Source organism: Onychostoma macrolepis, chromosome 16 (genome assembly GCF_012432095.1).
Source record: "Onychostoma macrolepis isolate SWU-2019 chromosome 16, ASM1243209v1, whole genome shotgun sequence".
Classification (NCBI taxonomy): Eukaryota; Metazoa; Chordata; class Actinopteri; order Cypriniformes; family Cyprinidae; genus Onychostoma; species Onychostoma macrolepis.
In genome coordinates this window covers 27,911,914-27,971,629 of record NC_081170.1, presented here as the reverse complement: position 1 = coordinate 27,971,629, position 59,716 = coordinate 27,911,914, and the positions used below count along the sequence as shown (strand labels likewise).

General features: G+C 39.4%; 1 protein-coding gene across 1 annotated transcript; it reads left to right on the top strand.

Annotated features, from left to right (window-relative positions):
* The first annotated feature begins 41,534 nt into the window (after window positions 1–41,534).
* On the top strand, window positions 41,535–45,505 carry LOC131522466 (uncharacterized). The gene is made up of 3 exons (XM_058747970.1): window positions 41,535–41,831; window positions 42,501–43,151; window positions 45,500–45,505. Exons 1-3 carry the CDS (start codon window positions 41,535–41,537, stop codon window positions 45,503–45,505), a joined length of 954 nt encoding a protein of 317 aa, XP_058603953.1.
* The last annotated feature ends 14,211 nt before the right edge of the window (window positions 45,506–59,716 follow it).

Sequence of the window (59,716 nt, the reverse complement as noted above, 5' to 3'; positions counted from 1 at the left end):
AATACAGATATCTTGGTATTTTAATAGATTAATCTCTTTCTTTTACCTTTCATATTCAGCAGCTAGCAAAAAGATTAAAACTTAAACTAGGGTTTTATTTCAGAATCAAATCCTGCCTTTCGTTTGAATCTAGAAAGAGGCTGGTTGCTGCTACTTTTATGTCTATACTTGACTATGGTGATGTCTTATACATGCATGCTTCGTCTCAAAGTTTGCATGCACTGGACACTGTATACCATGGAGCTCTGAGGTTCATCACTGGTTTTAAAGTCCTCACTCACCACTGTGAACTGTATGAACGTGTTGGATGGCCTTCTCTATCAACGCGGAGACTTCAACACTGGTATATCTTCATATATAAGGGTATTTTAGGTCTACTTCCATCCTACCTTCTGACCTACATCAGTGTAAATAATATCGGGATTTACAATCTTCGTTCCCAGGATCTTTTCCTTTTGTCTGTTCCAAAGGTTAGAACTGAGCTGGGAAAAAAGGCGTTTAAGTATGCTACTCCCTCTACATGGAACAAGTTACAGAAATCCCTGAAACTCAATAAGCTGGTCTCATTGGTCGCTTTTAAAAGGATGTTAAATGACTTGGAGGCAGCCACATCTGGCTGTAGATGTTTTGCCTGATGTGTTATGGATTGTGGTTGACTTTAAAGGGTTTGCTATTTCAGTTGTTTTATGTTATTATTATTTTTGTGTATTTTATGTTTGTATGTATGTACGGTTGTACTGCTGCCTGTCTTGGCCAGGACACTCTTGAAAAAGAGATTTTTAATCTCAATGAGTCTCTTCCTATTTAAATAAAGGTAAATAAATAAAATAAAATAAAATAAAGATGGCGGCCGCTCCACAGACCGTGGGCAGGGTGGCCACTCATGACCGCACCCCAACTGGTGACGGACGCGTCATTAACGTTATGCAAAGACAAGGAGCTCCCAGCACCTGGCCCTGTGACAAGAACCAAGGTTTGCTCCACATGTCCAAGGCACGAAAGCATTGCCGTGTGCCGTGTGAAGCATTGCCCCTTGGTCTTGATCCGCCACTGTAGGGGTCTCATGTTCAGCAGGCCAAAAGGTATCACGTTGGATGCAGCTGTCATCAGACCCAACAGTTTTTGAAACTGCTTGACAGTGAGCCTTCTCTGACTCTCGCAACTGCAGTAAGGATCGACTTGATCCGAGCAGGAGACAGCTGTACCTGCATCATGGTCAAATCCCACCTTACTCGCATAGATATAGAATAAACCTTATCGTCCATGTTTTTTTCCCTACAGACCCCAAAGATAATAACCAATCTATGTGAGCACAGTCGTAAATTCAAAAGGTCTAGTTACTCAGAAAGTGCTTGCATCATTTAAGAAAAGGGTTCCTGGGGGGGAAGTGAGGGTTTTTCAGACTGTTCTAAGTGCTGGCTGAAGATGTATGTTCTATTCTGCGTTGTATCTAATTCGGTTAACGTTTCCAGATTACAATAGCCTCCTCCTGTCATTCAAGTATCTTACACTGGTGACGAGCAGATTCGAACAGACTGTGTGCAGGTAAGTTGATAAAGAAGCAGTGAATTACACTGCAATCATGACTATGCTCGGCCTTATCAAGAGTTTGATGAATGCTCGAGTAATTCATTTGAAGAATATATAGAAAGACTGGAATGTTTTTTTCCCCATGCCAATGACATTGAGGACGATGCAAAGAAATGTTCCGTGTTGCTTAGTGTGTGTGGTGCAAAAACATATTCAACATTACGTTCAGTGCATGCCCCAACAACACAGCCCTCTACCATGACTTATGCAAACATTGTAGCTGCGTTGAAACACCATTACAGTCCAGCGCTGTCAGAGATCGTTCAGCATTTTCATTTTCACAATTGTAAGCAGAAACCTAATCAAAGCATTTCTAACTACATTGCTGAGCTTCGGCATCTCTCTGTGCACTGCGCTTTTGGAGATCAGTTAGATGCCATGTTGCATGATAGACTCGTGTGCGGGGTTGTGGATGAGGCGCTACAACGACGCTTACTGGCTGAACCCACGCTCATATTTAAAGAGGCAGAGGAAAAGGCATTAGCCACTGGTCTACTTCATCAACAACAACATGAATCATTAGAGAGATAGTAGTCGACTATGTGTCAAAAATTTGATTGATGATGGTCATAAAAATCCCTACCCCACCCCCCTAACTGGACACCTGTTTGTACACCCCAGCGATCGAAAGGAATTTATGACTGTTTGTGAAAATGTTTTTTTTTTTTATTTGTGGGGGCCATTGAAACTGTTCAAAACTATGTGCTATAAACTTTAAAATGCGAAATGGTGTATTCGCAGTCAACACACCTATGTGGGGCCCATAGGGGTTGCAACTGGGCTGAAATCTGGGGCCCACCTGGTCTACCCAACTGGGACCCAGCTAATTTTGTCCTCAGTTTCCATGGTGGCCCTACATGGGTTAGCCCAGGTGGGTTGATGATGAGCCCTTGATGGGCTCCATATAGGTTAACCAGGTAGCTCCCATTTGGTGCCTACATGAGTCTGCCTACTGTACATGGGTTAGTGATGGGACCTAGATAGGTCTTACGTAGGTCTCTTATGGGCCACAACAGGTATTCACATGGGCTAATATATTTGTCTTGCTTGGGTTACCTTATTTTACAGTAAACCCCTAAACACAAACATTACATTAAATCCACTAAAATTCTAAAGGTATTCAATAAACAGAAACCAGTAGTTCATGCTTTTAAGTACAGTTTATTTGGAATAATTTAAACATGACCATCATAACTTGTACATTTAACTTTATAAAACACACGTATCTAAAAAAAAAGTTCATTTTAAACTCCTGAAAAACTATATTTCTTGTAAAAAATAACTTTTATTCTGAATGCTTTAACCAAGGTTTTGTTGGATTAATATGAACATGACCATTACAATTTGTATATTTACAACTTTACAAAACATAAGTATCTTAAAAGCAGTTAGTGAAGCTCCTGACAAACATTATTTGCCATAACTTGTATCGTTTGTATATGCATATCTGAAAACTCTAAAATATATTTCACAAATGTGGGACTACAAATTTATTTAAATGTTTAATTTAGATCTGTTCAGCAAAGTTGCAATTCCTGTTCACTCCATTGTAAGTTAAATGAGTCAGATCACTGAGACTCAAATCTTTTGTTCTGTAAATGGCTTTCGGAGCCCCTGGCCCAGACGTTGAATCATTAGACTGATTGGATTATCAATGCAATCGAGTGTTATGCTGATTGGGTCTGTTTTTCTCTTTTGAGCAAGCCAGATAACCTGCCAAACCGGTTTTCGCTTGATAGAATCAAATCCTCCCTCATTTGCATGCTTTGTTTGAATTGTCTCCACCTCCAAAAGTCCCTCCTCCAAAAATGCCTTTAAGATACCATGTAAAATTACTTGAGATAGAGATTTTCGATGACTACAGCTACCAACAGCTTGTGTTCTCAATAAAAGAATCCTGCTGAAGATACAACCCGAAGTCTCCATGGTCTTCACTTCTGAGTTGCCTAAACTTTAGAAGATAAAAGTTCACAACACAAACAAACAAACAACAGTGCAGCTCCTCACTCCTCGCTCTCTCAACGGCCCTTTGAAAAGGCAACAATTAATCAACCACTGTGCCACTTTTTCAGTTAAAACAGATGATTCTTGTCTTTTTAAAGATTGTATTTCCATTTAAAAATCAAGAATATCTTAAGACTTACCCATCTTGCTCTCCACTACGTGACCTCGCAGAACGGTTTCCTTCCATCACCGATTAGCCACTCTGACACTGACTTTTCTGCTTCTTTTCTGGTAATTTGGTTTGTAAGAATTTTTTCAAGCTTCCTGTAAAACACAAAGAGCAAAGTTAGATTAAATTCCATATTTAAGCCCTTGCAATAAATAAGCAGTCATCTCCAATTTTACATTTTTTCAGGAAATACAATAATGGTATCAGATATAATATTCTAGGGGTGTGCAGTGGAGCCATTATTTGTATATGTATCTGTATCTGTGACAATCTCAAAATTATTTGTATGTGTATCTGTATTCGGATAGATCCTGAAGTGGGCGTGGCCTAAACCGGAAGTTCATCAAATTACATGAAAATACCATTTTAAATGCAAATCTGTTTGATTCGTAGTTTTAACAATATGCCTTGTATAACTAAAGAAAGTATTCTTTTTTATTAAAAAAAATTATTTATTCTTATTTTCCAGTGAAACTTTGTGTACAAATTTGACAAGAGACAATCATCAACAATCTTAAATAAGAGCACTAGTAGAAAAAAAAAAAATTCAACGGAAAGAAAGTAGACTACTCATAGCAGATTGACAATAAAGCTTGCTTGAAATTTAAGTAACTTAGATCAGGCCCATAGCCAGCTATGAGGTCCAGACCTCCGTAAATGTTTCATGTTCAAAAATAAAATTTGAAAACATGAAAAATTATTTAAAATCATGTCGCTGAATAAATTCATGTGGCTGACTCGCAGTAGCTACGAAACACAAGCGTGAAGGAGCTTGGCGCAAGTGCAACCTCCACTCCGCTCCGCAATGTTGCCAGATCTAGTTATTATAAGCGTCGCTGGACTTGTTTTAAAGTGCCCCTATTATGCATTTTTGAAAATTACCTTTCATGCAGTGTGTAACACAGCTCTAAGTGAATGAAAACATCCTGCAAAATTTTAATTCTAAAAGTGCACCGTGTATAAAGTTTAGGGGTGTCCCCGAATAGTCAACGATTCGATGCTTCGATTCGAGGAGCCTGATTCGACTCCCAATCTCACAGTCGAATGTTCGCGGGGTGTTATGATCATGCCATTTTGGCTATACAGGGGTGCTCAGTGTCTGATTTCACATTGAACTACCGGTTTTCTCCCAATAAGTTAATATACAGCCTATTATGATAAGAATCTTAAAAGAAAGAAGCTTTAAATAAATATTAACTGCATGAATAAATCCAACTTCCCCTATAGATAAGTTTCGCTTTCTGTCACCAACAGAGGAGCATCTTGGTGGCAGGGATTTAAATCTTTAACAAGACTCAAATTGACACAGGCTGAGAGGAAGACTTCTTTTTTTTTTTCTTTTCTACCAGGTAGGGTACAACAAGTGATTTCAAAACGGTTCAGTCTGTTTATTTATATTTTATATTTATCTCGTATAAGATGCATTTGGTTGTTACGCTACAGTAAAGCGCTTCATTGTAGTACTATACGGTGATTATCTCTTCAGCACGCGGTGCGAGCAGAACAACAATGCAGAATATTAATAACTATGACTGGCACTGTCATATACATAGCATTATAATGAGAACTCTATTATAATAAAACGCTGTGGTTTTATAGTGTTTAGTTGAGTTGCATGTTATTGCGTGAAGAACGCGTCCACAAAAGGAGTTCATTCAGAGCCACGCAGACGCGTTCATGTGCATTCGGGGCATTTTGTGCAGATAGCCTATAAATCGTAATATTAACGTTATGTTATATAAATAACGAAGCGTATTCTATGTGAGATAAATGAGTTAAATCCCATTGATTAAAAACCGGCTATCATATGCTTCATTCATCTTCAGCGCGCGCAGCTCAAAACAGAAATGCAGAACGTTATAACTCATATACATAACATTATAATGAGAGCACCATTGTAAAAAAAAAAAAAAAAAATTGTGAATTCTTAAGGGTTTCGCTGACGTTTAATGTTAACTATCTTTTAATCAAAACATAAAACATTATTCACCCCGTTTGTATCTGCGAGGCGTCCGTTACACATTTTTCCTGTGTATTTATGACTGTCGAACGTCTGACTTGACTCTTGGTAATGTATTTTGCTCCGCCCCCAAATATATGATTCGACTATCAAGTCAAGTCAAGTCACCTTTATTTATATAGCGCTTTTACAATACAGATTGTGTCAAAGCACTTAACAGTATCAAATTGGAGGATAGAGTGTCAGTAATGTATAATGATAAGATTAAACACTCAATTTTCAGTTAAAGGCATTTCATTATTGAATTCAGAGATGTCATTGTCTAGCTCAGTTTAGTTTAAATAGTATCTGTACAATCAAATCGGCGATAATCGCTAGACATTAAGTGTCCCCAACTGAGCAAGCCAGAGGCGACAGCGGCAAGGAACCAAAACTCCCTCTGAGACAGAATGGAGAAAAAAAAACCTTGGGAGAAACCAGGCTCAGTCGGGGGTCAGTTCTCCTCTGACCAGACGAAACCCGCAGTTCAAAAGTTTATATTTCTATTTTAATTTTGTTGCAATTTTCTAACAATAGTAGTATTATGTAGTTAGGTATTTTATTATATTTTAGTTATTTTGTTATTTTTGGTTGATATATCTGGGGATATATCTCTGGGGGTCATCTGGGTGTGCTGGTCTCCGCTGACGATCAGGGCTGTAGACATCATCTCTTGGTGCTGATCCACCATCTGATCGGATACGGACTGAGAAACAGACTAGGAAAGAAACAGACAAATATTAGCGTAGATGCCATTCAACTTACGATGTAACGAGTACATTGTGTGTTATGGGGAGTGTTCCCGGTTCCGGTTGATCTAATTAATGCAGCCTAACAATACTTTAACGGATTTGAATAATAGAAGCGTATTAATGTGTTATGTGTAAGCCAGGCTAAAGAGATGGGTCTTTAATCTAGATTTAAACTGACAGAGTGTGTCTGCCTCCCGAACAGTGTTAGGTAGATTGTTCCAGAGTTTGGGTGCTAAATAGGAATAGGATCTGCCGCCCGCAGTCGATTTTGATATTCTAGGTATTATCAAACGGCCGGAGTTTTGAGAACGCAGCGGACGTGGAGGACTATAATGCGATAAGAGCTCGCTCAAGTACTGAGGAGCTAAACCATTCAGGGCTTTATAAGTAATTAACAAGATTTTAAAATCTATCCGATGCTTGATAGGGAGCCAGTGCAGTGTTGACAGAACCAGGCTAATATGGTCATATTTCCTGGTTCTAGTAAGGACTCTAGCTGCTGCATTTTGGACTAACTGTAGTTTGTTGATCAAGCGTGCAGAACAACCACCTAATAAAGCATTACAATAGTTCAGTATAGTATCAGTCGACTATCGGCATGATTCGAAAATTCCGATTCGACTATGAAAATCCTTAGTCGGGGACACCCCTAATAAAGTTATTCTCTTTCAAAAGAAAGAGTCGACTCCGAGTCATGAAAACGTTTTTAAAACGAATCTTTAGCTGTTTCAAGGTGACGTCAACATGAAACATTAGCATATTTATGGCCGCCTACTTGTTGCGCGCACAGGCCCGGGAAAACTTGAACCTCCCCTCCCCTCAAACACCGTAGCGGATTCCTGTGGAGAAGACACTGTGTTCTGCACTGTGAGGGTAAATCCGTTAGGGTACAGTTAGGGTATGTTGAAAAACTCCCAACTCATTTTCTCCTCCAACTTCAAAATCATCCTACATCACTGCAGAAGCACCGACCCAGTTGTAAAAATTAGGGGCTTTTTTTAAGCTTTTATTTTGAGTTTTAGCTTTAGGAAATCGAATCGTAGAGATTCTATATTGATCTGATTAATTGATATTAATCAAAACGTATAATTTATACTTTATCAACGACTTGTCCAACGTGAATTAAATCAGTATATCTTAGCAAATCTGTTTATTTCGTGGCCACGATAATAATACAGAATTGGTTGGGTAAATTTTGAGCAGATATCACAGCACCAGACCATTCTTTATAAATAAAACAAGAGTTTATTTGCTATTCTATGATACAACACTAACAAAACACATACACACACATACACACGTTCTGGCAAGAGGATTGCAATTTGAAGAAAGTTTAGGGTTCTAATGCTCTTTTCCAAGAGTCCTGTAAATTCGACCTGAGGAAGTCACAAATAGAGAACTTTGCTATCTTTACCTTTTAAAGATTAATTCAAATCAGCCCAGAAAGACATGGAGATTGTTTGTTTGTTTACTTGCTTTAAGTTGAGTTGAAGGCTGGCTCATTCCCTGGATGGTTGCTTGAGGGAATCCTGAAGGCTGATTGGCTGCTGATGTGTCGTTGTCGCGTGATGTCACTGGGGGAAGCCCGTCTGTAAGTGGTTGGCTTCAACGCGCGAGTGGCAATGCTTTGAAGTTCTTGCGCTTCAGTCTGTAGGCGCTTCACAGCGCAATCAGTGGAAGCAAAGCCAAAGTTTTCAAGCAGCAAGCGAGCCACAAGCAAAGCTGGGGTCTGTTTTTATCGGACTGATTTCAGTCCATCCCATTCACTGTTTGATCCAATCACATTGTCTCTGTAGGGCGGAGCCCCGCCCCGCACAGCCTCTTTCCATGCATATGTTACCATAATTTCCAGTACAGGAGAATGACATTGCTGTTCCATCAGTTCAAGTCCATATCCGTCGCTGCCGTAAGATCTGAAGGGAAGTCCAGTCTGCCCTGCTCCGTTCAGCTGATCGTAATCGCCACTTTGTTGACCGTCATTGAATTCCCGCACCCTATTACCAGCCAGGTCAGAAAGTTTGGCTTTCTTCTAAAGACATTCCATTAAAGACCGATTCTAAGAAACTCTCTCCTCGCTACCTTGGCCCTTTTGAAATTGAAAGAGTCATCAACCCTGCTGTTGTCAGATTCCAATTGCCTAGAGCCATGAGAATTCATCCCTCATTTCATTTCTCTCAATTAAAGCCAGTTCAGCTCAGTCCACTTTACTGGTTACAGCAGGAAGATGTAATCTACTGTGTGCATCGAGTCCATACGTACAAGTCTATTATTCACAATTTATATGGAACACTCCTATAATTCCAATGCATTTACCACTGTAACAGATGTTTTATACTTGTACTATAATTGTGTTGCCTGTTGTCACGGGCCAGGGTGCCTCCCTGGCTCCCTCTGCTGTCTGTGTTGTCATGTCCTTTTCATGAGCTCGTGACAGGTGCAATCAGCGCTGATCTGGCGGTGGGGCTGCGCATCTCACGAGCTGCTTCTATTCCACCTGTTGCTCATTACCCTTTCCTTTATATTTATCTTCTGACAAGTTCCTGTTGTGAGTAGATTGTTTTGTGTTCTGTGCTTTGGTATTACACTCACGTCTGTCTGTCTGTCTGTACCCCAGGACGCATAGAGAGAAGGACTGCCACTCTCTGCCTCACTCCACTCTTTAGTGGTTAGTCCTGTGCGAGCGCTGGGTCTTGGGCAGTGATCCGCTCGTTGGGTCCGCATCTCACTGCCGACCGTAGCTGGATTACCCCAGAGACTTGCTCGCTGAGTTTTGTTACAGTTAAATTTGTTTTGTTCACTTTTGGTAAATAAACCTTGTACTTGAATCTATCCTCTGCCTTTGAGTCCTCTGTTCTCCTCGTGCCGTCACAGAATCTACTCACCAAGTTATGGACACAGCAGAGGAGGATGAGATGCGCCGAGCCCTTATGCAGCAGGGCGTTCTTCTTGGTCGTCATCAGGAGGAGATTGCGGCTTCCCGCCGCGCTTACTCAGAGATCTCTCTCCAGCTCAATCAGCTGGTTGAACAGTTTGATCAGCTGCACACCAGCCCTCCCGCGGCTCCTACGGCAACCCCTCCTCCTGATCCCGATGGAACGAGTAACCGTCGCGCTGAACCACGGCTCAATCCTCCTGCCACTTACTCGGGTGAGCCCAACACATGTCGCTCCTTTTTGCCCCAATGCTCTCTGATTTTCTCACTGCAGCCGTCCTGTTTTCCTACGGAGCGGTCTAAGGTAGCTTTCACCATCACGCTCTTGGTGGGGCAAGCGAGAGAATGGGGAACGGCCATGTGGGATAACGAGCGGAGCTGCTGTTCCTCCTTTGAGAGTTTCTCGGAGGAGCTGCGCAAGGTGTTTGATCGCTCGGTTCAAGGAACTGAGGCGGCACAAGCCCTGGTGCTGCTACGGCAGAGAGAGGGTTCAGTTTCCAGTTACTCGATCGAGTTTCGTACGCTCACGGCGTCCTGTGGCTGGAACGACAAGGCTTTTTGGGATCACTTTCTCCACGGTCTGGCCGAGCAGATCAAGGATGAGATCTATTCCCTTGAATTACCCTCGAGCCTGGATGGGCTCATCGACCTCGCCATCCGAGTGGAGAACCGGATTTCCCTCCATTCTCGTCATCGGAGGAGCGTGTTTTCCCCTGAGTTCGTCACTAGAGCCGCGTCAGGAGCGAGTGACGCACCTCCCCAGCATCTCGTTTTTTCCGAGGAGGAGCCAATGCAGGTCGGGAGAGCACGGTTGACCCTAAGAGAGCGGCGTTATCGCCTGGACAACCAACTATGTCTCTACTGCGGGGAGGGAGGTCACGTGGCAGCGTCGTGCCCGGCAGTGAGGCGGCGCTCACCGCTCAAGGGAGCACGAACGGTGAGTGTCACTAGTACTCAACTGCCCTCTGGTGGTCGTTGTGAGTTCCAAGCCTCGTTACTGTTCAATGGGGTTGTTCATCAGGTTTTGACTTTGATTGACTCTGGAGCGGAGGGCGATTTCATGGATTCTGGGCTGGCCACACGCTTGGGACTTCCATCTGTTGCCCTGGCCGAGCCTATATCGGCTAGAACACTTTCTGGCACCCTTCTCACCAGGATTACTCATGCCACTAAGTTTGTCACACTCACACTTTCCGGCAATCATGTTGAGGAGATTCGTTTCCTCCTCATCCATTCACCCACCGCTCCTGTGGTTTTGGGACACACCTGGCTGGTTAAGCACAACCCCCACATTGACTGGGCTCTTAACTCCGTGTTGGCTTGGAGCCCTTTTTGTTTAGCTCAGTGTTTGGGTGCTGCATTTTCCCCTATAATGTCTTGTTCTGGGTTGCAGGAGGAGCCGGTGAACCTGGCGGATGTACCGGAGGTTTACCATGACTTGAGAGCGGTTTTCAGTAAGTCCCGAGCTTCATCTCTGCCTCCGCACCGCCCGTACGACTGTGCGATAGACCTGTTGCCTGGCGCTTCTCCACCCAAGGGGCGACTTTACTCTCTGCCCAGGCCTGAGAGGGAGGCCATGGAGAAATATATTCACGATTCTCAGGTAGCAGGCATTATTTGACCCTCTTCCTCTCTGGCTGGGGCGGGGTTCTTCTTCGTGGGGAAGAAGGATGATTCGCTGCGCCCCTGCATAGACTATCGGGGGTTGAATGACATCACGGTGAAGAATCGTTATCCTTTGCCTTTGATGTCATCCGCCTTCAAGCTCTTGCAGGGGGCAACCATCTTTACGAGGTTGGACCTCCAAAACGCTTATCACTTAGTTCGGATTAGGGAGGGGGACGAATGGAAGACCGCCTTTAACACCCCTACGGGGCACTTTGAGTATTTGGTCATGCTGTTTGGGCTTTCTAACTCCCCGGCGGTCTTCCAGGCACTCGTCAATGACGTGCTCAGAGACATGGTCGACCGGTTTGATTTTGTTTACCTCGACGATATCCTGATCTTCTCCCAGAACGAGCGCGATCATGTCCAGCATGTCAAGCGAGTGCTCCAGCGGCTGCTTGAAAATCGTTTATTTGCCAAGGTGGAGAAGTGCGAGTTTCACGCACAGTCGGTTCCGTTCCTGGGATTTATCCTCTCTCCCGAGGGTATCCGTATGGATCCTGCCAAAGTGAAAGCAGTTGCGGATTGGCCCACCCCAGATAGTCGCAGGGCGGTCCAGCGATTTCTGGGGTTTGCCAATTTTTACAGGCGGTTCATTCTGAATTTTTGTCAGGTTGCTCTTCCTCTGACAGATCTCACCTCCACTAGGACGCGTTACAGTTGGTCATCGCAGGCTCAGACTGCATTCGAAAGTCTTAAGAGTCGCTTTATTTCGGCTCCAATTTTAACCACACCTGACCCGTCTCGCCAGTTCATTGTGGAGGTGGATGCTTCAGAGGTGGGGGTTGGGGCTATTTTATCCCAAAGATCACCCTCGGATGAGAGAATACATCCCTGCGCCTTCTTTTCTTATCGTTTAACCCCCCCGGAACAGAATTACGACATCAGGAATAGGGAGTTACTTGCTGTCAAGCTGGCCCTGGAGGAGTGGCGTCACTGGTTAGAGGGCACGGGGGTTCCTTTTATCGTTTGGACTGACCACAAGAACCTCGAATACATCCGCACCGCCAAGAGACTAAATTCTCAGCAGGCTCGCTGGGCATTGTTTTTCGGGCGGTTTAGGTTTACCATCTCTTACCACCGGGGTCCAAGAATAGTAAACCCGATGCGTTGTTGCGGATCTTTGAGACTGAGGCTACTCCCACCCTCCCTGTGCCCATTCTGCCTCCCAAATGGGTGGTGGCAGCGGTCACCTGGGGGGTGGAGTCCAAGGTCCGCACGGCGTTACGCGGCACTGCTATTCCCGCCGGATGCCCAGAGGGTCTGTTGTTTGTGCCCGAGTCAGTCCGAACAAGCGTCCTACAGTGGGGCCACTCGTCCGAACTAGCTTGCCACTCAGGAGCGACTCGTACCTGCATGTTGATCAAGCAGCGGTTTTGGTGGCCGTCCGTGGCATGGGATGCCCGTTTATTCGTGTTGGCCTGTCCAGTTTGCGCTGCGGGGAAGGGCTCCAATCGACCCCCAGCAGGGCTACTCCAGCCACTGTCGGTCCCTTCGTGGCCCTGGTCACACATAGCGATGGACTTCGTCACTGGCCTACCCCCATCTAGTGGCATGACGGTAGTCCTCACTGTGGTGGACAGGTTCTCTAAGGCGGCTCATTTCATTTCCCTCCCCAAATTACCTTCAGCGAGGGAGACAGCGACTGTTGTCTTGGATCACGTTTTCCGTATTCATGGCCTCCCGGTAAACGTGGTTTCTGACAGGGGTCCCCAGTTTGTGTCTAGGTTTTGGACAGAGTTCTGTCGACAGCTGGGGGCGACTGCGAGCTTATCCTCAGGTTATCACCCGCAGACTAACAGGCAGGCCGAGCGTGCTAACCAGGACTTGTAGAGGGTTCTGCGCTGTGTGGCGTCTGCCGAACCGTCGTCTTGGAGTTCCAGATTAACCATGGTATGCACATAACTCTCTTCCGGTCTCGTCTACAGGTTTGTCTCCCTTCCAGTGCTGTTTAGGCTACCAGCCACCATTATTCCCCTCCCAAGAGTCCGACGCTGTTGTTCCGTCCGCGCATGCGTTTATTCAGAGATGCCTCCGTACTTGGAGGATTGCCAGAGAAGCCCTCACCCGGACTGGCGAGAGGAACAAGGCGTCAGCGGACCGTCACTGTACTAAGCCCCCACTTTACGTGTGCGGTCAGAAGGTCTGGTTGTCTTCTCAGGACCTCCATTTCAGACTCCCCTCACGTAAACTGGGACCCAAATTCGTTGGACCGTTCATCATTTCTAAGGTGCTCAGTCCGGTGTCGGTGCGACTCAAATTAACCCCCCCTTTTAAGAATATTCACCCAGACCTCTGCCCCGGAGGCGTCCCGGAGGGGAGGGGTACTGTCACGGGCCAGGGTGCCTTCCTGGCTCCCTCTGCTGTCTGTGTTGTCATGTCCTTTTCGGCAGCTCGTGACAGGTGCAATCAGCGCTGATCTGGCGGTGGGGCTGCGCATGTCACGAGCTGCTTCTATTCCACCTATTGCTCATTACCCTTTCCTTTATATTTCTCTTCTAACTAGTTCCTGTTGTGAGTAGATTGTTTTGTGTTCTGTGCTTTGGTATTACACTCACGTCTGTCTGTCTGTACCCCAGGATGCATAGAGAGAAGGACTGCCACTCTCTGCCTCACTCCACTCTTTAGTGGTTAGTCCTGTGCGAGCGCTGGGTCTTGGGCAGTGATCCGCTCGTTGGGTCCGCATCTCACTGCCGACCGTAGCTGGATTACCCCAGAGACTTGCTCGCTGAGTTTTGTTACAGTTTTATTTGTTTTGTTCACTTTTGGTAAATAAACCTTGTACTTGAATCTATCCTCTGCCTTTGAGTCCTCTGTTCTCCTCGTGCCGTCACACCTGTGGTACAAAAACATTCTGCCTCTATAGCAAAAAAAGCTACAGGACTGTGGAAATGTCTTAGGCCACCATTATATTTGTTCTTTTGGAAAGGGTATAATGACTATCTCAAAATGGTGACCTAAGACTTCTGCACAGTACTGTAAGTGCAAAAACGTTAACGTACAGCCCTGTGAACCTGCTAAATGGTCATGTTAGAACATACCACTTGTTTCTGAAAGGTGGGGTCTGCCAATTTCCGCTCCACTGCATCAACATCCGAGACCGTCCGATTACTTTCTGTAAGAAAAATGCTTATTACTTAAAAAAAATAAAATTCTAATTTAGGCAAAAACATTTGTATAGTCATAATTTGTATGCTTTGTAATAACACTCGAATGCAAACTGATGCAGATTTATATACGGCAGAAACTCCTGTTTGCATGATAAATATTAAATATTGTTGTAATATTGTATTTTATGTATTGTTAAACGTACAACAGCCTTATTGTTTACTCTTCAAATCAAGATCTATCCCAGGCTAACATACCTTATTTACACTAGCTTCTCTGCTATTTTAGCCATTTGACATCATCATTGTAATCTTCCTGTATCATGAGAACACAGCCCGGTGCCAAATTTTGCAGTTTAAGTATGAGCTTTTTTAGTGTCTTTTACTTTTAGGAAACACCAAGACATACTTGGATCGCACCATATTTTTCCTCTTATTTCTGGCACCAATGCCTAAAGGATAATGCTTTATGATGTCTAAAATCTAACGAGACAAAAATCCAAACTATGTTTCGGTTTATAAATGATGAATGAAATCTCGTGGAATCCACACTGCATGCAGATCAAGGCAGGGCTGCATTTTGCGGTAGTTTGATGTCGTGGGGGATGGGATCTCGCAAGAAAGTTGTCAGCACAATTAAAGTGGACCCTTTTTTTTTTTTTTGCTAAATGTCAGTGGAAAATTGGGTAGAAATGCATGAATGTTGGAATCATAGACCGTTAAAAAAAATAAAAAAGAGGGGAATTTTTAGATTTTGATTTAATTAAGTAATCCAATTGTCAAAACAACAAAAATAAATTAATATCAGAGGCTATCATTAAAGAACAGCATACAGCAGTAGTCAAAATCTATGTTGTAGTCTATCATTACAATTTAGGAAAGTTAGCTTGCATTTGTCACAAATTAGAAAAGTTAAACAAAATAAAAAGAACCGAGCATCTCGCGCTGATCCAGCAGATACATCCTCACTCTGCGCTGTCAAAACTCAGAATGGTTGCATCTGGTCCCAAACCACAGGTGTCAAACCACACCCACAACTGCCCCTACACCGGAGGAGAGAGACCAATGCAAAGATTTAAATGTTAAAAGAATTAAACTAAAAATTTAAATAAAGATGACTTGACTTAAACAAAGTAATGTTTTAACATTAGAACAAAAGTTATTTTTAATAAATCTTTTACATTTCTTAATTAGTGAAATCATTCAGCATTCACCTAAAATTAGGTTACACAAGTTTATCCTTTTAAACAATCACATCTAAGCCACAGGGAGAAAAAACATGTTTTTTGTTTTGTATTAGTTTAGTTTAGATATTCACACTTAATTTAGTAATTCCTATTATTTATTCTTTGATTTTTGTCAAGCTTAAGACTTCTGGTGTGCTATATAACCCAGACTTTTTTTTCACTTTAAAAATTAGGTTAAACAAGTTTTCTTCTAAACAATCACAAATATCTAACTGGACTGAAACCAAATGTTTTTGCTTCATACCATGTAATAAATCAAGACAGTATTTCTCTTTGATTTTCTTGCCCCAAGATTTTGCAGACTGCTAGTAAAAACACATGTATGTGTCACGTCCCTGGACTGTCTTGTGTGTGTTTTGCTCCCCATGTGTGCCCTGTGACCTAGTTTCTGTCTCCCCTTGATTGTTTAATTTGATGCCAGGTGTGTCTCCTTAGTTCACTGATTGTCTTGTCTTTATAAACCCCAGTCCTTTCAGTTAGTGTTTGTCGGTCTTTAAGTGTCTACGTAAGTGTCTACCCTACCTGTGATCTGTGTTCCTGTCTATATATATTAAACTCCCGTGTTGCTAATTCCTCGTCTTCTCGTTCCTGGTTCCCGGGCTCCCCCGTGAGTTGTGACAGAAAGACCGACCTATACAGTAACCTCCGTGTTTGTACCCTCCGTTTTGTTTCCGTTTTTACCCAGTGTTTTTTCTTTCCGTTGTGCATCTATGGATCCCTATGTTCGGCCCGAATTCCTCCTCCTCCTGCTGGAGCAGGGGGAACGATCTCTCGAGGACCACACCAGACTATTCCTGATGATAGCTAATGACACCAGCTACCCGGACGGCACGCTCTGCTCATTCTACAACGCAAGTCTGAACACCGCGTGCAGAGCGCTGTCGTCCGAGGATGGTCCTCGAGAGGATTTCGCCGCCTTCGTGGAGTGGATTCTGGTGAGAAACGGATCACCCCTCACCGTCTCTCCCGAGGATGATCTCGCCAGATCCACTCCAGACCCAGAGCCCAGCCCACCAACTCCCAGCGGTACGGAGCATCAGCCCGAGCCCACCGATGACGGAGAGCCATTCCCCGCCGCGATCTGCGAGCCAGCGCGAAGCCGAGCGACTGAGCGGAAGATCGCCCCGGAAGTTGAGCCCAACACGTCAGATCAGGTGCGAGAGCCGGCGACGGTGCCCATCGCGAGGGAGCCAACCGTGGACGGTGTGAGCGCGGAGTGGAGCTCCGCCCCCTGCATCACGGCTGAGGATGAGCTGATCATCTATCTGGGGCTGCTGGACATGGAGGAGGATTTACTGGACTGGGAAACGGATCTGGAGGTCAACGTTTCCCTTCACCAGCCGCCGTTCGCGGTCCAGGAAAACCCGCCGGCAGAAAGTATGGCAAGCCCACCGGCAGAGAGTATGGCAAGCCCACCAGAGCCGGCCCCTCGCAAGAGCCCGCCAGTGCCTGCCCCTCGCAAGAGCCCGCCAGTGCCTGCCCCTCGCAAGAGCCCGCCAGTGCCTGCCCCTCGCAAGAGCCCGCCAGTGCCTGCCCCTCGCAAAGCCCTCTAGAGTCTCCGCTGGTTCCGTCCAGCACAGCGCTTCAGCGCCCCCAGTGCCTGCGCCAAGAAGGCGCTCCCAAGAGTCTCCGCTGGTTCCGTCCAGCACAGCGCTTCAGCGCCCCCAGTGCCTGCGCCAAGAAGGCGCTCCCAAGAGTCTCCGCTGGTTCCGTCCAGCACAGCGCTCGGCGCCCCAGTGCCTGCGCCAAGAAGGCGCTTCCAAGAGTCCCGCTGGTCCCGTCCAGCACCGCGCTGCCAGAGCGCCCCCCAGTGCCTGCGCCAAGAAGGCGCTCCCAAGAGTCTCCGCTGGTTCCGTCCAGCACAGCGCTTCCCGAGCGCCCCCCAGTGCCTGCGCCACGAAGGCGCTCCCAAGAGTCTCCGCTGGTTCCGTCCAGCACAGCGCTTCCCGAGCGCCCCCCAGTGCCTGCGCCAAGAAGGCGCTCCCAAGAGTCTCCGCTGGTTCCGTCCAGCACAGCGCTTCCCGAGCGCCCCCCAGTGCCTACACCAAGAAGGCGCTTCCAAGAGTCCCCGCTGGTCCCGTCCAGCACCGCGCTGCCAGAGCGCCCCCCAGTGCCTGCACCAAGAAGGCGCCTCCCTGTCTCCGCGCTGCAAGAGCGCCTCCCTGTCTCCGCGCTGCAAGAGCGCCTCCCTGTCTCCGCGCTGCAAGAGCGCCTCCCTGTCTCCGCGCTGCAAGAGCGCCCCAAGTGTCCGCGCTTCAAGAGCGCCCCCCAGTGCCGGCCCCTCGCAAATGCCCACCCTCCCACCCGCTCCTGCCTCCTCCACCGCTGTCGTCTGGCAGCCCCTCTGCTCGCCCTCAGCCCACCATCAATACGGTGCGAGCCCCACAGGACTGCCATCCTCCAGCATCGCCGGGGCTGGAGTATCCCTCACCTCCGCCTCCAACCTCCTCGGCCCGGACTCTGCCTCGGCCCGTTGACCCAGCGGCTCCACCTCGGCTCCTAGCTCCCTCGCCTCCACCGTCACCCGTCGATCCTCCAGCTCCACCAGGCTCCCTCGTCCCTCCGGCAATGTCTTAGGCCACCATTATATTTGTTCTTTTGGAAAGGGTATAATGACTATCTCAAAATGGTGACCTAAGACTTCTGCACAGTACTGTAAGTGCAAAACGTTAACGTACAGCCCTGTGAACCTGCTAAATGGTCATGTTAGAACATACCACTTGTTTCTGAAAGGTGGGGTCTGCCAATTTCCGCTCCACTGCATCAACATCCGAGACCGTCCGATTACTTTCTGTAAGAAAAATGCTTATTACTTAAAAAAATAAAATTCTAATTTAGGCAAAAACATTTGTATAGTCATAATTTGTATGCTTTGTAATAACACTCGAATGCAAACTGATGCAGATTTATATACGGCAGAAACTCCTGTTTGCATGATAAATATTAAATATTGTTGTAATATTGTATTTTATGTATTGTTAAACGTACAACAGCCTTATTGTTTACTCTTCAAATCAAGATCTATCCCAGGCTAACATACCTTATTTACACTAGCTTCTCTGCTATTTTAGCCATTTGACATCATCATTGTAATCTTCCTGTATCATGAGAACACAGCCCGGTGCCAAATTTTGCAGTTTAAGTATGAGCTTTTTTAGTGTCTTTTACTTTTAGGAAACACCAAGACATACTTGGATCGCACCATATTTTTCCTCTTATTTCTGGCACCAATGCCTAAAGGATAATGCTTTATGATGTCTAAAATCTAACGAGACAAAAATCCAAACTATGTTTCGGTTTATAAATGATGAATGAAATCTCGTGGAATCCACACTGCATGCAGATCAAGGCAGGGCTGCATTTTGCGGTAGTTTGATGTCGTGGGGGATGGGATCTCGCAAGAAAGTTGTCAGCACAATTAAAGTGGACCCTTTTTTTTTTTTTTGCTAAATGTCAGTGGAAAATTGGGTAGAAATGCATGAATGTTGGAATCATAGACCGTTAAAAAAAATAAAAAAGAGGGGAATTTTTAGATTTTGATTTAATTAAGTAATCCAATTGTCAAAACAACAAAAATAAATTAATATCAGAGGCTATCATTAAAGAACAGCATACAGCAGTAGTCAAAATCTATGTTGTAGTCTATCATTACAATTTAGGAAAGTTAGCTTGCATTTGTCACAAATTAGAAAAGTTAAACAAAATAAAAGAACCGAGCATCTCGCTGATCCAGCAGATACATCCTCACTCTGCGCTGTCAAAACTCAGAATGGTTGCATCTGGTCCCAAACCACAGGTGTCAAACCACACCCACAACTGCCCCTACACCGGAGGAGAGAGACCAATGCAAAGATTTAAATGTTAAAAGAATTAAACTAAAAATTTAAATAAAGATGACTTGACTTAAACAAAGTAATGTTTTAACATTAGAACAAAAGTTATTTTTAATAAATCTTTTACATTTCTTAATTAGTGAAATCATTCAGCATTCACCTAAAATTAGGTTACACAAGTTTATCCTTTTAAACAATCACATCTAAGCCACAGGAGAAAAACATGTTTTTGTTTTGTATTAGTTTAGTTTAGATATTCACACTTAATTTAGTAATTCCTATTATTTATTCTTTGATTTTTGTCAAGCTTAAGACTTCTGGTGTGCTATATAACCCAGACTTTTTTCACTTTAAAATTAGGTTAAACAAGTTTTCTTCTAAACAATCACAAATATCTAACTGGACTGAAACCAAATGTTTTGCTTCATACCATGTAATAAATCAAGACAGGATTTCTCTTTGATTTTCTTGCCCCAAGATTTTGCAGACTGCTAGTAAAAACACATGTATGCTCATACAAATATTTAACAGGAATGAAAGCAAATGTACTCCTCCATGCATTTCGTTTACTATTCTTAATTTCTCGTCGAGCTTGAGCCTCTTTCCTCTGATAATTACTTAGATTTTCTTGGTTCAAGTTATTTCTTAATAATCTCAAAGCATTATTTCGTTCTTTTATAATTTCTGTACATTTATCATTCCACCACCGTTTTCCTTTTCCTCCAACTGTCTTGAGTGGTATGCTATTCAAAGCTGCATTTAATATTAATTGTGAAACTTCAGATGCACATTCCTCAATATCACCCTCCATTAAAGTGAAATCTGCTGATTCACAACATATTTCTTTACATTTTTACCAGTCAGCTTTTGTAAAATCCCACTTCTTATGCCTAGGCCTTTCTTGAATATCTATTTCAACATTTTTAGAGCATATTATTGGAAAGTGGTCGCTCCCAATACTTGTACTGTCTTTAACATTCCACTCACAAGAATTTGCCAGATTATTAGAAACTAAAGTAAGATCAATACAAGACAATGTGTTAGAACGTATGTCAATTCTTGTAGCATTTCCATTATTTAGACAAACTAGCTGCCTAACATCTATTAATTATTCCACTACTTCCACATTATTATCACTGCTGCGCTCTCCTGCAGCTTCACCCTAAATACACATTTCCTCACTTCCGGATAATTGATTTCCCTCCTCCGCTCGGCCATAATGCATTAAAAATCCTTGTATATTTTTCCATACTGCCACATATAACAGTTAAAACGCATGTATGCGCGTACAAATATCCAACTGGAATGAAACCAAATGTTTGTTTCATACTGCGTCATAAAATCAACACAGTATTCCTCTTTGATTTTCTTGCCGTAACACTTGTAGTGTGTTATCTATCAGTTGAAACAAATGTACAACGTCTAAACTTTTACAACATACTACAAAATGCAAATATCTCATCTCGCGCAGCACAACGAAACGAGAACGCCGATGGGTGTCTGGGATGAATGATTACTGATGCGTTCATATTGCTGTACTGTTTTTCAAAAGGTTGTAAAATATCTAAGCCTGTTTCTGGGGGGTTGCGACTCATTTGCAATCTAATGAGATTGCGAGGGTCTGGCATTTGGAATTTTGGTGCTGTGTTAGGTAAAAAGTTCACTGATCAAAACAGATCATTTTTCTAAGATCTTCAGCAATCAAAGGATCTCCATTGCATCTATTTTATGGCATGCACCTGCAAGCGTGAACTTCGTCAAAAAGTTTAGGCAAAAGTTCAGTGGTGGGGTCAAAGGATGTGTAGCCTTTTGGACCTTTTTTACGACACAGTTGGACTTGCGTAGGGCATCTGGTGAAGTTAAAAGTTAGGTAAAGTTTAGGAAGAAAATATTTTTCCTAAGGAAAAAAAAAAAACAGGTACAGTACGTAGATCTGGTATGTAGGTTTATCATGTAGATCTGGTGAATGTGGCTTCAAACTGATGTTCAGGATGAAATTAGAAAGACAGAGAGAAGACAATAACAACAAGGTGAAATAAATAGGGAGGGTCAAGGTGATTGTTTTTAATATGATGGTCTATGCTGTAGGAAAATGTTGTTTAATTTTAGTTAATTTCATTAATTTGGTAACACTTCAGAATAGGGAACACTTATTCACTATTAACTACGACTTTTCCCTCAATAAATTCCTAATTTGCTGCTTATTAATAGTTAGTAAGTGTCACAAATCCGGTCTGTGGCCTTCCGCCCAATAGCCAACAGAGGTCGCCCTTCCATCGAATTGACTCTTGCACTACACTACTGTTGCACGTCACCCACGGACTACAATACCCATCATTCACTGCACTGATGACACACACACACACACACACAGCTGATTGCACTGATCACACAGCTTACATAAACCATGGACTTCCTTGCACAGATGGCCGAGTATTGTTCTGCGTATAGCACTCCCTTAGTGTTAGCTGCCTTACCGAGCCATTCTGTGTTTTCTGTTTAGTTCCTGTATTGTCTGCGTTTATCACTCTCCTAGTGATAGCACTCTACGGAGCTATTTCCCTTGCAAAAAAATCCTGCAGGAATCCTGTAGGATTTTGGTTTTATGTGAAGGGATCCTGTAGGACTGAATAAAAATCCTACAGGACAGGGCACATTCCTGCAGGAGTCCTGTAGGATTGTTCCTGTATAACTGTGTTATGTCCTGCAGGAATGTAACACTCCTGCTGGATTTCTTATGTACTTCTATGATTCCTTCAGGTATGTCCCATTTATCCCATTTATCACTGTACATTTATATAAAATAGAGCTAAATGTCATTGTACATATATTAAAAACAGAGCTATTTATCATTGTACATATTTATCATTATATATATTGCTAAATATATAAAACAGAGATCAGTGTACATATATAAAACAGAGCTATTTATCATTGTACATATATTTAAAACAGAGCTATTTATTATTGTACATGTATTAACTGCAGATGTTTAAGAATGTGCAAAGTACGAATACGAAGTAGAATAATAATCAGTCAGCATCCCATTTGTTGGGTTGAATGCAAAGTAAATTGTGTACAAGTCCCACATCTCTAAAGTAAACACAAGTTTTTCTAATCACATCGCACTTGATTAATTTAACATCAGTTTAAATATAATTTTCCCTATCCCAGAGAAAGCAGTTCCTGTTTGTCTATCTTTAACCAGGTTAAACTTGGCTGTAATAACTAGATCAATAAAGGCATAGCCTCTATCAAGACCCACATCAACAAACGATCTCACCAGTGCCACTGTGCCTTGTTCTGTTACAACTGCATGGTTAATTCTTCTTGACAGTGTTGTGCTTGCCTTTGAATGAATCCTGTTTCCATTAATTATAGATCTGGAATAAAATGCACATTGGTGGACATCAATGTCCTGTTCTCTGAATAGAAATGCCTCCCTAGGTGTTGGCATTCTTACTGTAGGTGAGCCCAGAAAGATCATGTTTGTCTTTTTCACACAGTTTGTGGCAAGTCTGTACCCACGTAACATACGGTCAACAAAATCCTTGCTTGTTGTTTTTACACTGTTGTAGTAAACAGTAGATAAAAGTCGCGGGATACTTTGAAAAAGAGAAAAGCTATTGGCTATTTGTTCTGAAACTGCCTGGGTGCCATGGAAGAGCTTTTGTAAGTTACCATTGTGGCTTTCAAAAATAAATGCACTTTGGCACCATAGTGGACCCCAGTTTCGTACTGACTGTGCTGCATGCTGTAAAATGTGCACATTAAAACTAACATGACATTTGCCATACAATCTCTCAAATCGGCTCACAAAAGTTTTTAACAGGTTTTCTGCTACATCTATGTCATGAGAACACATGTCATCTTTTAATAGACAGTATGTTGCTTGGACAAGGAGTAGTAGGTGCTCTAGGTAATCACATGATAAAATGCCACTCAAGCATGGAAGACTGTAAAACAAAAGAAAATTCCTGTACTCTGAGGCCTTCCAATATTTGCGCAACCTTACAGAGCGTGGAGGTCTTGTAATATTAACTGGTGGCTTGATTTCAAGTAGTCGTTTGTCAATGTTGATTATTTCTCTTCCCAAATACCATCTCTCTCCATGATATTTTGAGTCAAACCATAAAGTTGTTAATTGCCAACTGACACCCAGCAAAATGCCATGCATGTAGTCATAAGCAAATCCCAGAATTATATTGAAAAATGTTAAAAGCATTAAAGGGGATGGCCCTTTGACTCTCTTAACACATGTGCCTGTTTCGACTGTTTTAGCATCATCAAAATGCTGGCTGTGGGTGCGTGGTCTTGCATCTCTTGTTTGCGACACATACACCCTAGTGAAACCATTTCCTTTAGCAACTATTTCTCCCTTCTGATAACACCAGTTGCATCCATATTCACCATTAAATTGCTTAGTGTTTTGGACAGAGCAGCGAGCAACCGAATCACATACACAGACAAGATTGAACACATACATCTGTGTACTTTGTCCTCTGTGCTGTACTGTTAGACCTTCCTGCTCTAACTGAACGCACTCATCAACAAATGACTGCAAAAAGGAATTCATTTTAGGTTTAGAAGCACCAAACCACAAACCAGCCAGGAGCACATGCCTACTTCTCATATCTGGGGGAAGTTCATTAATTACTACTTGGATTGGCCAAATGTGAAAAGGAGAGGACTTAAAAATAGGGACACCATCAACATTCCATGTAAGTGAAAGGTTGAATTGGTTTGAATCATTCAGGAGACCTACTGATTTATACATTTCACCATCAAATATGTCTTGAACACTGTCTGGACTGCTTTTGACTCTGGTCCATTTGTAATTCAGTGCTGCTGTAAATGCAGAATCTGACATTTTTTCTTCCAATTGTTTTCTTATCGACAATTTCATGAAAACGTCACCAGATTTAATAAGAGAGTTCTTATCCCCTGGTTCAGAACCACATGAATCACAATTTGCTGGGATTTCATTACCAAAGTATTGATGACATGTGGGGCAGATGTACACTATTTCAAATGAATTATAATCAAATTCCTTCAAGAACGTGTAAAGACTATTTGGTGCTCCGTTGGTTCCTTCTGGGCAATGTAAATTAATTAGGTCTAATAAGTCACCAAGAGCAGATTTTGTTGTGGTGTGCCTAAGAGCATAGCATAAAATTGCCAGTTGTGATTCTTCATTACTAATCTTAGCAGTGGGATAGATCTTGTCTTGTGTTGTTTTGGGGTTCTCTCCATCATAATTCTGTGTGTTGTCATATGCTTCAGCATCCGTCTGAAAGGAACACAAAATTGTTTCTATTTAAACATGATACCTTATTCTGTACATGTACACTATAGCCTTCAATAGTATAGCTCAAATATAATCTAACACCACAGGCTGCATCCTAATTTGCCTACATATACTATGCCCTAAAAGTGCACTACCAGTCAAAAGTTTTTGGAATTTCAATGTTTTTTTCTGCTCACCAAGCCTGCATTTATTTGATTCAAAGTACAACAACAAAGTTTGAAATATTTTTTACTATTTAAAATTAAACTCTTTTCTATTTGAATATATTTTAAGATGCAATGTACTCCTGTGATTTCAAAGCTGAAATTTTAGCATCATTACTCCAGTCACATGATCCTTCATAAATCATTCTAATATTCTGTTTTGCTGCTCAATTTTTTAAAATTATTATTATTATTATTATTGTTGTAGTTGTTATTGTTGTGTTGAAAACAGCTGAGTAGATTTTGTCAGGTTTCTTCAATAAATTGAAAGTTCAGAAGAACAGCATTTATATGAAATAGAAATCTTTTGTAACATTATAAATGTCTTTAGTCTTTACCCCAAAAAGCTTTTGAAGTATGTATAATGTTACAAAAGCTTCTTTTTTTCAGATAAATGCTGATTTTTGGATCTTTCAGTTCATCACATAATTATTTTGGATCAAATAAATGCAGGCTTGGTGAGCAGAAGAGAATCTTACTGTCCAAAAACTTTTGACTGGTAGTCTATGTACTGTTTTTGTTATGGAAAATTATATACATTTTAGTACAAAATACAGCTCTTCAGATCTCTCTCTCTTTTTTTTTTTTTCAAATGAATGAATGAGTCAAAATGATTTTCACTGGTAATCAACATCACAGAAGCTGTTCATAGACCTTACATTGTATTTGTCCCATTGAAGTCAAACCAGTGCAGTGCACTATACTGACATAGCAAAGACAATATATTAAATGAATCTGGCACATTTAAATGAAAGCAAACAAAGAAAAAAAAAAACTTAACACATACACATTTTGACACAGCAAATCTACTTACTGTGTTGTCCTCAGGGGTTGTCATATGCCAGTTTTGTGGTCCATTTTCACTGTCAGATTCTCCCTGCTACACAAAGAAAAAAAAATCTCTAGTTCTTTTGTAAACTAAGTACAAGCAGTCCTAAATAGATGCAATTTCATCCTAATTTCTCAATTAAAAATAAATAAATATATATATATAAAATATTGACCATGGTATAGTTTTGTGTTGCGCCGAGTTGGTTCCAATCCTCTTCTTCACTGTCATATGTGTCCTCCTTGCAGTCAAAGCCATAGATAATCCAGTCAACAGATAGCCCATAGGAATAACTGAAATATTGTAATAGCAACCTACTGTGGTATGATATGATTCTGTGTCAGTCTCATAGCATGGGGAACTGTTTTCATCTTCACTGTTAGATGTGTCATCCTGGTAATCAGAAGCATGGAAAAGTAGTCAACAGATAGCCCACATTACAATACAGTATATAAAAGAACAGCTGAAATTACAACAACCTACTGAGGTATGATGTGGTGCTGTTTTGGTCTTATAGCTTGAGGAACTGTTCTCATCTTCACTGTTAGATGTGTGATCCTTGTAATCAGAAACGCATACAAATATGTGACTTTGTTGCTCAAATAAAAAAATAATAATTTATGTGGTGATCATTTTAGTCATGATATACTGTATTACAGGGCTCTTCAAATCTGATCCTGGACAGCCATTTCCCTGCAGAGTTTAGTTCCAACCCTGATCAAACTTATCTACCTGTGATTTAGTGATCCTGAAGACCTTGATTAGATTGCTCAGGTGTGTTTTGGAGCTAAACCCTGCAGTGCAGTGACCCTTCAGGACCAGATTTGAATAGCCCTGCTGTATTATAATAGTAATGTAACATCTTATAATGGTATGAGACATAAGCTGCAGTTAAACTTTGTACTTACTTGACAAACTGGATCTTGCAACCATGCTTTATATTGCTTTTTCCTAAAACCTTAAAGCAACAGAAAAGAATCCTCAGTTCCATCTCAAATCAGTAATACAATAAAATACAATACAATACAATGTCCACAAGCCAGTACCTTTATGGCAATCACTCCATCTTCTTTTAGTGCTACTTGGAATTGTACTCTTGCTTTGCAAGTACAACTTATACTCCATTGTCTTTATAGAGTTACTGACTGCAAGGTAAAAATACAGTGCAAAATTAAGACACTGCATCGGATCGAAAAGTAACAAAGATAAGAAATACAAAGTTAAGACTTTAGGGTTACTATAATGATTCTTATGATCTTGATTTAAAGGTGTATGCTAACTTACATTAGTTTGGTAGATAAAGTAATGTGTTTGCACAGTAATGTGTAGGCTAAGTAATGTGTTTTTTCTTACTTTATAAACCAGGCATGAAATGTGTCACTTTTAAAATGAAGAATCCAATAAGAGTCTGAATTTCAATAGTGTTAATCTGGTTTTAACAAAAAACATAATTATTGTAGCACAACCTCGGTTAATGTGTGGTTTTTTCATCTAGAAATAAATATTTCTGAGTTCTGTATCCCTCTGTGTTGTGTTTGTTTATTTTTTCTGTTAGGAAGATAACTGAGCCTTTAAATCTCCTTTGTAATAGATATGCTTATAAATCAAGAACAAGGCATTTATAGCTGTATTTATAAACTGCTTACTAATGACTATTAATGTTGGAACAATGCTTTATAAAGGATGAACTGACTATTTACTAATGCTTACCTAATGATTCATAGTGTGCAGTTATTATGAAGTGTTACCAATAAGTCTATTCTTTGTGTGTGAGATTTAGGAAAACATAAGGATTTTGTAAAACGCAGATTGAAAAATATTCAATTTATTATTTAATGTGTATTGCACAGGTTGAAATCCACAAAAAACTAAACATGGCAAAGGATATATTCCAAGTATGTGGTAGAGGGGGCACATCATGGTCAGCCATGATTAAGGATTTAGCCGTGGCTGTTTTTGGAAGGAGCATATTAGCTACCCACAGCCTTTCTGGAAAAATTGGAAATGCCAACAAGGAATCACAAGCCAAGCCCCCTCTGGACCCCACAAAAGTGGAACTTATTATAGGTATAAAGGTGTTAAAGGTTTTTAAGTATATATGCTCTCATAACAAATGTCTGACACTGAAGTTTATATACATTTCTCTTTCAGAAACTGTTTCGAAGAAATTTCCAGCAACTCCACGAAAGTTTCTTCGGGCTGCTTTACGAGAAAAAATTGAATGATGAACATAAACTCCTTAGCAGGTTTTACTTTCTAATATATTTTTAATATTTTAAGTGTTATTCATTAAACATTTTGTTTCACATGTCAACTAATCTGAAAGATGATCATTTACAGTTCTTATAAATACAGTACCTTATATTTCAGTATTTATATATGTAGTGTATACTCATATTTCTCAGGCATCATAAGAAAGACACTGTTACGCTACAACACTGAGTGGTGAGGGCAAATTCACTGTTACATATGCATGTAATTATATTTATGCATATTTTATTAACTTATTAAAAGTTAAGGCAAAAATGTCTCTCTCTTTTTTTTACAGAGTCCAGAGTTATTGGTTTCTGAAGAATGATGGGCCACGTTCTGTTCAGTGTTCATTTTCTTCACACCTATCTCATTTTATCTTTAAGCTCTTTTGACTAATAAATAATTCATAATTAACATTTTCTGAAGTCTTTTTTTTATTTTTTGTTGATATTTAAATTTGAGACACAACATTGCTTTTAAAAAGTGTGTTGTTATGCAGGAGGTCCTGAATATCCCTTCAGCAGTCCAACATGATGAATATACATAATAGTTAGTTAGGATTTCTGCAGATGTCCTATAGGAATTGAACACTAATGCAAATTAGATTTCCTGTAGGTTTCCTGCAGGAAGTCCTGCATGTTTCCTGTAGGATTCTGTAGGATCATCATAAAATGGTCATCCTGTGGGATCCTGTAGGAATGTGCAGGTATGTGGTGTGCAGGTCCTGCAGGATTTTTTTGTAAGGGTTCCCTGTCTTAGTTTCTAGTCTCAGTGTCTGGTTCTAGTCTAGTCATTTCGTGTTGCCTTTTCTATTTGCTGTTCTCCTGCCTTTGTATTTTGGATTAACCCTTTGCCTTCCACTTGGACTCTGTTTGCCCCTGCCTGGACCATTGCTTGTGTACCTGGATTACCCCTCTTGTCTAGCCCTCTGGATATCGTTTGCCGATCGAAGACCAAGCCCGTTTACTTGAGTACTCATCTATCTTGTCCTCAATATACCGGTTTGCCATTGTTTGAACCATGCCTGTTATGACCATGTCTCTGTCTAATAAAGCTTTGCAAATGGATCCGCACGTCTCACGTCTCATCAGCACCGTTACAGTAAGGTAGTTGTTAAGTTTAGGCATTGGGTAGGATTAGGGATGTAAAATAAGGTCATGTAGAATAAGGCCTTAATATGTACTTAATCAGTACTAATAAATGGCTAATATTCAAGTAATATGCATGCTAAAAAGCAAATAGTTAAGAGACCTAAAATAAAGTGTTACCATTAATTTTAGTTAAAATTTTTTCACACCTAGATTTTTCAAGCCTCAACACAAACATACACTGCAAACACACACACGCACACACACAAAAATAAACAAACATATACACACGCAAATACAAACACTCAATCACACACAAACACGCAGGCAAACATAAACACAAACACTCAACACAAACATACACACAAACAACACTACAGATAAATATTTAGACTTATGATGTCTCATACAAACCTTTACAAATAAAACTTTTAGAATCACACTGGGTGTCTCTACAAGATGACGAAAGCAGTATGATTAAACAATGATATAACTTTAATTTTAACAAATAAGTTTTGTAGATTTTTAGATCTTTCAAATCTAAAACCATGATGAAGATTAGAAGGAGGCAAATGATCCTCTGATTAAATGCTGCATGACTGTGACGTGATTTGATGGACGAGTGCTCTGAGTCTCTTTCAAACGCTGCAGCGAGGGAGTTACCATGGAAACGGGGCGGCAACTCTCCAACTGACAGCTGCAACACTGCGTCTCTCGCTGCTGTTTTCACCGTTTTCAGGTGAGTTTAGTCTCTAAAATCACACAAATATTACATACAACTGTTCCTGACACTTTTTTTCTTGTAATTGATACGCTTCTGTTGAATATTTACTTCATAAAGACGGTTTAGTGTCTTCGAAAAAGTCTGTTAGCATCTCAACTGTTTTCAGACGATGTATGCTAACTCTGTAACGTTATATTGAGTTCTGATTTATCAAAGTTTTGACTTTTCATCACACATGTATGTGTAGTTGGGAGATTTTAATAGCTTTGTAAAGGTTTTGTCAATGGGTTATTGGAATTAGACGAATTGATTTAGCCTAAAATATGTGCTGTAACTTTACTGTTAATCGGTGACGTCACTTAAAGGAGCATGTATTAACTGAATCTGGTTAAAACGTGATTTGATATTTAATGGCAAACAATTATTGATAAAAATTGTTCTGTGGTTTCAGGAGTAACACTTCTACAACAGAAGAGAAGCTCCAAGATATCTAAATTTCTGAAGGAAGCTGCTGACAGAGGTGTGGGAAACATAGGTAAGCTGCATGAGAAAGCTCATGAAATCACTTCATACATGCAAATATGTAGTGAAAAAATGCATATCACCATGCATCTTTTACAATTCTTTATTAAAGTTATTTAAGAAGGTTTTGACATCCAAACATGAGTGAGTGATGTTAAAATGTATTTTATTTCTGTGATCAAAGATGAATTTTCAGCATCATTACTCCTTAGTTTTACATGATGATTATTCAGAAATCATTCTAATATGCTGATTTGCTGCTCAGGAAATATTCCTGATTCGTATTTTGTTTTGTGTTTTGTGTGTATTATTCAAGATTCCTTAATGAACAAAGTTTAAAATGAACAGTGCTTTTTTTTAAACAAAAATACTTACTCTCACTTCTCATCAGTTTAATGCATCCTTGCTGAATAAAAATGAATTTATTAAAAAACCTCGCTGACTGTAAACTTTAGAACAGTATTGTACAATACCATTTAAAGGTCTGGAGTCTATTTAACAATGAATCCTGAGAAAGAAATAAAAGTTGACGCTAAAATGTTTATCAGCCTATCTTTTTTTTATATATTGTTAATAATCAGAAATGTTTCTTGAGCAGCAAATCAGATTTATTTTTGAAGGATCATGTGACACTTTAGACTGGAGTAATGATGTTAAATTCAGCTTTGATCACAGCAATACATTACAATTTTAACATATTCAAATAATAAAAAAAAAAAACAGTTCTCTTGAATTGTAATATCATTTCACAATGTTATTGTTTTAACTGTTTTTTGAGTTGTGAGTATAAGAGACTTCTTTCAAAGATGTAAAAATCCTACTGACCCCAGACTTTTTAACAGTTGGGTAAATTAGTTATGATGTTCCTCCCAATTCAATAATACTGCGGCATATGTACACTGTAAAAAATCCAATTAAGGGAGGACTTCCGGTTGGCATGTGTGGGGAGTAGCTGCGTCTCGCCCGCGCTCCCGCAGTTTTCTTTATAAAGTTAATTTTTTGGCCCATCAACTATTTATTGAACCAGTATACTACTAGATATACTGCTCTGAAACTTCCTGGGTGATAATGGCTTCAAAATCTAAACACAACACTAGGAAAGACGAAGTTAAGAAAGACGAAGCACAGGCTAGTGGGAGCTTAGCAGATATTGCTACTCTGACGACGCTATTGGAAGAACACAGAGCGGCTTTGTCTTCCGAATTTAAATCGGCGGTTTCCACCTTGGAAGCGAAGCTGGACACACTACACACAACTGTGAATGATCACGAACAGCGACTTCTTTCACTTGAAGCAAATGCAGACGCGAGTGGCTTGAGTGTCGGAACACTGGAGTCGAAGTACTCAACTTTAGCTGACGAGCACGCTAAACTCAAAGCCAAAGTTATGGATCTAGAAGGGAGGAGTCGGAGAAACAATGTACGAATCTTCGGCCTACCTGAGACGATTGAAGGCCCTCATCCGTCCACTTTCTTTTCAGAGCTCTTAGTGGAAGTTTTCGGCGCAAGCCTCTTCGCCTCTCCTCCCGAGTTGGATCGTGCTCATCGCGCCCTCACAGCGAAACCGAAGCCGGGGGAGAGACCTAGATCTGTGATTATTCGCTTTCATAAGTTCCAAACCAAGGACTTGGTTATTCGCGAAGCCCGCAAGGTAAGAGGAAAGCTTCAGTATCGCGGTACCCAGATTTTCATCAATGAGGACTATAGTCCCGAAGTTCTGGAAATGCGTGCCGAATATCGAGCTGTGATGAAAGAACTATACACGCTTGGTCTGAGACCATCTCTGCACTACCCATCCAAACTGTTCATCACGACATCGGACGGTAAGAAGAAGCGGTTGTCGTCAGTTCATGAGGCCAGTGAGTTTCTTAAGGCCCATCGACGTGAGATGACAGAAGCTACGTGAGCAGTACTTATTTTGACTACTCGAGTATTCACCAACCCGATGCTGTGTTTTTGATCTAATTTGTTAATCTGACATACAGTAATATGGACACTTTAGGTCATAGTTAATTATGTTATTTGAGGTTGGTGAATGTGTTAAACTATTATCGTTTAATCCAAACGAGTGTTTTTGGGCGCTTATTCTGTTCAGATGCCTCTTTTGTTTACTTCTGTAATCCAAAGGATATCCATGGCACGACGTTTTTATGAACACTCGCTGAATCTCACTTGGCACTGACTTTTTTTATTTAGATTGTAACTTTATATACCCACCACTGGGAGAAGTGATATGTATACTGGTAACTTTATATGTAATTATGTTTTTGTTGATGATCGTTCGTTCTTGATCAGTTTTTGCTCTTCATTAAGGGGCTAAACTACATAGTTTTGTGGAGCCGGGGTCCTTTATGCAATCTGATAGTAAGTTTGAATATTTTGTGAAATTACATTGAGATGTTGATGTGTAGCAGCAAGTTTTCTGCTTGGGTTTGCAATTATAAGTTAGGAATGGGATTTAGGATCTGGAATTGGGCTTTAATTCCTTTTTCTTTATTGTTTGCTATAGTTTTCAACTTTGTTCTTTTGTGTTTTATCTTATTCTTTTTGAAGTATTTCTTTTTTGCTTTATCTTTCTGTACTCTGCTCAGATATAAAACTGTCGTATGGCAGATTGACAATGGCTAAGACTAAAGAGAGTTTCAGCACTCGTTTCATATCATGGAACGTTAAAGGGGTGAATAATAATGTTAAAACTAGTCGCGTTTTGTCTCATCTTCAACACCTTAGGGGTGATGTTTTTTTTCTACAAGAGACCCATCTTAAGACAAGTGATATCCAACGGCTTAAAAGAGCATGGGTGGGCCATCTGTATCACTCAAAGTTTAGTGCACGAGCAAGAGGTGCCGCTATTCTTATTCACAGAAATATCCCTTTTGAGTTGGCAGAAGTTTTATCTGATCCTAATGGGCGCTATGTCATAATTACTGGCAAACTTAGAGATGTGTCTGTCATTATGGCAAGTATTTATGCCCCTAATTGGGATGATGATAAGTTTATATCTAATTTCTTTTCATCTATTCCGGATATTGAGAAAAGACATATTATTATAGGGGGTGACTTTAACTTTGTTCAAGACACTGTTTTAGATAGATCCTCAAGCAAACCATGTGCATTAACTAATTCAGCCAAAACTTTGAATACTTTTGCGGAGCGATTGGGGCTATCCGATCCTTGGAAATTAAAATTTCCCACTAATAAGGCCTACTCATTTTTCTCCCATGTTCATCATTCATATTCGCGAATAGATTTTTTCTTAGTAGACAACAGACTACTTTCAAACATATCGAGCTGTGAATATCACAGCATCGTTATTTCGGATCACGCTCCCACTTCTGTTGACATTAATCTTTCCCAGTTTACATCTTTTTCTAAACAGTGGCACTTCCCCTCTATGTTTTTGGCTAGAGATGAATTTAAAAAATTTTTGACTGAACAAATTGCCCTGTTTTTTGAAGTTAACGATACGCCAAGTATTAGCAGAGGGACCCTTTGGGAAACGTCCAAGGCATATTTAAGAGGCATGATAATTTCTTATATTTCTGGTACGAATAAAGCTAATAAGCATAAACTAGATACAATTTTGAAGGATCTACAAAACTTAGATCGCCAATATGCTGCTGATCCAAATAAAGATCTGTATAAAGAGCGTCTTCGTCTGCAAACGGAATTTGATCTTCTGACCACGAATAATGCTGAAGCACTGCTGCTTAAATCTAGGCAACGATTTTTTGAACTGGGTGATAAGGCAGGTAAATTATTAGCGCATCAAGCCAGAGCATCAGCAACATCGAGGCTGATTACAGGAATAAGGTCACCACAAGGAGATATTTTCCATGATGCATATAACATTAATAGCGTTTTCTTAGAATTTTATTCAGATCTTTACACTTCTGAGCTTCCCTCATGTATCAACTGTGAGGACTGGCCCTTGGATAAAATCACCTTTCCCAAGATTGATAGTACTATAGCTAGGACCCTTGGTGATCCAATATCAATCTCTGAGGTGGTGGAAGCGATCAAACTTCTACAAAGTGGCAAGTCACCAGGTTCTGACGGGTTCACCATTGAGTTCTATAAAGCGTTTTCTATATCATTAGCACCTGCACTACAGAATATGTTTAATGAGGCTTTTTCCAAGGGCCACTTGCCTCCCACATTATCTTCAGCGTCAATTACTTTGATTGCCAAGAAAGACAAAGACCCCCTTTTGTGTAGCAGCTATAGACCCATTTCACTTTTGAACGTGGATTATAAAATTTTAACTAAAATTTTGTCCTTGTGGTTACAGCAAGTGCTACCTCAAATAATTTCAGCTGACCAAACAGGTTTCATGATTGGAAGACATTCTTTCTATAATACAAGGAAACTTATCAATATTCTCAATATGCCCAGTTCAGATGTGCCAGAAGTGGTTTTAGCTCTTGATGCGGAAAAGGCGTTCGACAGAGTGGAATGGAGATATCTAATACAGATAATGGAAAGTTTCGGTTTTGATGATGGGTTCATTTCCTGGGTCAAATTATTATACGTCTCTCCGCAGGCATCCGTGTTAACTAACGGTGTGTCTTCATCTCCATTTTACTTCAGAGGGCACTAGACAGGGCTGCCCTTTGTCGCCTCTACTTTTTGCCATTGCCATTGAGCCGTTAGCTATCTGGCTTCGGGAGGAGGTAGATTTTAAAGGTATCAAACGGGTAGATAGAGAGTATAAATTATCCTTATATGCTGATGATCTTTTACTTTTTATTTCTGACCCAGTGGTCTCTGTCCCTATTATTTTGAGCATTCTAAATCAGTTCGGGAAAATTTCAGGGTACAAAATTAACTTTCATAAGAGCGAGTTGTTCCCTGTAAATTCTTTGGCAAATAAGCTTACACATTCACTTTTCCCTTTTAGATGGGCAGTCGATGGATTTAAGTATCTGGGAATTTTTGTGACCAAATCTTTAACTGGAATGTATGTCTCCAATTTTGTTCCCTTACTGAAAAATTGTGAATCTGACATGGAACGTTGGTCTAACCTCCCTTTTTCTCTTGCTGGACGTATAAGCCTAATCAAGATGACTGTTCTTCCCAAGTTTTTGTACTTATTTCAACATATTCCAATTTACCTTAAGAAAAAGTTTTTTATGGATTTGGACAAACGTATCACTTCTTTTCTATGGGGAAATAAGCCAGCTCGAATTAAGAAAACAATTTTGCAGCTCCCTAAAAATAAAGGCGGTCTCGCACTCCCAAATTTTTTACACTATTATTGGGCTTGCAATATCCAAAAAATTTTACACTGGAGGAACAATATAAATTCTGAACTTCCTTGTTGGGTTTACCTAGAACAGTCCTCAGCACGTCTCTCTCTGAACTCTGTTATATCTTCTCAATTACCTTTACCTGCCAATTTTAGTTCAGGTTTAGTAGTATCCCACTCAGTTAAGATATGGACTCAATTTAGGAAGCACACTGGTTTGCATAGATCTTCTATCCTTTCTCCGATTTTTAAACATCACTGTTTTGCACCATCCATTATGGATGAGGCGTTCCGAATATGGTTTGATAAAGGCATAAAGACCATTGATGATCTTTATGAGAGCGGTATTTTCTCATCCTTTAATAACCTTTCTAAGAGATTCGATCTGCCTAATTCCCACTTATTTCGTTTCTTTCAAGTTAGGCACTTTGTGCAAAAACTGTTCCCTCATTTTCCAAATCGTCCCCCTGAATCTCCGTTGGATGACATCTTAAAGCTTGAACCACATTCAAAACATTGTATTTCTGTCATTTATAATCTGATTCACAATATTAAATCAGGCTCTGCAAATTCAACCAGAGGTGCTTGGGAAAAGAGTTTGGGATTTGAGTTACCTGATGAACACTGGGAGCGTATTCTTGAACTCACTCACACCTCATCTATATGCGCAAGACACGGGCTTATACAATGTAAGATTCTACATAGGGTTTACTATACTAATGCTAGACTTGCTAAAATATACCCCTCTGTCAGCGATGCATGTAATAGGTGCAAGCAATCACCAGCAGATCTCATTCACATGTTGTGGGAATGCCCTAAATTATTTGATTATTGGACTAAAATATTTAAAACTTTGAAAGATGCCTTCAACATAGATATTGATACAGACCCACTTTTGGCCATTTTTGGGTTGGCTGTAGATGTTAACCTTTCAGTAACGGTACAAAAAGCTTTAGCCTTTACTACTTTACTAGCAAGACGTCTCATTCTTTTAAAATGGAAGCACGTATCACCCCCTTCCTTTGATACATGGCTAAAAGAAGTGTTTACTTGTATTAAATTGGAAAAAATAAGACTGTCACTCACTGGTTCTTTAAAGACCTTTGACAAAGTGTGGCGCCCCTTTTTAGATTACCTGCTGGCTAACTGTCTTGATACCTAAGCTGAGCATTAATATATAAACATACGATTTCTATTCATGCCTCTTTTTTTTTTTTTTTTTTTTTTTTTTTTTATTATTATTATTATTATTTTTTGTTGTTGTTGTATTTGTTGGGTTTTTTTTTTTTTTTTTTTCTCTTTTTTCTCCCTGTGGGAAGTTCTAGGTTGTTGAGGGAGGGGAATGATTAATGGGGTAGTATCAGTAATACCATGGAAGGATAATTGTATAAAATTAATGTTGTAATTTGTTGAGTTGGTATTCCATGTATAAAATCTAATAAATAAAAAAAAAAAAAAAAAAAAAAACAATTAACAAAATGTTGAAAGGGCAAAAATATTTGGTTACACTTTATTTTGATAGCCCACTTTAGACATTCTACTAACTATAAGTAACTTTGTAACTACGTGTCAACTAATTCTCATTAATTTGCAACTACATGTCTACTAACTCTCAGTAGGGTAGGTTTAGGGTTTGTAGAATAAGTTGACATATACTTGTAAAGTTTCTCATAGTCAGTATATTGTATGTCGTGGACCCATCAAAATAAAGTGTTAGAAGATATTAAGCAGAGAGTCTACTAATACTCTAATGACTGCTAGTTGACGTGTAGTTGCAAAGTTTCTTACTGTTAGTAGAAGTGTCACAATAAAGTGTTACCAAATATTTAAGTTGAACTCTTTTTATTGCTTGTGCTTAGTTGAGAAGACATATTAAGTCTGCACTAGTATATTTTAAAAAATATTGAATGGTTATTTTCAAATCCAGTCAACATTCAGAATGCTAAATGTTGACTAAACTAATAAAAACAAATCCAGCCAACACTGAGATCATGTGACTTCGCGGGAGAAAAAGTGCTGCCATCTTGTCAAGTTCACGAGTCAGGTGAGTTGCACTAAATAAATGTTATTTTTTAGACTAAATTTAACGAGAAAATCATGCAACATATCCAACTTTTTTGAGTGGACATTTAGAAAGTGTTTTATGAGTTGTTAAGTGGATATAATTTAACTTTTTTTAACTTAAAATTTACTTTTCTTTCTCCATCAGGGTGTGGCCAAAGGTTTCATTGGTGCTTTGTCATCACTGCAAGATTTCAGATGCAACCCAGTCAGTTCTTCCAAGGCACCAAACACCAGACCGCTCCACTGCAACTACATACTGTGTGTACCTTCAAGACTAGGAGTTTATTGTTTTCATTCCAGGTAATGTGTGTAAATGTTTCGAGTGTTTACTACAGTTAAAATGTGCTTTATTGTTCTCAATGGCATCTATGCTAATATTAGTCTGTTTCATTCTTATTCCGAGGTCACCATAGCCACCCAGATCCAGTCCGTATCCAGATCAGATGGTGGATCAGCACCTAGAGACGACCTCTACAGCCCTGAATGTCAACGGAGACCATGTCAGCTAGATGAGCTCCAGAGACAGATCCCCAGTGAAGACCTCGTTGGCCATCGGGACAAGACCACGAGAACCAGACAAGTCCTCTGCTCAATCTGACCTGTGCTGGAATTAAACCATGCCATGCTGGTTTCGTCTGGCCAGAGGAGAACTGCCCCTCGACTGAGCCTGGTTTCTCCCAAGGTTTTCTACTCAGTTTATGTCACCGATGGAGTTTTGAGTCCTTGCCGCTGTCGCCTTTGGCTTGCTTATTTGGGGACGCTTGGCTGATTGCATAGACACTATTGGAAGAGAGCTGAACTGAATGATGATTTCATTGAATCATCAATGAACTGACTTTAACTGGAAAAATGAATTGTTAATGTCCTCTTGCATTATTAACAAACTATTTTCCTGTTTGACTGTAAAGCTGCTTTGACACGATCAGTATTGTATAAAGTGCATTATAAATAAAAATTACTTGACTTGATTTTATATACTGTAACTCCTGCTTCACTTTAACATTTTTTTTTTTTTTTTGTGACTTCTGCCTCATTTTAAAGATGTAATTGTGAACAGTAGTAATATTTGTAAATGTTTGTTTGCTAACATTTTGTTTAGCTTGTTTAGGTTTTTCTTAGTTCATTAAAGTTTAAACTGAATTTTGCAGTTGTATTTCAGATGTAATGTTTGTCAGCTGGAGCTTTAAAGGGATAATTCACCCAAAAATGAAAATTTGCTGTTAATTTACTGACCCTTAGGCCATCTGAGATGTATGTGACTTTTTTTTCTTTAAGCCTGTATGTTTAGTCTGTATGACAAATGTTATAAATGGAGATTGTTATTAAATAATGGCTATTATGTGTTGTAAATTGTGTGTTTTAGTGATTGATAAACACCAGTTAATCATTTTAATAATTTTGTTAAACTATAAAATGTTTTAGTTCCCCGCAATTTCTTATTATGCCCAAATAATAAATCTTAGTTGAGGTAACATATGAAACACATGGAGTAAAGTGTAAAATTTTAATTGACATAACTTGCTGTAGTCTTCTAAATGTTTGACCAATTAAAACATTTTATTTGAATGGAATATAAAACTACTTTTTAGAGTGAGACTGTGTCTGTTCCCTGAATACTGAGGACAAATTATATGCTTACTAAGGGATATAGAATAAAATCAGATTGCGATTTAACCAAATTATAGCAAAGTAAGCTAAATAATGTCACAAAACTCTGGACTATTGACAGTACCCAGAATATCAAAGTCCAGAGATTTTTCGCATTTTACTCTTAAACTCTCAAATAGCCTTCTGATAATGTTTGGGGCTCAGACACACTGTCTCTCTGTTTAAATCTAGATTAAAAATACATCTTTTAGCCAAGCATTCACATAACAACTCATAACCTTGTACTCTAGTAATAAATGCGTATGATCATCTTTTGCCTGAAATAATATGAACAGCATCTCTGCTAATTCTTCTTTTGTTTTCCTGTTTCTATCTCTCAGGTTTCCCATCCCAGTGTTACTGCAGCTTGGATCCAGCCTCACTTGTGGTTACTTCAGATGAAGACCCCAGATGATGGCAACTATAGATGAACATACAAACCTGACAAATGTTATGTATTGTAATCATTGCCTTAAAGCATACATCGAGTGATTTTCAACCCACTGTGTATTATTACTATGATGGTAATATATGTGAACGAACAATGTTTAATCTTTCTCTGAGTTCCATGAGATATACCCATTTATTTGTCAGCCAAATAATATTTAGCATTATCCGAGTATTGTTTATTTACATATTACAGACTTTGTGACAGTATAAAGTGGATTTAAATTCACCAAACTCACCATTTAATGGTTGTCTGTTTAACTGAACATGACTTTGAACACATAACTTGTATTATCTTAGAGTTATTGACATATAGACATTAATTTGTTGCCAGAAGATGCTCCCCATTGAGTCACAGTCACCTCAGGCTGTTGATGGGATTTTTTTTTTGAAACCTTGAAATTTTCTAAAGCTGCTTTGATTGTGAAAAGCAGTGTACCTTTACAACAGTCAACCATGTTTTTACTATGGTAAAACTAGTAATCATAACTGTAGTAATCAGGGTTTTTTTAGTTTTTCTCAAACTAAGGTGTTGATATCATGGTTCTACAATAGTAATATTTTAGTAATGCTGGAGTAAAACTGTGGTAACCATAGTTTTTGAAACCCTGGTGAAGTTTGTGGTTACTATAGGTTTACTACTATGCTGTAGTAAGACCATGGTTATGGTAGTTACTGTGAATTTACTACAACAATCATAGTTAAACCATGGTTAATTTTGTGGTTGACTTTTGTATGGACATATGTGAACTGAATGCTTCTATTTGAAAGTCACATTGGATAAAACTATCTGATAAATATACTGTATGCATTTGTATGTTTAATCTGTGAAAATAAATTTGCAATTATCATTGTACATTGTTTTTGATCCATTATTGTGTGCAAGGATATTTTGGTTAGCATAATCGAACTGATTATGAACCACGGACCGACCGTGGACCGCCAGCAAACAGTAATTATAAACAGCGGCTCGTCAGCGGACTGCTGTCGGAAAAGCGGTGGCTGCCGCTGGTGGTCCGCTGGAATAACGATGAGCAAAACGCCGGTGAACCGCGGGTGGCGTCCGCCGGTGGGCCGCCAACTCTGCTACCAGTGGGCCGCTGGTCTTATGTTAGCAATTGAAAAAAAATTAATAAAATAACACATCTTAGCAGTCACTATTGCGATTCGATATTACAATTTATTGTGATTTTTGTTTGCTTATTAAAGACTAGACAATGGAAAATAGTTGATTATACCCTTAAAATATATTGTATATGATGATATACAGTCTATTTTAAGGGTATAATCAACTATGTTCCATTGCCCCTGGGAGTGCTGGTGGAATATGAGGGGATGTCTTGGAACCCAGAATTGACTCCAGTCCCCAAATTCAACCCAGACTTTGCTCATGTCCCCGAACTCCGTCCAGAGTTGACTTCTACTCCCGAGTACAGTCCAATAAAGGCTCCAGAGTCCGCTCCAGAGTCCGCTCCAGAGCTCAACAGGGAGCCCACTCAAGTCACAGAGCTTAACGCGGAGCCCAGCTCTCCTTCGTCTCTGCTGGTCCCGTCCAGCCCTCCTACGTCTCCGGAGTCTCCTTCACCTCTGCTGGTCCCATCCAACCCTCCGTCTCCTGAGTCCCCCAAGTTAACCAGCTCTGCCCCTCCAGTGCCCGCTCCTCCAGAGCACCCTCCAGTGCAATAAAATAAATGTAATCGGATACAGTTACTATGGAACAATGTGTAATTAAATTAGTTACTCATGAAAACGTTAATGATTACAAAGGGTTATCTGATTATGTTGTTTCACACCCACATACAGATTTAATTGATATCTTTCAAAAATAGCTCTGACTGCTCTAAAATATGAGACAAGCATACCATCCTGGAGGGTGGTGGAGCAGAGGCAGAACAGGGGGAGGGATGGAGGGCCAGGTCCACGTCGAAGTGGAGTGGTCAGGAACTGAGGTAGAGCCAGCAGAACAGGGCACCAAGGCGGAGCAGGGAACCAGGGCAGAACCAGCAGAGCAGGAAGCCAGAGTGGAGCAGACGAAACTGGAGCTCACCAGGGTGGAGCAGACGGAACTGGAGCTCACCAGGGCAGAGCAGACGAGACTGGAGCCCACCAGGGCAGAGCGGATGAGACTGGAGCCCTCCAGGATGGAGCGGATGGGACTGGAGCCCACCAGGGCGAAGCAGACGAGACTGGAGCCCACCAGGGCAGAGCAGACGAGACTGGAGCCCACCAGGGCGGAGCAGACGAGACTGGAGCCCACCAGGGCGGAGCAGACGGAAGAGCAACCCCTGGTAGAAACTGGGATCTAGGGAAAACTGAGACACAAAAGATAGAGAGAGCATGTACGGACTCAAGAACCGAGGCAGGGAACATAGGAAGTTAATCAATCTTTTCCCTGGTGGTAGCTGAGAGGATAGACAGTCCATAAGTCAAGTCCCTGATCAAAACTGGACAGGCAGAAAATTCGAAAATTAAGTCTTTGACTGGAACTGGACAGGAAGATAGCTTAAATTAATTTGATCGTTTGCCTTTAAAAACCGCGAGTGCAGCTTGTTAGCCCGTTAGCTTGTCACTCGCGGTTCCATTTGCATTCGCGCCTATTATTATTTTATTTTTTCCTCGCTCCGTTTTTCACGAGCTCATCAAACAACAGTGGTAAGTGGTAAGTTAAGTTGGTATCATTCATCAATCAAGGTGAGTAATGGCTTCTTCTCCTGCTATTGTTGTTTGCACTGTCTGCCACATGTATAGTTTATCTGTCTCTGTCAGCAGCGAGGGATTCACATGTGATAAATGCAGGGAAATAGTTAGGCTGACAGAGAAGGTTTTAGAACTAGAGACACGCATCCAAACTTTAGTTGAGGACAGTAAATACTGCTTTGGATGCGACTAGCTCAGGGAGTCCTGTACATTGTTCGGTTTCGGTTGAGCCCGTGCAGCAGGGCAACTGGGTGACAGTGAGGCGGCATAGTCGTGGGTCAAAACACCACTCTTCCGTTCCGATCAGAACATCAAACAGGTTCTCCCCACTCAGTGAAGCATCCACTGAGAAACCTGATGAAAGTGCTCTAGTTTTTGGCGATTCTATTGTACGGAACGTGAAAATAGAGACACCAGCCACCATAGTCCATTGTTTACCGGGAGCCAGAGCGCCTGACATCTTGGCAAATTTAAAAGTGCTGACTAATGCTAAACGTAAATTCAGTAAGATTGTTATCCACGTCGGCGCTAATGATGTTCGACTTCGCCAGTCGGAGATCACCAAAAATAATGTTAAAGAGGTGTGTGAACTTGCAAGTACGATGTCAGACACTGTAATATGCTCTGGTCCGCTCCCTGCTTACCGTGGCGATGAGATTCATAGCAGACTGTCGTCACTTAATGGCTGGATGTCTAAGTGGTGCCCGCAAAATAACATAGGCTTTATAGACAATTGGAAGAATTTTTGGGGCAGACCTGACCTGTTGAAAAGAGATGGTGTTCATCCCTCCTGGGGTGGTGCCGCTCTTCTCTCTAGAAATATGGCAAATAGGGCGTCATCTCCTTCCTGCGTTGGACTTATCAATAAGTATTCTTTTATCTTAATGTTGCAAACTGTTCTGTGAAAGAGGCTTGCTTCAGACTGGCTGGCTCTAGTGTATGGTGGAAAGATTTATGACGAACATCCTGTTTTCTTGGGCCTCTGTGGAATTTCGGCTCCTCATGTTTCGATGTTCTGATCGAATCTTAAATTGTCTGATTCGCTCTGATATCCTACATAATTTTAAAAGGAATTTGGACAGAATCATTGTTTTACGGCTGATCACTGAGTATGCCAGCGATTCATTAAACGAGACGTATAACATCAACTCTGCAATGGATATTAAAATCCAAAATATAGTGAAAACACTATTAATAATTAGCACAGTGACAAAATTGGCAGTTTAAGACATTAACTTGTAAGCACAATACACAACATACTGCTCTTTTCAATATAAATAAGACTTTATTGGATAATTTTAAGACAATATAAACTAATCTAACACATAAACATTCTCACTCACACATTCACACAAGTTACAGGAAGAGAGAAAGTGAGGAAAGAATGAGTTTAAGACCGTGAAAATGTGAAATCTCAAGTTTATAGCAATATGTGCAATTGCATAGACCTGAATAACCATCAATAATTTAATTAACCCCCACATTGAGTTCCTCGGTGAGGTTAAAATTTATATTAAATGCACCAGTTCAGCTAGAATCTGGAGGTACTTGCATTGCTTGTTTAGGGGATTCCCTTGTTGTCATCATTGCAGAAAGGGATTTCCCAAGTTTGTTGATTGGCTGGAAATCCAGTAGTCGTTCGAGGTGACATATTGAAAAGCCAATGGTTGGGCTCTTGCAGAGTATAATTCGAACATGATGTCTAACAAGAATGTAATATATTTTACAAAGAATTAATGGATAGAAAAGATTTAAGCATAGATTTTCAAGCATGTGCATAACAAACACAACTATAAACCTATAAACTGTCCAATAGTTATTCAAAAGACATACACAATGAGTGATTAGGACATGATACTCAATTGTGTGGGTTACATACATAATATGGAGTTATAGAAATTATTAGTTGCTAGTAAGTCCTTTTGGCATCATTTAGGTGCATATATATATGTAAAGGCAGTCTCTGTGCAGTTCTGTGAAGTGAGGACGTGTTCTTTGAGGAACAATGGTCAAAAGGTCTAGAAGGAGCCTGGTCTTTGTCTTGAGTGGGGGAAACCACCCAAGGAAGTCTTTACCTCATGATTTCCATCATGGATTTACATTTGATGGTCATGATGTGCTGTCTCTTTGACCATTAATCTTGGTTAGTTGCCCCAAATTTGACAAACTCCTACCTGAGTTGGAATTATCAATAAGTGTTCCTTTTGTTTTAATGCTGTGATTGAGTGGCTCAAAACTGTTAGTTGGTGGATTTCCTTCAGACCCGTTGCGCCAGGGTATCGTGGACAGATTTATGACGTTGTCTTGTTATCCTGGGCCTCTTTGTGGAATTTGTTCTTTGGGTTGTTTCAACACCAATCTGATCAAATCTAAAATTGTCTGATTTGCTCTGATACGCTACAATTAGTACGTTTTACTCATGCTCAAGTCATCCTAGGTGTATATGACTTTCTTCTTTCAGACGAATCCAATCGTAGTTATATTAAAAATTGTCCTTTCTCTTCCAAGCTTTATAATGGCATGAGCGGGTGTTTTTTTTTTTTTCAACAGTCTAAAAGTAGTCAAATAAAGCGCATCCATCCATGTTAAAACGGAGAGAGAACAAAACAAAATGCCGGTCACGAATTAGAAGTACAATATGAGGATTTGTAAAGAAAAATGTCAGAGGATTTCGATGTAAGCCAAGAGGAGACCGTTTTTTCTTTGGTAAAGTAAGAAAACTTTGCTTCCTTGCTCCTGTAAACAAACATTGGTTTACGCGAGACTCACATGCACATGTGCTATGCCTATGTCCACCGGAAAGACAGTCTCTCATGAACATGCGTATGACAGTTAGCGGAAGTTACACAAAACCGATATTTTTTTACAAAAATGCATCACTTCACTACAGGAGGACCTTATTCACCCCCCGGAGCCGTGTGAGGCATGCAAGAGAATGCAAGATTATGGATGGATGCGCTTTATTTGACTACTTTTGGACTGTTGAACAAAAACACCCACCCATGCCATTATAAAGCTTGGAAGAGCAAGGACAATATTTAATATAACTCCGATTGGATTTGTCTGAAAGAAGAAAGTCATATACACCTAGGATGCGTTGAGGGTGAGTAAAACAAGGGCTAATTTTATTTTTTGGGTGAATTAACCCTTGAACAATTGTGGGGCACTGTAGAGCTAGAGAGTAGGCTACATTAAATATAAATATACCCTGCTCATTTTATGAATTAAAATAGAAAATTAAAATATTTGTTGCAGAATGCTGAACATATTTGCAATTTATTGTTGATACGGTTTACATATGTCTATGATTTGTATGAACATTTTTGTTAGGACTCTGCCCTGAAGAATAATTAAATATTATGACAAAATCAATGATGAAAATTCTTAATTAAATTCTTAAAGGTGCCATAGGTGATTGTCTTATTTTGGTTGAAAGTCTCTTCACATTCTGATAGCAATCATTAAGTTAAGTGGTCTAAATGTATTTATATATTCTGTGGAAGGATTGGCTTTCCTATCTGCCTGTCAACGTATGTATTTGCATACCTCTGTGCACCCTGTTCGCGGAGACAGGATACGTCATCAGCGTGTTCACGCAGGCTGTGCGGACAGAGCAGGAATGGCAGGCAAACATCAACAACCCAATCTTCCTTCCTGGTATTGTAATACTTTTACTAACTGTGCAGTAAAGTTTTCTCACCAGTGAATGACATATGATGTAGCCCAGCGGTTCCCAATTCCAGTCCTCGCGTCCCCCGCTCTGCATACTTTGCATGTCTCGCTTAGTTAACACACTCAGTTCAGATAACCAGCTCATTAGAAGTGAGCTCCATGCATGAACTGTGTTCCGATTGACATGCTCCCTTCACAGTGTTCATTGCTCTCTACTCCCTGAGCAGGGGAAATCCGTTGAAGTTTATTTCACTTCAGAACATTCACTCACGGATTAAGAGATGTGGACCGACAAGTTTTGGCAAAGCAAGCATTTTTCTTCACTGTAAAAGTGTTGGAAGACAATCTGGATAAACTCACAGGGGTATGAAAGCTAAATTCTCATTTGTTTTGGGGTTTTTTTTTTTCAAAGGTCTTTTTTTCATTTTGTTTTGTGTGTATGTGTATGTGTGTGTTTTGTTTTTTGTTTTTTTTAATATATATATATATAGGTTTGGTTTTAGAATGATTTAGTTTTGTTTTCATTGTTGTTGTTTTTTTGTGTGTTTTGTAAGGTTTTATGTTTGTTTTTGGTTTTTGTGTGTGTCTGCTACTTTTTTTAATTTAAACTTTTTGTGCTTTGGTTTGGTTTTAGAAGGTTTTATTTTTGTTTTCCTTTTTTGTTTTTTTGTGTGTTTGTTTCTTTTTGTTTGTTTGTTTTTAGAGAATTTTTATTTTTATTTTGTATGTGTGCTTTTTGTTTTGTTTTGGGTTTTTTTGTTTTAGAAATAGAAGCTGAATAGTGGCCTTGCTAGCATGTGTTTCCTATGTAGACACTGCCATGTTTGGGAACTGAGACTTAAGCCAGATCTGACAGCCATGGATACGCTTATGTTTGTGCTAACACATTAGATAATGCCATCCCGACTGCTCAAAGTACAGAATGATAGCTTCACTCAACTTAATGCCTGTGCTTCTTTCTTTAGACATTGAGTTAAACCAGATCCAGTAGTGCAAAAATGTTCCTTCCTCACTCCTGGTGTCACAGCCTTTTTAGAGTTTGCTCTAATCATAATATATTAGTATACGTCTTGCTTTCTGTCAGCCGAATCAGCCTTACTTTACACTTTAAATGTGATTTCTTTGTCACATTTGTTGTGTGAAGATGTCTTATCATATCTGTATCATTCTCTTTTTCAGGTAAGTGATCCCCCTAAACCTTCTACCACCTCTATGGGTGAAATGACCACTGCAGATGTGTCCAACCAGCCCCCTGCTGTGGAGGACCCCAAATGCTCCCACACCACCCAGCCTAAAGCAGGACTCCCCGACACCCCTAAGGCCACAGGAAGTGTGACCGGGCCTCCCAGCATGCCTCAGCAATGTTCAGCTGCGCAGCGTCTTCACACACAGACGAAACTTAATAGAGAAGTGTGACATAATATACCTCTGTAAATAAATACAATTTAAATTCACGTCTCGCACACTTTAATGCCCTTTGTATGGAACATACGCTTTGAACTGGAATCATGGCGGAATACCTGGTGATGTCCACTTCGCAGGGCACTTATTACGGTCGAACAGAACAACCGTCGGACGTGATAAGATATACATATGAAAAGTGCAGAGCGGGGAGGGCGCAAGGACTGTAATTGGAACCCGTTGATGTAGCCTATTGTAGTAATTTTTATGTTGTCTCTGGTATTCTGCTCTTTGAGCGTATGTGCGTTCAGGGGGCTTGGCTTTGGACGGCGATTGCAGGGAGGGTGGGACGTTCGCTTTCAGTGCTATCAGGCTAAAGTTAGCATTTTCTGAGATCTCCTATTGCACCTTTAATGTTATGCATCAAGAAAATATCAAACAATTATATATCATATATAATCATATATAATAATATCATTCATATTCTCATTCAGAGGACACTCATGCAAATAATGGACAGTGAAGACTTCTTTGCAAAAATGGGCTACACAACAAGAGAGACTCAAAGTCGTACAACTTACTCCATTCCAGGACAATGCATCCAGAATTTGTTGTAGTAGAATAAATGCAAACAAAATATAATGACTGAAGGAACATAAAGACAAAAACATATTATTAAGACAACAGATAGCTTAACAGTTTGCTAGTTTTGCAACCTTTAACATTATTTGGTGAATCACAGTTTTTTCCCCCTTTTGCCTTGCATAATAATAATAATAAAAGTAATACTGTTAAAATCAGTGTTGGGCAGTAACTAGTTACTAGTAATTTAGTTACTGTAATAATATTACTTTTTGCAGTAACTAGTAGTGTAACTAATTACTAATAAGATTTCAATAATAATATTACAGTTACTTTACATAAAACAGCTTAGTTATTTAGTTACTTTTGATGCCTCAACCCCGCTGATTTAAAATTCAACAATCAAATAATTCCTAGATTTATTTTCATAATTTTCATGACTCGCACATGCATGTGATGTCCCCAGTGCAGCAGGCAAGCTTGGAATATGGAAAAGCTTACATTCAGCAGATAGAAATATTGCATTATATTGATTTTGTCAGGAAAAAAGATCTGTTGTGTAAGTTGTGGCTTTACTTTACTCTGGCATTACATCCCTCTGATCAGCATGTGGTACATTATATTAATATAATTAAAAATATTTTTGGAAAATTAAACAGTTTCTTACAAACTCATGTGATTTGATCAAATACATAACGATTAAATTTCGTTATGTATTTGATCAAATACATAACGAAATTTAATCGCATATGGGTAAAGGAAAAATTACTTCAAGCTACACGTGACAATGAGATTAATACAACACTTCTCTTGAATGCCACTATCAATCACTATTGAGTGTTTGTAATAACTTCTGACTGTGATCCAATGTGGATTTTGGTCAAATAATGAGGCAGAAATATGTTGTTAGTAACATTCTAGAAGAACTTTATCTGGAAGATACACAGTTACAACTTCTGTGGGGTGTGAAGAAAAAGTAATGTAACTAGTAGTGTAACTAATTACTGTTGCCAGAAAGTAATAAGTAAAGTAACAATATTACTTTTGAAAGGAGTAACTAGTAATGAGTCATATATTACATTCTTTGAGTAACTAGCCCAACACTGGTTAAAATATATTTACTTCCTAAAGGTATTTTATAGTAATCTTAGATACCTAATATCCTATTTAATGGGAAAGGAGAAAAAAATACAGGACGGGAAAGGGTTTCCAGTTTCAGAATATCTAATTCTACTCAGATTTGCCAAGATACCAAAGTGCGCAATAAAGAGTCAGTTATTTCAATATGAACTTAAAAATGCCTCATCAAATTATTTCAAGATCAAGTGAACAATTAAAGAAGTGTAGCCTAGTGTTTACAAAAATCTGGTCTGATATCCAAAAGATTGTGTCCATATACTGATCCAGAGGAACTGCCACTATAGTATTAATATTAACATTAATCATCATCAGAATCATCATCATAAAGCTTTATAATATGATACATAACATGATAACTTTAACATGATATATTTGATCAATTTGGAATCCATCCACAAACTGATGGTCTTCTATTTTTAAAAGAGCAAGAAGGAAATCTGGTAAATTAAAATGAAATAATTAAAAATAATTTGGTAAATAAGGAAAATATTCAGAAAAGAGAAAAGTCAGATGCCTGAAAATACACTGACAATGTGTGGTTGAGTTATAAAGAATAAAAAAGTAGGTGAGATTTGATGCCTTTAACCATATCTTTTAAGTGGTAATAGGATAACCCTAGACACACAGGCAGCCTATCACACTGCCCCTCACACTCGACCCCGGTGTAAGCCAGAAAATGCCCACTTTGTTTGCAAGCTATTGGCTCCTATGTTCCTTTCCGTAATGAAGTGACCTGAAATAATGGAAATCACTCTGCTTCACTCAGATGATTTTTGCTCGGATAAGAGCAGGGATACTGATTTAGAGACACGGTTAATTTCATTTTTTATTTGATTTTTTTTTGCCTCTGATAAGATCTCCATTATCTGATCAAATTGAACGGCCATTACCTCTAGTTTAGGCAGGCTTGACTGCTCCTAACAGAAATCCTATACAGTCCACTTTGTCAGCATTTCTGAATTCATTGTCACCAGGGGTTGAGCTTGATGACAGGAATAATAATCTGGCACAACCAAGATTGACAGTTCATTTCAGAAATCAATATTTACAATTTACTTCTTTCAAAGTTAATTCTGGGAGAAGATTCCATATTATCCCTTTCCAAATAAACTGATCATATCTCAACTGGGGTTTAAAATGGGTTTCCCAAAATGTGCATTTTTCTTTGTAAAAATCAATGTCAGCATTGTGCACTTTAATCTGGCCTTTGATGACAATAAATCTTTATCTATTCAGTAGCACATGGCGGTAGGGTGCTGAGAAAATTTCCTCCCAGAACAAAGCCCCTTGCCCCACTCAGACGCTGCTAGATACATAGGGCCCTAATATGGCTGGACATGCCTCCGACGGGTCATTAATCAGACACAGTGACAGCCACCTCTCCTCATCTGCAGGCAGACAGATGAAGAGAGAAACACAAGGATTATAGAGAGGCTGATGAAAAAGGCTGCTTTCCTCTCAAACATCCAATACGAACTTCTTGTTGTGCTTTCATTCCAGCTGATTGGCAATATCTAAAAGTTATCTTACACAAATGGATGTGCTGTGGTGGCAATGATCATGGTTTTTCTCACTCTATGCCTCTCACCCTTGGAAGCAGAATCTCTTATGTTTTGAAAATGCTTAAAGTTTCCTAAAATTTCTATGACACCAAAAAGGAGGACACTTTGCAAGTTACAGTGAAGCTAGGATTAAAAGTGAAAAATAACCCCAAATGTGTAAGCAGTGACAGAAACTTTTCCTTTAGGAGTGATATTTAAATTGATTGCCAGGGACTTTTTTACCCTTCTAAAGGAAACTTTTCTAATATTTTTAAATTTATGTGTCCCCTTTCATTTATTCAATAAATTCAATTAGAATATTAAGACATTATAGGGTTGTTACTAATCAAATGAAATCATACAAAATCCATCTCTGCACTGGAGAGGTGGCACAGAAGCTACACCTGAAGTGGTATTTACATTTGTGCTGCAAAAACGAACGTTTGTGCATTTGTGTTAAACATTATTTTTTTGACTGTATGACGTCACACTCCACCTCATGTTGCCCAAATCAGCACAGTTTATTTGTGCTGGGTTTGTGCCGTAAAAACAAACGCTGTATCTATTTTCCTTGATATAACCAAAATGTTTTCTGGAGCTGTGACGTCACTCCCCACCCCAGTTCGTCTAAATCACACAATACTGGTGACAGTCGTTTGTGCTTGATTAGTGCTGATTTGTTCCGTTGAAATGAACATCAAATATATTTCCCCTTCTTAGAAATAACAAACAGAATTCGAGGCAGTGACATCACTCTCCACCCCATGCCGTCCAAATCTCTCCAAACCGGTGCCGTTCATTTGTGTTCGATTTGTGCTGGTTTGTGCCATTAAAAGAAACCCTGTAACTATGACCACTTCTTTTATATAACGAAAATAAACTTTTTCTTTTTTCACGACCAGTGACGTCACTCTCCACCCCATGCAATCTAAATAGTTACAAAAGGGTGCCATTCATTTGTGCTCGATTTGTGCTGGTTCCATTCAAATTTACATTGTCTCTATTTCCAGTCCTCAGAAATAACAAATACAAAATGGGGCAGTGATGTCACTATCCATCCTATGCCTTCCAATCACTCCTTTACAGTTACTGCAATCATAAAAATACACTTACATGCAGGTTTAAAATTCCACAAAAGACACATTTAATGTCCAACAACAAATATTTTAGCAAAATGTATATTTTACTCAGAATTGCACTCGATTGCGCTCTGTCTGTTTAGCGCGAATGCGCGCAGCAGCGCTCATTCACTTGCATAAGCCTTGCTCACTCCTGACAGCAAAATAGATATATTTCCATGACTTTCTAACATTTACAGATGAAAAATATACCTGTGACATGTCAGTTATGCACTGAGGAAAACAAAACTTCTCAAATGCATTAAACAGCACAGATATATTCGCTGTTTGCCACAGTGGATCGATCTGATCCATGATCAACATTGAAGGCTGCTTAAGAATAAGCGTGCACAAATTAGTGAGATTGTGTGAATTTAATTTGTCGTTTATGGAACCGATAGTCCCGATTGATTTGTTAGCTTATTTCAAGTCCATGGTGTTGTGATTCGTCATATCCATGCAGCAGTGAGGAGAAATCAATCTACATATAAAATATTGGTCACAGAGTCACTTTCTAAATAATAAAAGTATAGCGCATCCACTAGTAATTATATATAAATAAATAACTTTTTACCGATGCAATTTCAAATATGTTAGAAATGATGCATCGCAATATAAATGACAACTTGTAGCCGATGCACACTTTTTAAACCGATGCATCGCATTGTTAACTTTTTATGCCGATGCACCGAGCGAATCTGGGAAACTTCCCATCCCTAATATCTATAGATTGTATTTTAGGCAAGTCGTGATAATTTGAGAAGGCTATCAACTCACTGTCTGCCGTTGGCCGCTTGGCATTACTTAATAAACAAAAACTTGAATTTAACAAACAAAAAAAATGTTCCAAAGAGGCTATATTTTTTTAATTAACTTAATAAAGAAACAAAAATAAATATAATGACTTTGCCATTAAAAACAAAACTGAACTATTTTAATGGCTGCAACAGTATAAAAGGGGAAGTGAGAAAAGACACAGGCTCCAGTCGGATTCGGTCCGAATAATTCTGATAAGGTCTGATAAAGTCGGTCAAGGGCCTAGATTGGAGGCCCTTTGCAGGGCACTACATTATTTAGGCTATTTGTGTTTTAACGCAGGTAAAATATATTATCCTTATTCATTTTGTTGGGCTAATAAAAGTTCAAAGTTTAAAATAAGTGAATATGTCATTGCAATATTTTACTTTATTGTTTTTATTAATATTAAATATATAAATAAATTAATACAAATTAATAAAAATAATACATTTAATATTAATAATAATGAGCCACAAACTAAGCATTCATTTGAAGTAAGGGGAAAATCCAAAAACCTTGTATTTAGTTGTACGTCAGTCTTCGTTCTGTTTATAAACAAATTTGGGTTTAATAAGCGACTTTGTCATTGTAGGCTACTGGCTACTATCGCCAGTGTCGGGAAGGTTACTTTGGAAATGTAATAGGTTACAGATTACAAGTTACCCTATTTAAAATGTAATAAGTAGTGTAACTTTTCAATTAATTTATTAAAGTAATGTAACTGATTACATTTGATTACTTTTTGATTACTTTTTAAATTTATAGTGTTTTCAACTGTTAATCATTTTCAAACATGTAAACTAGGCCGGGTTAACTTTAAAGTTGTACTCAACACTGATTACTTTCAGACTTTAGAAATCCTTCATCACTTGAATTAAGATTATAATATTTTAATTTTGGAGACATTGGATCCAAAATATCTTCATTTGCATATAAATATGATTTAGCAGTGTGTGGACATAACCACCCTACAATGATAAAAATCCATTCACAATTTTTTTTTAATCCCCCAAAAACCTAAACAGTCTCAATTATCAAGCCATTTTGATTTTCAAAATTTATCAAAATTTACCCCTCACACCGCTGACGTACTGTCCCATATTAGCATATTTCTGCACTCAGCCAGTTGTACAAAGTCCGTCATTTTCTCCGCGCTCGAGCAGCTGTAGCGGCAAAAATGTCTTGTAAGTAATGCAGGTGTTTTGTTGTTAGATGTAGAAGAAAATAAAAGTCCAAATTTTCTCCCGACATCAGAGCCACTGAGGACGCAGGATTAGTTTTTGATTTTGATGGTAATGCACCACAGAAAACACTAAATTAATTTATGTCTGCAAAAATCATTTTACTCCATACTGCTTTCTGAACGAGGGACAATTCAAGGCAGGTTTTGTTAAAAAGTTAAAACTCAAGGATGGATCAGTACCCATTGTTCATGATCCAGCTGCACCTCCAGAAGAAGTACGTCTCACACTTTATATTTTTTATGATTATTTGCGAATCGCCTTTGCTCTTCCACAGAAGAGAGGGGCCGGGTGAGCAGAGCTCATTAGCATGTAAAGAGTTATGCACCGAAATGAGTCGCTGTGAACAGAGCTGTTTTTGACAAGGTAAAACGTGTGCTGTTAAACACTGCAATTTATAAAAGAAATCAATGAAATCTGTATGTGGGAGTGTGTGTGAAAAAATTCAGATGTAACCCCATTTGTAATTCTTAACATTTACATAAGTAACCGTAACTGATTACAATTACTTTTATTTTGTAATTAAATTACATAATTCTGTTACATGTAACTAGTTACTTCCCAACACTGACTATCGCTGATGTTGAGTGTGGGATTTTTTTTTTTTCAATATTAGTAATATTGAATCAACCTTAATCATTAATTTTGTTCCAAGAATAGGAAAGATCTAAGATTTAACATCAAAATAAGTGCTACAGATTTGAGAATGTGAGATTGGTTTGCTGCTGAGGTGAAGACGCGCTCGCTCTTTCTCTGCTGTCTCTTTTAGGCCATAAGGTGAAGCCATTTTTAGTTTAATCCCGTTCCCATACACGGGGCACTAAATTCTTTTCATTCCAAAAAAAATAGCGAGAAAATAAAACTTCTCCATGTGTAATCCTGCAGGGTTTTTTTGTTTTTTTTTTATTAATTTTTTTTTTTTTATTGGAGTTTAAAGTCGGCAATAGTTCCTTCCTCGCATAATCGTATTTTGATAGTGAGTGATGAGGCTTCGCGTCACGTGTTTCCCGCTAGACCAATAAGGTGGCCGCTTTTCAGAGTGACATATAAACATGAGTCCAAGATGTCTGTACCCTTGTCGTCACTACAGAGTAGTGAAGAAGAGGAACTTACAGCCAGACCTCCTTCAAAACTATGTAATTTCTTATAAACAACTCTATATGGACATCTCATGTCCATAAACAAAGAAAAAACAAATGATTTTACACACACACGGTTGATACATTCAGAAACAGCATCAACCAGTGGCTTGGCTTGCAGGATGAGAATCATAAAATAGCAGAAACACACAATTGTCTCTGCTTTGTGCATAAATTTTAAGAAAATGGACAAGTACATTACTGTGGCAGGCAAACACCAGTGACCTGTAGCACGAAGCTAGTTTCAGTTTTACCCAGGTAAGTCCACGTTTAGTTTGAGTTTTCGGGCTCAAGAAGATGGGTTGGTTTTGAGTGGGTTTTGTCACCATGGTAACTTAAGCTACACAGCTACCCTGCTCCAGAGCAGGTTTTATTCTGGGTTAGAGATCGCAAAGAGAGGCCGTGTGGATGGACATTTTGTTACCAAAGAGTAAGCCCATTTTAGTTGGGTGACTTTATCGTCCTCCTGACCAGAGTGATTTTTATGAGTTGTTGGAAGGGGTTTTAAATGACTGTTCAAATTTCCATGATTTAGAAGTTATTATTTGTGGAGATTTAAACACAGATATGTTGAAAAATGACTCTGTAATGTACAAGTCTTTTACATTTACATTTATGCATTTAGCAGACGCTTTTATCCAAAGCGACTTACATTGCATTCAAGTTACAGTTTTTACATTTTATCAGCTCTTGCTTTTCCTGGGAATCGAACCCATGATCTTGGCGTTGCTAGCGCCATGCTCTACTATTTGAGCTACAGGAAACTTTGTGATTTTTTTGCTTTGAAACAAATTATTACAGTGCCAACTAGAATTACGCCAAAAACTCAGTCTGTTATTGATGTAATATTAGTATCTGATACAACGAATATAGGCTGTAGTGGTGTTAAGGATTGTTGTATGAGTGATCATTGTTTAATTTATTTATGTAGAAAAGTGCAGAAGATAAAATTTAATGGTCATAATACTATATCGGTGAGATCAATGAAAAATTATTGTCCTGAGGTATTTTGTGATGTATTGGGAAAAGTTGAATGGTCATCTGTACTGGGTTGTAGGGATGTTGATAAAGCTTGGGTCCGTTTTAAGGAATTATTTAGTAAGGTGCTGGATAGGGTAGCTCCATATAAGAGAGTAAGAATTAAACAGAGATCAGAACCTTGGAAAAATTATGATATATTACGGGGGATTAAATTAAGAAATGATTGTTTTAAAAAGTTTAAGAATGACTTGCAAGCTAGCTTTGAGCTTTATAAATTAAGAAGAAATATGGTTAGAGATATGATAAGAGAAGCAAAAATTTATTATTTTAAAAATAAGGTAAATGAAAATAGACATGAACCAAAAAAACTTTGGGGTGTGTTAAAGAATTTAGGTTATATGAATGCTGCAAAGGTGAAGTCTTCAAAGATCAATTTAAAGGTGGAGGAAAGGTTAATCTCTAATCCAAAGGATGTTGCTGAAACTTTTAATCATTATTTCATATCATTAGCTAATAAATTATCTAACCAACTTCCAGAGCGGCCTGGTATTTATAATGAAACGCAAGTGAAATCTTTTTATGGGCAACGTGGAGTTATTCAAGATTCTTTAAAGTTGAGTCTAGTTACCGAAAGGGAGGTTTTTAAATGTCTAAATGAATTAAAAAAATAAATAAAGATTCTGGCTTAGATAATATTTCTGCTAGATTTTTTAGGGACTCCTTATGTAACATATATCGTAAACTTATCAATTGAACAAGGAAAGGTACCAAAGGAGTTTAAAAGTGCTAGACTTATGTCAGTATATAAGAAGGGTTGTAAATTAAATATGGTTAATTATAGGCCTGTTTCTGTTTTGGGTGTGATGTCTAAGATATTGTCATCTATGACCAACTCGAAAAATATATCAGTAAAAAAAATATCTTGTATGACTTACAGTCTGGATTTAGGCCGTTACATTCAACTGAGACTTGTATATTATATATGACTGATAAAATAAGGAAAGCGGTGGATAATGGGATGGTTATGTTGGACCTTCAGAAGGCCTTTGACACTGTAGATAAGTAAGTTAAAGGCAGTGGGCTTTGATAAAAATTCTCTTAGGTGGGTTCAGTCATATCTTGATGATAGATGCCAGAGGGTTGACATTAAGGGTACATTGTCTAGTCCTTTATTTATTAATTGTGGAGTTCCTCAAGGGAGCATATTAGGCCCCTTATTTTTTCTTTTATATATAAATGATCTAAAAGCAGCTTGTTCAGAGGAACTTATTCTGTATGCTGATGATGCAGTAGTTTTAGTGTTTCATCAGGATAAAGGAGTCCTAGAGGAAACTATGACGCTGCAGCTTCAAGTGATGTCAAAATGGTTTTTAGATAATAGACTCTCCCTACATGCAGGAAAGACTGAGACCATTCTCTTTGCATCTAAAATGAAATTAAGAAAGGATGATACCTTTTCGATTAAGATTAATGATATGGTAGTAGAAGAAACAAAAGTAGTATATTATTTGGGTTGCTTAATAGATAATAAATTAACGGGTGATTTTATGGCTAGAAAGGTATTTTCAAAAATTTATGGTAAAATTAGTTTTTTAGCGAGGCAAGCAGAAAGCATGTCATTCATTCAGTGCTTATCATGGCAGAGATACTGTTGATGAGAACCAAGAACAAAGTCATAGGTGTGATTCTCAATGCTCAGGTGAAATGCTATAGTAATACTATAAATCTGTGGAAGCATTTGATATCATGCATAAGGCGCCATGATTTCCTCAATGAATGAATGAATGGCGGATGGCGCGACGCACTCTTTTGTTTACTAAACACTTAATAAGCGCGGACGACGCTCGCGGTGTTTTCATCTTCTGCCGTCTCACTATATGATGATATTAACACACTGCTGCTCTGAGAGTCATTTCATTAGCATTTTACAGTTTAATTTGAGAAAACTACCGTCATATCCAACCCATTCTCACTCCCAACTCGTCACATATTGAAGCTTGGTCAGGACCACTTGGCGTCGCTTTTTGACGCTCAAGCAGTGGCGGCTGCTGGTCTTTCAAAGAGGGGAAGCTCATTTTCGGCCTACGTCATAAAAATTGTACATTTATGTATACGTAAATTCTGCCCTTTTGTTCCTTTTCAAGAAAATGCTCTGTGACCCTGTCGTACCAACTGGGAGTCTTTTCCAGTGACGCTAGCCTACTGTATGAATGAATGAATGAACAAACAATCTAAAAAAAAAAAGATATTAAACTCGACGGAGGAAATGTGGGAATTAGGTTAAACTGAAACAAGGAATGTGGTGTATAATAGGGTTGTCACGATACCATACAAATGTCTTACGATACAGCTTAATTTATAATTCAATTCTACAAAATGAATCAAAATTTAAATAAATAGATGTAAGTGAAAACAGACAATATTATTCTCTGAATACTTAATGTGAATGAATGACTGGCTATTGTTATCCATGAAATGATCTAAACAAAACTCATCTTAGCACTGCACAGAAGCTGCAATAAGTGACATTTAGATGTGGCATTTATTCATTTAGACTGTATTTATAATTGCATAAATAATGTTATGAGATTAATGTTTTAAATTCTGAATATAGAAATATGTTGGAAAATAATGTAATATGCCTACTTTTAGACGGGAAACTTAAAAACGGCCAGCAGGTGGCAGAAGTTCGTGATTGAATCACTGAGTCATTCAAATGATTCTTTCAAAACGGCTGCATCCTTCAGGAGCGAATCAAATGACTGTTTTTATGAACGGCTCAGTGAATCAGTGATTCTCCCAAACCAACACGGATTTGGATCTAACACAGAAACGAAACAACAGCACTCTTGCTCGTGTCATATTGCCTAAGTGTCAGGAGCATTTTTTGCTCACATATCTTGAAATTTCCGAGTTAGCAGCATGTATATTAAAACATAACATTATAAATGAATAAAAAATATATATAATGATTGATAAGAACCAAGTGCAAAGCCGCGATGGGACTGAGCTCGAATAGCTTCAGCGTCAGCGACTTTTTATTGAACAAAATCGCTGTCAATCAAACTGAGATGCAGTCTTTCGACAGACCCTCCAATCATCACGCAGAAGCCCGGAGTCCAGGCCAGCCCACTCCTCCATTCACCCCCAGAGAGAGATGGTCCTCACTGCAGAACACAAGATCCAGGGGGTGGATCCAACTCCTCCCACCTTACATAGACCTAAATCTACCCGTCTCCACCCCCTGATCCATAAAGCGTCCGTGGGCGGGACATAATCGCAGCATTTATCCAATGACCGTCTAGTTTCGAAGCTCTGAAAAAAACTGTTCAAAGCAGCCCCATTGAAGTCAATGGACGCTCGGCTTCAACAGAGAAATACACTGACGCTACGGGAATGTATGAGAAGGAAATCGAGTCCGACCTGCTATATGTAGCTGATTCTGAACGAACTCGTCTTCGAGATGAACGTGTTCTAACTCATTTTTAGTCAATAAAATATTAACACAATAGTACATATTTGACCATTCATTTTTTTGACATTATAGGGGAAGCCGAGCTTCCCTTGCAGTCTTAAAGAAATCCCCACTGCGCTCAAGGTACCCTTTAGCGTAATTTTTCGACTTGCAGGGTCCTCCGTTGCTTTAAATAGGAAACCCTTAGCGTCAAATGCCGACGCCATACTGGGAATTTTATCGTCATAATTAAATATACTGGGTAATAACATTGCCATTATTGCATATATGTTGGGGTGTGATTTTTCAATGTAAACAGCCA

What these genes read in the sequence shown, in the direction of transcription:
- LOC131522466 (XM_058747970.1), top strand. Translation starts at nt 41,535, where the DNA reads ATGGAGGGCCAGGTCCACGTCGAAGTGGAGTGGTCAGGAACTGAGGTA. An exon ending in CGAGACTGGAGCCCACCAGG is followed by an intron (nt 41,832 to 42,500) that starts GCAGAGCAGACG and finishes AGGACAGTAAAT; the next exon opens with ACTGCTTTGGATGCGACTAG.